General features: G+C 39.3%; 3 protein-coding genes and 2 pseudogenes across 3 annotated transcripts; 2 read left to right on the top strand and 3 right to left on the bottom strand.

The window, feature by feature from the left end:
* Window positions 1-15767: 15767 nt before the first annotated feature.
* LOC137747894 (disease resistance protein RPV1-like) lies at window positions 15768-22374 on the bottom strand (annotated as a pseudogene).
* An 8980-nt stretch (window positions 22375-31354) lies between these two features.
* On the bottom strand, window positions 31355-35007 carry LOC137748699 (CRS2-associated factor 1, mitochondrial). The gene is made up of 5 exons (XM_068488875.1): window positions 34374-35007; window positions 33577-33704; window positions 32727-32952; window positions 32511-32638; window positions 31355-32207 (listed from the first exon to the last, which is right to left on the bottom strand). The coding sequence occupies exons 1-5, from the start codon at window positions 34915-34917 to the stop codon at window positions 32001-32003; spliced, it is 1233 nt and encodes a 410-aa protein (XP_068344976.1). The 5' UTR covers window positions 34918-35007; the 3' UTR covers window positions 31355-32000.
* An 896-nt stretch (window positions 35008-35903) lies between these two features.
* LOC137747893 (glyoxylate/hydroxypyruvate reductase HPR3-like) lies at window positions 35904-45140 on the bottom strand (annotated as a pseudogene).
* Window positions 45141-51767: 6627 nt separating this feature from the next.
* LOC137748698 (subtilisin-like protease SBT4.14) lies at window positions 51768-56333 on the top strand. The gene is made up of 11 exons (XM_068488874.1): window positions 51768-51932; window positions 52010-52107; window positions 52341-52438; window positions 52554-52697; window positions 52839-52944; window positions 53642-54155; window positions 54629-54726; window positions 54829-55053; window positions 55232-55340; window positions 55427-55640; window positions 55753-56333. Exons 1-11 carry the CDS (start codon window positions 51768-51770, stop codon window positions 56289-56291), a joined length of 2310 nt encoding a protein of 769 aa, XP_068344975.1. The 3' UTR covers window positions 56292-56333.
* Window positions 56334-58791: 2458 nt separating this feature from the next.
* LOC137748697 (subtilisin-like protease SBT1.1) lies at window positions 58792-61261 on the top strand. Its single transcript, XM_068488873.1, has one exon. The coding sequence runs from the start codon at window positions 58795-58797 to the stop codon at window positions 61087-61089; it is 2295 nt and encodes a 764-aa protein (XP_068344974.1). The 5' UTR covers window positions 58792-58794; the 3' UTR covers window positions 61090-61261.
* The last annotated feature ends 10828 nt before the right edge of the window (window positions 61262-72089 follow it).

The raw sequence follows: 72089 nt of genomic DNA, 5'->3' as shown, positions 1-72089 counted from the left end.
CGAACTCTCATCGGCGTTGAGTTGAACTACTCCCCAATAGAAAAGATGTGCCTTGCCTTGGTGTTCGCCATTCAAAAGCTTAGACATTACATGCATGCTTACACCATCCACTTGATTGCTAAACCTGACCTGGCCAAATACATCATGTCCAAACCAGTTTTGACAGGGCGACTAGCTACATGGGCGTTGCTTTTCAATCAATATGAGATTATCTACATCCCAGCTAAAGTCGTCAAGGGACAAGCGCTAGCAGACTTCCTTGCTGATCATCCAATCCTAGCCGATTGGAAAATCTTAGATGACTTGCCCGATGAGAAAGTGTTCTACATCGACATCTTCTCGACATGGACGATGTTCTTCAATGGATCCGTAGGAGTAGACGGAGCGGGGGCAAGAGTAGTATTCATATCGCCGCAAAGATAAATACTACCTTACTCCTTCCAACTGAGTGAGTTATGCTCCAACAATGTCGCTGAGTACCAAGCGCTGATCATCGGGCTCCAAATGTTGATCAACATGGAAATCATAGCTCTTGGGGTATATGGCGACTCCAAGCTCATAATCAATCAACTCTTAACTGAATATGAGGTGAGGAAAGATGATATCGTCCCATACTTCCGGCTGGCAACTCAACTGCTACAAAAGTTCGAGGTCGTGACACTAGAACATGTGCCAAGAAAAGAAAATCAAATGGCAGACGCTCTCGCCAATCTAGCCTTGAGTATGACACTAGGAAAAGATGAAGTTGCAGACGTGCTAGTTTGCCAAAGATGGGTGATCCCGCTTGTTACTGAAATGCTACTGGATGACACAAATGTCATCTCAATACTTCCAGTCGACGCTGAAGAGTGGAAACAGCCGCTGATCGACTACTTGGCACGGAAAGCTTCCAGATTATCCTAGACATCGCTTCGAAATACGTCGACGAGCACCCCGTTTCGTTTACTACAAAGAAACACTCTACCGACGCTCTTTTGAAGGGATACTTCTAAGATGTCTAGGTGAGGAAGAAGCCAATCAAGCCATGGAAGAGGCACACTCAGGTGTGTGTGGAGCGCATCAATCTGGACCAAAGTTGCATTTCCAGCTTAAAAGAATGGGTTATTACTGGCCAAGCATGGTGAAAGATTGCCTCGAACATGCCAAAAGGTGCCAAGCTTGCCAATTCCATGCCAACTTCATACATCAACCGCCTGAACCATTACACCCTACAGCAGCTTCATGGCCATTTGACGCATGGGGATTGGACGTTGTAGGACCAATTACTCCAAAGTCATCTGCAGGAGAAGCTTATATCTTAGCTGCAATAAATTACTTCTCTAAGTGGGCTGAAGCCATACCCTTGAGGGAAGTCAAGAAGGAAACTGTCGTCCATTTCATCAAAGAGCATATCATCCACCAATATGGTGTACCTCGCCACATTATCACTAACAACGGAAAACAATTCTCCAACCAACTCGTAGACAAGCTCTGCGAGAAATACAAATTCAAACAGCACAAGTCTTCCATGTATCATGCTCCGGCCAACGATCTTGCAGAAGCATTTAACAAGACGATGTGCAACCTCCTAAAGAAGGTAATCGGTCGAACAAAAAAAGACTGGCATGAAAGAATAAATGAAGCACTTTGGGCATATAGGACTACATATAGGACTCCCACATAAGCTACGCCTTATTCTCTTGTATATAGCGTGGAAGCTGTTTTACCGTTCAAAAGTCAAATCCCCTCACTAAGAATGGCTATACAAGAAGGCTTGACTAATGAAGAGAATGCAAAGTTGCACCTTCAAGAGATGGAAGCGCTGGATGAGAGAAGGCTTGAAACTCAACAACACTTGGAATGTTACCAAGCACGACTATCCAAGGCATTCAACAAAAAGGTCCGCCCAAGGTCCTTCCAAACTGGAGATCTCGTCCTCGCATTGCGTAGGCCTATCATCACAACTCACAAGACAAAAAGCAAGTTCATATCAAAGTGGGATGGACCATACGTAATACAAGAGGTCTACACCAATGGCGCCTACTTAATCATAGTAGAAGATGGCTTGAAGATCGGCCCCATCAATGGCAGATTCTTGAAATGCTACTACCCCTAAAACAAACACACCACGCTCCTGGCCCGCAAGAGCATAAACTGTGTACGGCAAAATCATCATCAAAACCATCACTCATTTGAACTACGTCATGACTTGATCCCTCAACCAAGGGTACGTAGGCAACTTGAAACTTCAAAACTTCAAGTACAGTCACATCATCAACAAAAACACAAACACTTTGAAGAATAAAGAGCAGATTCAAAATATGAATGCTTTATTCTTTAAGGGAAAAATTTGGTTACAAAGCCTCATTTCAAAAAAAAAAAAAAAAAAAAATGAACAGCATGACGATGGACAATGCAATGGTGTGCAGCGAACAAGTACAACAACGACGGTGCAGCAAGCAGCAAGGTCAATGTGCACGGCAATGTCACCACCGAGGAAAGTTGTGACCAAAAGGCACTACACAGCAAAATCCTGCTGCAACAAACACCAGGCAAAGAGCACAGTTGCACCCACATCCTGCTCACTCTGTCACTAATTGCAAATTCGCAAAAAACTGCCACCAATTGTGAACACGGTTAATCCATCAAAACAATAAGGAAATCCAGGAATGCAGATAGCACCTATAATAATAATAATAATAATAATAATAATAATAAATAAATAATAAATAAAAAAAAAGGTAAGTGCCTTCTGGGGAAAATAAAAGCTCATTTATTGACTTCTCTGGAAAATTACAGAAATGTGGATGTACATGTACATGAGTTAAAAAAAAAGAAAAAAAAAAAAAAAAAGCCTTTATTGATCAGGTGGAGCCTCATCACTCGGCGGAACTCCAAGACGAAGAGGCGCCGGAGGTTGATTGTTGGGAGCCTCAACACTTGGTAAAACTCTAGAGGACGAAGGTAATAGGTGCCTCTGGAGTAAAGCCACAAACATCTGATGGTCACTCTGAATCCGACTTTCGGATTCCTGAAGCTGGTCAAGCTTTCTCTTCATGCTCGTTGAGTAACTATTGGTAAGCATGTGCAACTCTCTGTTTTCATGCTTAAGCCCTTTAATCTCTTGCTTAAGACTCGCCACCTCAGCCATAAGTGACTTAACTTGACGAGTTCGAGCAACAAGGTGTTGGCCTATGTTCGATACAGAGCTCACACATTGAACACTGAAAGCCATTTGTGGACATCGAAATTTCGGTGAAATGAATGTTGACCAATAATTAAAATTTCAACGCTCACGTGTCACATAAATTTTACATGTAGCGTGTGACTCAACGAAAAATCGAAATAAATTGGAAAAGTCATCAAATAGGACACGTGTCAATACCTGGCAGAAATGATTTATTTCATCTGATTATTTAAATCCAAAAATCAAGTTTTGGAATTCTATAAATAGGAAGCCAAGGCATTCATTTTGGAGGAGGAAGAAGAAGAAAAAAAGAAGGAAATTTACATTACACCAAAACTTTGAAGCTTTGAAACTCTAAAGCTCTCAAGCAAATCTCGAAGGACCAAGAAAGCTATCTTCGTTCTTCGTCAAATCTGAAGAGAAGTGTTCATCATTCATCATCCGTTCATCCTAAGATCAAGCCCCAACGACCCTTTGGATCAACAACCTCAACAAATCCACACATCCAATCGTTCTTCAAGATTAAGCCCAAAAGCCCTTGAAGATCCGCTCATCCATCAACCTTCAAGATCAAGCCCAAAAGCCCTTGAAGAAATCCATACACCCAGTCTTCAAGATCAAGCCCAAAAGCCCTCGAAGATCCGTTCATCAACTGTTCATCCCTAGATCAAGCCCCGACGGCCCTTTGGATCAACAGCTCATCCACAAACTCATACACCCATTCTTCAAGATCAAGCCCAACGCCCCTTGAAGATCCGTTCATCAACTGTTCATCCTTAGACCAAGCCCCGACGGCCCTTTGGATCAACAGCCCATCCACAAACCTACACCCTACGAAGATAGAATCAGAGGATCAAATTACAAAGAGATTGTAACCCCAAAATCATTAAACACAAAAATATACTTTGTACACATATTCTTGTTTCTTGTTTTCAGGAATTTTTCATGTTTACAAACTTGGCACGCCCAGTGAGACAATCTCTACCTCTCATCTCTGTCTCCGTTCAAGATATTCAAGCACAGTCCATGGCTTCAAACAAAGAACAAGTCATGACTATCGGCACTACCTCCATTGAAAAACAGCTGGTTCAGATGAAGGAAACAATTGCAAGGCTGATAAAGACTGCAGAGGAGAACAACTTGCAAACCGCCGAACTCATCAACCGTCTGGAGGTGCAACATGGTGTCATAGTGAAACCAAGCTCTCTTCCAACTAAGAGGACCGAAGAAGGCTTCAACCCAAATGCCTACGAACTCAAGTCAAAGGCTAGGCATGACTTTGCTTCCTCTTCAAATCTTGGAAAGAAGGTTTCAAACACCGTCAACGACAAAGATCGCGACCTCACCGAGACTCAAAAGAAGTTGAAGGAGCATGATTATGGAGTTGACAACAACAAGGCTGGACTTGGCTTCACACCAAATGCACCCGTGAAGATTTCAAGCAAAGTGAAGAAAGCTAGCGCTCAACACATCAGCGTGAGCATTGAACAAGACCAAGAAGAGCCTAAACCCTCCCCTCGGACGTCGGTCTTCGATAGGATGAGCCATTCAAGCTCCAGAACTTCAGTGCTTAATCGCATTGGTGGTCAAGACCGAACCTCTGTCTTCAAGAGGCTTAACGCGCCGACATCCCAAAGCTCTGTTTTTGAAAGGTTGTTAAAGCCTAAGAAACAAAGCAACACAGCTATCTCTCCTCTGCGACGATCAACTTCAGAAAGATTTGAAGATAATGGTAAGCCTTTTGGAAAGAGGAAGACAACACCAAAGGAAGAAAAGCTCGATGGGTTAGGAGAAAAATACGATGCTCGAAGCTTGATTCCTTCAAGGATGGAGCGCCAAGCAATCCTAGAGGTCGACACAAAAGGACCACTAAAGGTAAGGAGGCGCATCATCGTCCACACTGGCAAATCTTCATGCCAACAAACCCAAGAGAACGGCACTGAAGAGGAGATCCAAGATGTTTTCTACATCACGGTTCAAGAAGGTAAAGAAGACGAAAGCCCGAGGAAATACTCAGAGTCCCTACTCTCCGACCCTGATCCAAGCGGCAGTACAACCATGCAAGTCATGACCACTGGAGCAACTTCAATCGAGGAGCAGCTAGCTCAGATGAATGAAGCAATCGCAAAGCTCACACGGACTGTGGAAGAGAAGGACTTGCAGATTGCCGCACTTGTCAACCAACTAGATGCGCTGCCCGACGTGAAAGTTGACTCAAATATTGGCCTATTAAAGAAAGAAGACGACGAAGAAGATGAGCCATCAGCGGAGAAAGTTGAAGAGAAGCCGAAGCTAGACCAAGCAACGGCATTCATGGGATCTCTCTCTATCCAGCAGCTACAGGAGATGATCGCAAGCACTGTCAAGACACAGTACGAAGGAAGCTCGCATGACTCCGTACTGTACTCAAAGCCTTACTCCAAGAAGATTGATGCTTTGAAGATGCCAAGGGGTTATCAGCCCCCAAAATTCATGCAGTTCGATGGAAAAGGCAACCCGAAGCAACATGTCGCCCATTTCATTGAAACTTGCAACAATGCTGGGACAGAGGGAGACTACCTCTTCAAACAGTTCGTGCGTTCGCTGAAAAGTAACGCTTTTGACTGGTACACTGACCTCGAACCTGAGTCTATCAACAGTTGGGACCAGCTAGAAAAGGAATTCCTCAACCGTTTCTACAGCACTCGTCGTACTGTAAGCATGCTAGAGCTGACCAGTACGAAACAGTGGAGAGATGAACCTGTCGTCGACTACATAAATAGATGGCGCTCCTTAAGTCTGGATTGCAAAGATCGGCTTTCTGAAACCTCCGCCATTGAGATGTGCGTTCAAGGCATGCAGTGGGGACTACACTACATCCTTCAAGGCATCAAACCACGAACATTTGAGGAGTTAGCCACCCGCGCCCATGATATGGAGTTAAGCATCACCCGTCATGGGAAGAAAGAACAGATCGCCGACTACAAGAATGACAAAGTTTTGGGGCCCAAGGTGGATAAGGCTACGTGGAAACCCACCAAGGAAGCAATGACGGTCAACACAACTCCAGTCAAAATCCATACACGAAGCAAGGCGATTCAAACCGAAGCTTTTCGTGATCAAGAGATACGTAAACGCACTTTGAAGGAGCTTGAGGAGAAGACTTATCCATTCCCCGACTCTGACGTGGTTGCCATGTTGAAAGACTTGCTTGACAAAAAGGTGATCGACCTACCTGAGTGCAAACGGCCAGAAGATATGAACCGTACTGACAGTCCAAGGTACTGTAAATTCCACCGCTTCATTAGTCATCCGACGGAAAAGTGCTTTGTGCTAAAAGATCTCATCATGAAGTTGGCTCAGAAAGGGATCATCGAGCTAGATCTTAATGATGTGGTGAAGTCAAACTATACCACCGTCACTTCTGGCTCTTTGAACTCAAAATCTTCACCTCAACCGCTGGGGGCATGCTCCAAAACCATGTCAGTCAAGTCAAGTGAAGTTGAAGGATGGACTTATGTCACTCCAAAGAAAATGCACAAGAAACATAGGTCTCCTCCACAAGTTCACCAATCGGAAAGGGGGCAAAACAGCTCTTGTCAACCTCCAGAACAATGTGAAAGTGTTGGAGATAATGAAATTTCGACACAAAGATCGTCCATCCCCATCACAATGTGCGACCTCTTCCCAGAAGACTTCTTCAATTACTCGGTCAAGGCTCCTTCCTATGAAGATTGCGAGGAACGCCTCTCCCAGATCGCTTGACAAATCCACAACAACAAACGCTCCTAGTCTGCACGAGCATAAAAGGCGACACCAAAAGCTCCTTGCCTGCATGAGTTGAAACTGCAAACGGCACCAAAAGCTCCTTGCCTGCATGAGCTGAAACTGCAAACGGCACCAAAAGCTCCTGGTCTGCACGAGCCTAAAAGGTGACAACAAACGCTCCTGGTCCGCAAGAGCATAAACTGTGTACGGCAAAATCATCATCAAAACCATCACTCATTTGAACTACGTTATGACTTGATCTCTTCTTTGGAAGAGTACGTAGGCAACTTGAAACTTCAAAACTTCAAGTACAGTCACATCAAAATAAATAATTAAAAAAAAAAAAATATATATATATATATATATATATATATTCTCTTTTCAAAAAAAAAAAAAAAAAAATGTCAAGGTCGGATCTATTAAGAACACCACTTCTGCAACTGAAGGAGAATCCACTGGTGAAACCGCTAAAGCCGTCGATCAAGATGCTGCTAAGCCTGCTGAAGATATTCCATCCGAACAATCAACAAAAGTGTTCATTTCCAAACCCCGAGCCGTCTCCGTCTTCGTCCATGCTCTCCATTATGCCCATCTACCCCAGTCAGATCTTTATGCTTTTGTATGGGCAGTTTGTCTCTCTCTAAGGTTGAGCAGCGCGGCCTTCTCCCTTCGATCATCGACCTCCGCCATGGCTGCTGCCTTTGAATGTGATCAACAAAACCAAAGTTTGTCAACTCACACCCAAAGACCTCATCCATCTTCTTGCCTCTGCTGCTGCATTTGAATTGGAGAAGAACTTCAACGACCGCTGTCAAACGACTAGCCGATCGTGAAGCTCGACGCTTTGCACTACCTCCAAGCTCGACTCCAGCTCTCTGTCCGTCTTCGTCCTCCTCTGCGAGCCCTCTCCTTCTACCGATCAGCTTCAGCAGCACGGACACCCCTTCCTCCTCCGTCTTCTCTCGAACTCGGCTTGGGTTTTCACCCACAAACCTAGCTTGCAGAGCACCATATATATATATATATAAAATAAATAAATAAATAAAAAATAAAATAAAATAAACAAATAAACAAAATAATAATAAAGAAGAAAAGTATTGATGGTGCCCACCGAGAGCAATTATACAGAAAGAAAAAAAATGATGCATGCTACTATTAGCAAGTCAAAAGAAAAAAAAAAAAAAAAAAAAAAAAAAAAAAAAAAAAGGAAAAAGGAAGCAATGATGATGTTGAAAAAAAAAAAAAAAAAAAAAAAAAACAGCCACAAAACTTGAACAGCAGGACAACAGACAGTGCAATGGTGTGCAGCGAACAGTGCAGCGATGACGGTGCAGCAAGCAGCAGCAAGAGGCACAACAACGTCACCACCGAGGAAAATTATAATCAAAAGGCACTACACAGCATAAACTCGCTGTAGTCTTTTGCATAACCCCACACGGTAAAAGTGACACACTGCAACAAGCTCCAAGCAGCGGCAAGAGGCACGGCAACGTCACTACCAGGGGAAGACTGTGACCAAAAGGCATTACACAGCAAAATCCCTTTGCAATCTTTGCACAACACCACTCTTTCTACACCACCAATTTATGCGTTCCTGGGTTCTTCGTCGGTTTGACAGCCTCAACCTTCTTATAAAGAAAAAAAAATGACGATGTAGAATAGGTTGAGCCTCAACCTTCTTATAAAGAAAAAAAAAATGACGATGCAGAATAAAAAATAATAAAATAAAGTAAAAGGAAATAATGATGTTGGGAAGTAATGATGAAAGTAAAGAATAAAAAAAAAAATTAAAAAAAAAAAAAAAAAAAAAAAAAACATCTTTGGTGGATCAGAGCCACCGAAAGCAAAAAAAAAAATAATAATAATAAAAATAATAAAATAAAGTAAAAGGAAATGATGATGTTGGGAAGTAATGATGAAAGTAAAGAATAAAAAAAAAATTAAAAAAAATTAAAAAAAATAAATAAATAAAAAAAAAACATCTTTGGTGGATCAGAGCCACCGAAAGCAAAAAATAAAATAAAATAATAAAAATAATAAAATAAAGTAAAAGGAAATGATGATGTTGGGAAGTAATGATGAAAGTAAAGAATAAAAAAAAAATATTAAAAAAAAATTTAAAAAATAAAATAAAAAAAAAAACATCTTTGGTGGCTCAGCGCCACCGAAAGCAAAAAAAAAAAAAAAAAAAAAAAAAACATCTTGGTGATATATATGTTTTATCTGTATTTAGCACAATACACTGAATAAAATAAAGCATGTCCATTGATCTCCGAGAAATTACAAGTGCGTAAAAAAAATAAAAAATAAAAAAAAAAGATGGAGCTTTCACAAAGGATGTTCACGTGAAGCCCCATTATTTGGCAAAACTCTCGGAGCGGAAGGCATCGAAGCGGGAGGCATCGGAGCTAGATCATTCGACGTCACAATACTTGGTGGAACGCTGGATGACCCAGGAAAAAGGTGCCTCTGGAGATAAGCAGCAAGCCTTTGACGGTCACTTTGAATCCGACCTTCAGATTCTTGCAGCTCATCAAGCTTCCTCTTCATGCCCATCGAATAGTTATTTGCAAGCACGTGCAAACTTCTATTCTCGTACTTAAGCTGTTTGATCTCTTGCTTGAGATTTTCCACCTCTGTCATCAACGATTCAACTTGACGGGAGCGAGCAAGTAGGCGTTGGCCCATGTTGGACACAGAGCCTACTATCTTGAACGGCCAACTCATCGGACCGTCCTGAAAGCAGCCTACTATCTTTAGGAGTGAGGAAGTTCCTAGCTACTATCGTAGCTATTGTTGCATCCGTCATCATGGAGTCTTCACCTATAAGAGGACCATTAGAAGATAAGAAAGACGGGCACCATACCTTAGCCTGACGCGGCGTAACCGGATCACTGCTGAGACTCAAATCTAAGCAAATGTTCGATGGGTTAGCCATTGTCAAAGGGTTAAAAGAGAAAGGTGGATGGAGTAAAATCAGAAAGGGCCGAAGACGATTTTCACAAACGAGCGATCTTCAAAGTGTGCATGTTGGAGGTGATCGATACCTCTATAAAAAGCCAAGGCGACACGACCACCGATTCAAAAAACCGAATTTTCCTGCGTGAAGTTCGGCGACGCTTTCGCGGCTTTTCAGATAACGCGTTCAACTTTGTCAAAAGATCTCTGACAAAGTTGAAAACACGTGAAGGTTATCATCCCAACTACGCGCCTTTGCCAACAAGCGTGGTGACAGAGCCGCACCCGTGACTACTTTTTCGAAGAGGAGCTCGCTCAGAAATCGAAGAGACGCTTGTTCAAAAATCGAAGAGACGTTTGTCGACAAGGGTAAAAGAACAGTACCACCACTGGCTATTAGGAAATCCCTATATATGTCGACCTTCATCTTTTATGGCAAGGCAGACCTGAAGAAAATGCCCAACTCTTCCTCACCTCTGAGGGCGCACTCCCAGCAAAGCCTTTCGAAATACTCAATTTTTTCTTCTTCCCCAAAGATGATACCAGATGCCTGGAGTACAGATGAGCCAGGAAGAAACGGTAGATCGAAGCATGTGGAGACAAGCACAACAAATACATGTGCTGATTCATTCGCCTCTTCTTCCAAAGCAAAGGTATCTCATATCATCAAGGGCGAAAGCAAAGGTATCTCATATCATGCTTTTTCCCTGTCTTTTCCTTTGCCCTTGTTCTCACCTGCCAGGATAAGGACAGAGAAAGCAATATGCCGGAACCTCCACTCAAACTTGCGCTGCCACCAAGAAGTGATGGTCCATTCAAATGCAAGGTTTGCATTCAACTCCTGCATCAGAGGACAAATACTACAAGAGAAGATGCCAAACCTGCATAAGGAAATACCACTTCTGCAAAGGGAGCAAGTAAGGCAAGTGAAAATGATACATCGAAGCATGTGGAGACAAGCACAACAAATATATGTGCTGATTCATTCGCTGCTTCTTTGAAAGCAAAGGTATCTCATATCATGCTTTTTCCCTGTCTTTTTCTTTGTCCTTGTTCTTACTCGCATGGCAAAGTGAAAGAAGCAATCAGCCGGCACTTGGAGTCAGTCTTCTGATCTGGAACCGACTGCCTGGAATCTATTCCCTGGTTGCTTACCTCGCGTTGCTCTCGAGTAGTCATCTTCAACGGTTGATACACTTCCAGAGAAGGGACCACTTCTGCAAAGGGGAGCAAGTAAGGCAAGTGAAAATGATACATTGAAGCATGTGGAGACAAGCAACAACTGCATATGCTGAGCTATCCTCTAACCCTCTTCAATACGAATTGGAGAGATTGAACAAAGAAACAGATAAAAGGAGTAAACTCAGACCTTCGGGGGAGACCAAAAGAATCCTGCTGCCCAGTTCAAGAGTAGCACAAAGGAAAATCAACGATTGGAGGAAACCAGAAAATCTTCCAGTCGAACTCAAGATCAAGCCTCGATGGCCCTTGAAGAAATCTCCAGCCCAGTTCAAGATTAAGCCTGTGGAAAATCAACGATTGGGGGAAACCAGAAAATCTTCCAGTCAAACTCAAGATCAAGCCTCGATGGCCCTTGAAGAAATGTCCAGCCCAATTCAAGATCAAGCCCCGACGGGCCTTGGGTTGACATCTACATTAAGGGACTTCAAAACGCATCTTCTACAAGTGACAAGCACATATCTACGACGCGCCTTGAAGTGGGGGCATTTGTGGACATCGAAATTTCGGTGAAATGAATGTTGACCAATAATTAAAATTTCAACGCTCACGTGTCACATAAATTTTACATGTAGCGTGTGACTCAACGAAAAATCGAAATAAATTGGAAAAGTCATCAAATATGACACGTGTCAATACCTGGCAGAAATGATTTATTTCATCTGATTATTTAAATCCAAAAATCAAGTTTTGGAATTCTATAAATAGGAAACCAAGGCATTCATTTTGGAGGAGGAAGAAGAAGAAAAAAAGAAGGAAATTTACATTACACCAAAACTTTGAAGCTTTGAAACTATAAAGCTCTCAAGCAAATCTCGAAGGACCAAGAAAGCTATCTTCGTTCTTCGTCAAATCTGAAGAGAAGTGTTCATCATTCATCATCCGTTCATCCTAAGATCAAGCCCCAACGACCCTTTGGATCAACAACCTCAACAAATCCACACATCCAATCGTTCTTCAAGATTAAGCCCAAAAGCCCTTGAAGATCCGCTCATCCATCAACCTTCAAGATCAAGCCCAAAAGCCCTCGAAGATCCGTTCATCAACTGTTCATCCCTAGATCAAGCCCCGACGGCCCTTTGGATCAACAGCTCATCCACAAACCCATACACCCATTCTTCAAGATCAAGCCCAACGCCCCTTGAAGATCCGTTCATCAACTGTTCATCCTTAGACCAAGCCCCGACGGCCCTTTGGATCAACAGCCTATCCACAAACCTACACCCTACGAAGATAGAATCAGAGGATCAAATTACAAAGAGATTGTAACCCCAAAATCATTAAACACAAAAATATACTTTGTACACGTATTCTTGTTTCTTGTTTTCAGGAATTTTTCGTGTTTACACCAAAGAGTCTTGAACAGCCAGCTCATCAGACCGTTTAGAAATGATTCTGTTATCCTTGGGGGTGAGAAGATTTTTAGCAACCACCGTAGCGATTATGTCATTCTTCATCACATAGTCCTCAACTGTAAGATGACCATTGGGGGATACGAAGGATGGGTGTCATATGTTGTCTTGAGAATGCATGTCGGCATCTTCCCCAACATTCAAATCAAGACGACGATCAGACGGGCAAGCCATTTGCAGAAATGAGGAAGGAAGAAGAGGTCAGGTAAATCAAAATCTCAGATATACAAAAAGAGGGAAATTCCTACAGGCAACAACTCTCTAAGTGTGTTTTTGGAACACGATTAATGCCTCTATAAAAAGCAACAGGGCCTATTCAGAAATCGAGGAGGCAACATGGTCATTCAGAAATCAAAGAGGCACCTTTCCAAAAGCCAAGCCGCTTGTTCAAAAATCGAAGAGGCAACAAGGCCACTTGTTCAGAGATCGAAAAGGCACTGCTCTCCGAATTTCAAAAGATCAATTTTTTCGGATTTGTCATCACCTTTCACATGTAACCTCAGCTTTGCAGAAATCACGGGCAACTTTGTCAAAGATTTATGACAAAGTTGAAAACACGTGAATTTTACTATTTCAATTACCCAACGGTTGCCAACAAAAGTAAAGGAATAGCGCCATTACTGGCTGTTAGGAAATTCCTATATATGTCGACCTTCGTCCTCCACAGCAAGGCAGACCTGCAAAAAAAATGCCCAACCCTTCCTCTCCTTTGAGAGTACACTCCTAGCAGAACTTCTCAAAATGCTCAGTTTTCTTCCTCTCCGGGAATACCTTTGCAAACAAATGACACCAAAGCAAAAGTATCACATATCATCAAGGTTGAAAGCAAAAGTTTCTCATATCATGTTTTTTTCCTATCTTTTCCTTTACCCTTGCTCTTACCTGCAGGACAAAGGGAAAAAGGGTAATCAGTAGGAACCTGAAATCAAACTTCCGACCCGGAACTGATTGCCTGGAACCTTTGCCTGGTTGCTTACCTTGCATTGCTCTCAAGTACTCATCGTCGCTAAGAAGTAATGTTCTGAAGCACCATTTAAATGCAAAGGTTACATTCAACTGCTGCATCAAGAACAAATACGGCAAGAGATTGAAGCATAAGGATCAATGATGAGCTGGAACAGATCACTATAGCACGACGCCCTTCCCTGTAGAATGGCATAATCCAAATGGAGGAGTTTAAGTCAAAACCAAGCTCGGCATCGTTGCTCTAATCAAAGAGCTCGAAAAGCTTCAACAACTTTTCGCTGGCACCATCGTCGAAGAGCAAAGCCTCGCTATGCAACGCTGTCAAATCACCACTATTTCTTCGAAAGCAAGAGTATCTCATATCATGCTTTTTCCCTGTCCTTTTCTTTGTCCTTGTTCTTACCTGCAGGATAAAGAAAAAGAAAGCAATCATTCGGAACTTGAAGTCAAACTTCCAGTCAGGAATCGACTGCCTGGAACCCTTCCCTGATTGCTTACCTAGCATCGCTCTGCTGGGGAAATAGAAAAGGCAACAGAAGATACCATATCTGCCTGGAGAACAAATACAGCAAGCGAAAATGATACATTGAAGCATGTGGAGACAAGCACAACAAAACACGTGCTGATTCATCCCCTAACCCTCTTCAATATGAATTGGAAAGATTGAACAAAGAAACAGGCCATCACCTCCACCTCGTGCTTACTTGCCATGTGTCCAAAACGTGAAGCTCCTTGTGGTCCAATTCCATTCAAGAACAAGCCTAAACAGCTCTTGAAGAAATCACAAGTCCGATTCAAGATCAAGTGTCCACCACCCTTGAATTAAGTTCAGCTCCAGATAAAGGAGTAAATTCAGACATTTGGTGCGACTTTAGCAGAAGAAACCCCTCAGCCCAGTTCAAGAATAAGCTTGTGGAAAGTCAACGATTGGAGGAAACCAAAAAATCCTCCAACCCAGTTCAAGATCAAAGCTGTGGAAAGTCAACAAGTGCAACAAAACACGTGCCGATTCATCCACTACCAAAACCAAAGATCATCTACCACATGAAACTCCTTGTGGTCCAATTTCGTTCAAGATCAAGCCTTGACGGCCCTTGAAGAAATTTCAAACAAAAGTCAAGATCAAGCTTCAACGGCCATTGAAGACATTTCCAGCCCAATTCAAGATCAAGCCTTGACGACCCTTGGATCAACACCTACATCAAGAGACTTCAAAACACATCTCCTACACGTGACAAGCGCATGTATATGACGCGCCTTGAAGTGGGGGCATTTGTAGACATCAAAATTTCGATAAAATAAATGTTAACCAATGCATTAAAATTACAACCTCCACTCATTTCACCTATATCATTCACTTACTTCACCTACAACCTCCATTCATTTCACCTACATCATCCACTTACTTCACCTACAACATCCACTTACTTAACCTACAACCTTCACTCATTTCACCTACAACATCCGCTTACTTCACCTACAACCTCCACTCACTTCACCAAGAAACTTTGTGGTGGTATCAAGGATCCAGGATCCAAGGATCGGGGCTTCTCCATCAAGGTATCAAGGATCCAAAAAATCAACCAATTCACATTACACCAAAGCCTTGAAGCTTTGAAACTCTAAAGCTCTCAGGCAAATCCCGAAGGATCAAGAAAGCCCTCTTCATTCTTCATCAAATCCTCATTCAAGATCAAGCCCCGACGGCCCTTGAAGAAAGTGTTCATCATTCATCATCCATTCATCCTAAGATCAAGCCCCGATGACCCTTTGGATCAACAACACCAACAAATCCGCACACCTGTTCTTCAAGATCAAGCCCAAAAGCCCTTGAAGATCCGTTCATTAACCGTTTATCCCAAGATTAAACCTCGACGGCCCTTTGGATCAACAAACACCCGTTCTTCAAGATCAAGCCCAAAAGCCCCTTGAAGATCAGTTCATCAACCATTCATCCCAAGAGCAAGCCCCGACGACCTTTTGGATCAACAAGCATCCGTTCTTCAAGATCAAGCCCAAAACCCCTTGAAGATCCGTTCATCAACCGTTTATCCTAAGATTAAGCCCCGACGGCCCTTTGGATTAACAACATCAATAAATCCGCATAATTGTTCATCCCTAGACCAAGCTCCGACGACCCTTTAGATCAACAACCCATCCACATATCTACATTTTATGAAGATAGAATCAGAGGCTAAATTCGTAGAAGAGATTGTAACCCCAAAATCAATACAAAAATATATTTTGTACACGTGTTCTTGTTTTAGGAATTTTCGTGTTTACAATCTCAAAATGTTATCAACTATAGCAGTCCATTCAGATTCGAACGTAGCTTTATCAACTTCAGGTAGCTTAATGCAGTCATCAGAAAGGATTATTTGGTACTTGTGGATGTCGTAGCACGACAATAGTGCATCAATATACTGCTTAACATCTTGTTCGTATAGTAGACAAATCCCAAATTCCTATACCACTATGAAAGGGTGGTTGGTTTCAAATGAAGCCACCAACGCACTTGATTCATTTAAACATGGTGGAAAGCGACTACTTGGCTAATAAAAAACACAAAGTAGATGAGATTCTGATCCAACGAAGTTGCATTGCTTCCGGCGAAAGAAATATGGTTGCAGTCTGAACTCATTGGTTCTCAAGTCGCATTTATATAAGTAATTAGAAGCTTCTAAGTCTGATTCTTTCTAGGACACAGCACAATCATGTTCCTTCATTGTGAAAACAGCAGCAACTTCTCTCCACGTCTTGTCCTTTTTTAGATCTGGAGGTATAGGGATTTCTATGGAATCCCTGGAGATAACTGCATTGACGAACCACTCTGGAATTTTACATCCAGCACCAAGAATCAAATGGAAAGCTGATTGATAAATCCACTCCTGTAATGTAAAACAGAAATGTACATATGATAAGTAGTTGTGAAAGAAACAGATCATGCTATGCAATGTGCATGTTTGTTTTTTTATGTGTGTGTATGTGTGTGTGTGTGTGTGTGTGTGTGTGTGTGTGTGATACTTCAAGTTCTTTTAGAAGCCCTTCAACTGGCTCTGAATACTCATAAGTGTATAGTTCACATTGATGCTGAGACTGTATACTAAAACCAGTCATTGGGTAGGAAGAAGTAGTGTACGTTCTTGTGACATTATCTGTATTCATGGATGAAATGAGGGAATTGATTGTAGTCGTTCCTGAGCATTCTGAAGATATTACATGGAACTGATTTGGTAAGTCCATCAGCGATGTGCAATCTTTGCCATTCACTTGTAAAAGATTATATTGAAACTTCTTAGGCAGCGATTCAAGCCTATGACAATTACTCATGTCAAGTTTCCTAAGCTTGGAGAGCTGACAGAGGCTTTCGGGTAAACTAACAAAATTGTTACCACCCAAATTTAACAATTTCAAGGAGACTAAGCTGCCAATATCATCGGGAAGTCCTTCCTCCATCAAATTGTAATCACTTAAGTTTAGATTTGTCAAACAAGTTAAAGCCGAGAGTGATGTAGGAAACAACAGACTCAATGGAGGACAAGCATTTATACCCCACCACCAACAATTAAAGAGCGATTGCCATGGTTTAGAAGGTAGATCTTTACATCCTTGGAAGGATATATATTTTAGATTCTTCATACCCACAATGAATGATGATTCTCTTATAACAGTTCCACTTAAATCAAGCTCCTCCAAGCATTCTACAGAGTTTAGATTCTCCGGTACACCATCAAGTTCAGAGCAACCTGTTAAAATGAGGCTTTTTAAAGACGTCAAACATTCCATGGTATTCGGAAGAAACATAAGGTTTCTGCAGTCCCCCAAATTCAACGAAGTAAGACCACCCAAACGTTGAATTGATGGAGGTAATTCCTCTATAGCAGTCCCGTCCAAATAAAGCTTAAGCAGACTATTCATATTTCCTTCAACTTCAGGAAACTTCCTGAGTTTTGAACAAGCAGAGAGACTTAAAATTTGAAAAGATTCCAGATTAAGGGACGGTGGAAGGCTCTCAACAGATTTGCAGTTTCTCATATCCAGCAGCACAAGTTTGTTGAGAACTCCAACGGATGGGTGAACCTCAACCAATCTTATACAACCTTGAAGCACCAACTTCTCAAGATTTGGCACCTTAGTGAAGTCTGGCATCTTGGTCAAGTAATGAGAATCATTCATATCACTGAGTGTTAGCCTGGTCCACCGCTGGTCATTTGAAAAATAATCACATTATTCATGAGAATCACTCATATCAAGATTGGTAGACAAATACATAATTTACATTATTCATAAGGCTCCTAAACACTAAAGTTTTTAGGAACAGCAGTAGTGTTTCTGTACTATATACAGACCACAAAATCTTTAGGGAGTTTATCGGAATCTAAAATCATGTATTATATATTACATATACTCAACAGTTATATGCACAAGATTAATCATTAGCATACCTTTGCCCATTTCCATATTTGTTTGATACGGCTTGAATGCATCCTTAGTTCAACAAGTTTATCTGATTCATAATTTGACGGCAAAGTATTTAAAGGACATGAATCCAATTCCAAAAGTGCTAACTCATTTGAAAGATAATAGATGTTTCCAGAAAAGGTCCCATTCCGAATTTTGAGCAATCTCAGCTTTTCCATCTTTAGAAAGGGATCATTAACAATCAAGTTAACCTCCTCTTCTTTTGGTAAATTCAGCAATATACTTTGGACAGCAGCAGTTCCCTAATACAAAGGAAGAAAGAATTAGTTGTAGCACAAGTTATGAGAATATACAAAGACTATAAATTAATTAGCTTTAACAATATTTAATCAGTATTTCTACTAATTTCTTACCATATTATTTTCAAGAACATGAGTAATTTCATTGGGAAGCCACAACCTGCTGCGGTTACCCACCTCTTTAGGACTCTCCCGACGAACAATTTCCCAACCCATTTGGGAAATTTCTTGTATCATATCATGCATCGACAATTTTCTTCCAACTAGAGTTAGAAGACATTTTTGCATGAGAACTTTTATATCAATGACTGGATGGTAGCCATAGCTACTTTCCAGTATTCTTGTTATACGATGCTTGTCCTCCCCTTTAAAGAAACAAGCAATGTCCAAAAATACCTTCTTTTCTATTTGTTGTAATCCATCATAACTTACGTTAAGCACATCGATAATTTTTCTTTCAGGGTTTTCTTTTAGTCCATCCAATGCACTTGACCATTCTTCTTTGCTTCTGCGGAAAAGGGTAATGGAAAGCCATTAGCATATAGTAAAAAGTTCTTAGATAGCTCGAGAAAATCCTTTCCAACCTGGTCTCCCTTAAAGGATTTCTGAATAAAGAGCGAAAGAGCTTCATCATCAGTCAATTCCTTAACTTGATAGCTTTCATCCACTTCATGTTCAATTAGCAAACGTTCATCCCTTGATGTGATTATGATTTTTCTCCCCAAACCAAACCATGTGACCACAGAGAGCATTCAGTTGTTTTACAAGACCCACGTCATCAAGAATGATAAGAGCCTTTTTAGTATGTAGCCTCTGGCTTAATATCCGGATTCCCATCTCCAGATCATTAATGTTTACATCACTTTCCAACAAGATATCTGAAATTAGTTTCTTCCGTAATTCGGCTATACCTTGCGTTTCAGTTGCTTCTCTAACATTGGCAAGAAAGCTGTAAGCTTCGAAGTGTTTTTATTCTGTCAGTAACTACTTGTGCAAGCGTTGTCTTACCCATGCCTCCCATACCCCAAATCCTATGATGCGTACTTCGTTCGAGCCTATATGTAAGCACGACAGCATTTCTTTTATGCAAGAATCCATCCCTACTAAATCTGGAATTACACTTAGGAGAGATTGATTTAATTCACTGAAAATCCTTCCAACAATTGTTTGAATAAGTTTCGATTCATATCTGCAAAGGATAGCAACTAATAATAAGAATACACCATCTCATGATAAATTAGTCAGCAGACTCAGCACACTGTTGTCCTTTTTTTTTAGGATCTTCGTGAGGAATACACAGGTGGACTGTAGGTTTTAGAGTAACATTACAAATTGCCAGGGTATTCATACTAATTTATTAAATTGTAGTGAATAAAAGAAAGTATTACTACGATTTAGTGGTATTCCTCTTCATTTGTAAGTGAGAGGTGTTATGCAACCACAAGCCATCAACATAGTCAACGTAGTGATAGGATTACATCCACAAACAACCTCAGTCATAACCCTATATGCAATATGCAGAACCGACTTACCTGACGATGTCGCCATTGAATGAACAAGTGAATCAGTCTTCTACTTCCAGCACATAGTGATGACCTCTACTAGTTAATAAGGTTTAGTTTACGAGAGTCTTATTGTGTGGAAGCAGGGACTTCTTCAATATGTATATATACCAAATTATCTTATCAGAGTTCCACTAATACCGGCCTATTATCAGTAGTGGGGATAAACTCTATCCTCATAACAACTTAAAGTCCCACCGTGATTCTTATCTCTTAGTAAATACTTGATAAGTACTCCCGTTAGATCGGCTGCACTATAATTAAACTCCCTAACTCCTACTATATCAAGGATCTCAAACTCCTTCAACCACACAGCTCGCATAATGAGTTTACGTGTAGTTCAAGAAACCTAGTTGGTATCTCATTGTCATTCACACGTGGTCTAACATTATCCCACTTGAATGTCAATGATATTCCTCAATACAACAGAAATCATGATGATCATTGAGTTTACAAAACTTGTTGCCATTCTAATTAGTAACCTGTCACTCCAAGAAAAATGGAAAACCATAGAAATCCCAAGTACAAATAACTTGTACTTGATATTCCATAATTACATACACATTTATCATGAAACACTATGTTACTACCAAAATCACGACATTGAGAACCAACAAACAATACACTGATTCCTCAAAAACAAACTGAAAAATACTTTCAGTACCAAAACTGTTTGAAATGACAATTGCATAGATTATCAAAACAATAATAATTCATAGCATTGTTCTGCAACTAGCTACTAACAGCAAAAGAAACAACCAAAATAAAAAAAAAAAGTTCAACTTAGTCTTTAGAGTGTTTACTCCCATTCATTAATTGAGTCAAATGACTCTCTTACTCCCATGTTGAAAACATGCCTCTTGAAGACTCTCATTGGTAAGGCCTTTGTCATTGGATCCGCTACCATCAACCTTTTGTTGATATACTCAACATCAATAGTTCCCTTCTTTACTTCATCTCTCACTTTCAGAAATTTTATGTCCATTAACCTACTCGTATAAGACCTCTTGTTATTCTTCGAAAAGAAGACTGTAGCTTTATTACCACAATAAAGTTTGAGAGGCCTTTCAATGTTGTCAATAATCACCAGTCCCTTCATCATATTAATAAGCCAAATGGCTTGTTGAGTTGTTGCATAACACCCTATGTATTCAGCCTCCATCGTAGAAGATGCAATACTCTTTTGCATTGAACTCTTCCACGAAACTGCCCCATTAGCTAGCAGGAAGATATAACCGTTAGTTGGCCTCCTATCATCTATACATCCTACAAAGTCAGAGTTGGAGAATGCCACCAACTCAAGTTTGTCCACATGACTATATGTCAACATAAAATTCATGGTTCTTTTAAGATACTTCAAGACCTTTTTGGCTGCAACCCAATGAGATACACCAAGATTTGATTGAAACCTGCCTAATACACTCATTGCAAAGGCCAAATCTGGTCTTGTACACACTTGTGCATACATCAAGCTCCCTACTAGAGACGCATACGGCTTGTCTCTCATTCCTTCTTTCTCCAGATCATTATTGGGACACTGCTCACAAGTCAACTTGTCTCATTTTCCAATAGGTAGCTCTCCATTTGAACATTTGTCAATGTTGAATCGTTTAGTCACCCTATCAATATATTGTCTTTGTGAAAGACAAAGGGATTTCTTGGCACAATCCCTAATGATTTCTATCCCCAACACAAACCAAGCCTCTCCTAAGTTTTTCATATCGAAGTTCTGAGCTAATATGCCTTTGGTTAACTGTAACAAAAAAAATATCCAAGCTCGCCATTAATATGTCATCTACATACAATACCAAGAATATTACCTTGGTACCACAGACTTTAAAGTACATACACTCATCCAGTTTATTTTCTTGGAAACCTGACTTCTCCATCACATTATCAAACTTTTTGTTCCATTGTCTCGAAGCCTGTTTCAGCCCATAAATTGATTTGTTCAGCTTACAAACCATTAATTCTTTCCCCTTTTCAACAAATCCTGGTGGTTGGCTCATGTATATGTCCTCTTCAAGATCCCCATTAAGAAAAACGGTTGTAACATCCATTTGATGAAACTCTAAATCAAAATGAGTTGTGAGGGCTAGTATTATTCTCATGGAGTCTTTGGTTAAGATAGGAGAAAATGTCTCGTTGTAATCGACTTCTTCTCTCTGTGTAAATCCTTTTGCCACTAGTCTCGATTTATGTTTGTCAACATTACCCTCTGAGTCTCTCTTTGTTTTAAGGACCCATTTGCAACCTACGAGTTTGTGAATCCTCGTCGGTTTTGGTACTAAGGTCCACACTCTATTCTTTTCCATAGACTGTAATTCCTTATGTATAGCTTCATTCCATAGCTTTGATCTTGTACTTGAGATTGCTTGATGATAGGATGTAGGATCATCATCATCCCCTATGTTATATTCTGCCTCATTAAGATATACAAAATCTGGTAACACAACAGCCTTGAGAACTCGTTGTGACTTTCTAACTGGTGCCTGAATCGGTGCAGCAACTATGCCGTGTATGTGATCATGAATATTATTATCTTCTACGTCTACAGTATTAGGACCTTGCTCTTCATCATGGGGAATTTGGTGATCATTCATCATTCCATCTACTTGCTGCTCAGGGAGACTATCAAGTGTAGGAAATATTTATGGCTCGAAAGGAATGCACACGGCAATTGCTTGCTGCTCAAGCAACTCACCCTTTTGTGGCAGTTCTTCAAAATCTGATAATATTGAATGTGAAGGGCTATCACCATCTCCATCCAAATGCTCGAGAAACTTAGCATTATGTGTCTCCATAATTCTGGAATGACTGTTAGGGCAGTAAAACTTAAACCCTTTTGATTTTTCAGAGTATCCGATAAACCTACAACTTGTAGTTCTTGGATCAAACTTCTTCTCCATTGGATTGTAGAATCTCGCCTCGGCTTTACATCCCCAAACATGGAAATGGTTGAAACTCGATTTTCTTCCAGTCCATGCTTCAAATGGCACCAAGTCAACTGACTTGCTCGGCACTTGGTTCAAGATATATGTTGCGGTTTTCAATGCCTCTCCCCAGAGAAAAATAGGAAGATGTGAGTGTGCAAACATAGACCTTATCATATCCTTGAGAGTACGATTTCTTCTTTTTGCCACCTCATTCTGTTGAGGGGTCCCTGGAGTGGTATATTGTGCTACGATACCATTTTGTTCAAGATAAGTTGCAAAAGGCCCCTTGTGTTGTCCAACCTCAGTGTACTTGCCAACGTACTCACCACCTCTATCGGATCTCATAATTTTAATTTGTTTTTCAAGTTGTTTTTCGACCTCTAAATGAAAAGATTTAAAACACTCCAAAGCTTCAAATTTTTCCGAGATGAGATAAACATATGCATAACGTGAAAAATCATCAATAAAGGATATGCAATAAGATTTTCCACAAATGGTTTTGTTTGGAAAAGGTCCACTTATGTTAGTATGTATGATTTCTAGCAGGGATTTACTACGATTTGATCCTAATTTTCTAGTGTTGGTGAGTTTTTCTTTAAAACAATCGACACATTCTTTGAAATCACTAAAATCAAGTTGTCGCAACATGTTTTGTTTTGACAAGGTGATGATTCTTTCTTTAGATATATGTCCTAACCTTTTATGCCAAAGCCTTGAGGATTTTTCAGAAGTGGACAATAATTTTGAACCAACAGCTTGAACACTAAAGCATTCATTTTTATATGAACAGTCTAGTTGCCACATATCGATTTCAATATAGGCTTTCCCAAGCAATTTATTAATATCATTCAAATGGTAAAACTTTACACAATGATTGTCACCAACAAAAAATAAAACTTGACTTAACTAGCTTAGATGCAGAAATCAAATTCCTTCTCATGGAAGGTACATAAAGAACTGGACTTAATTCTAAAACAAAACCAGATGAAAGGACTAATTCGACTCTCCCTATAGATTCAACAACAACTTTGCTCCCATTTCCTACATAGACATTGTAGACTTCATTGTTTATCTCCCTTGTTTTTTGAGAATCCCTACAAGGAATTGGTTATATGAATGGAGCACCTAGTGTCAAACCACCAACTATGAGGGGGAATAAAAACGAAATTTGACTTAACACATACAAAAACATTTATGATTTTACCTTTAGTGACAAGCCAATTTTTGAATCTAGTGCAATTCTTTCTTAAGTGACCTGTCTCTTTGCAAAAATAACATCCTTTTTCTTTCTCAATCTCGGCATTAACAGGCTTAATTTTGTGAGATCCTTTAAAGGGATTAGCACTTTTAAATGAAGAAAAGTTTTCTTTCTTCTTCTTCTTACCAGCAAGTATGGTTGAACCGAAAGTGGAGTCTCTTTTGCGTTTTTCAGCCTGCACAAATTCACATCCACAACCTTATCCTTTTTGAGTCGATCCTCTTCTTGAGCACACATTGAAATCAGTTCATCGATACCCCATTTTTCCTTTTGAGTATTGTATGAAACTTTGAGCTGCCCATATTTAGGAGGTAAGGAATTTAAAGCCATGTGGACTAAAAATTGGTCAGTCATAGGTACCTCAAGATCCTTCGGTTTCTGGGCAAGATCGACCATCTTCAATATGTGCTCTTTGACACTTCCCACACCATCGTACTTCATTGATGTTATTTGTGTAAGGAATGTCCCAGTTTCTGCCTTTTCTGACTCCTTGAACTTCTCCTATACTGTAGCCAAGAATTCCTTTGCATTGTCAGTCTTAGGGATTCCCCCTTTGACTGACTGATCCATTGCTTTCTTCATGATTATCATGGACATTCGATTCGCCCTCTCCCATTTTTCAAACTTTATCTTTTCATCTACAGTACTTTCGGCAGTGATGGCTTCAGGCTTTTCTTCCCTTAGTGCCAGATCAAGATTCATAAGACCGAGCACAATCTCGACATCCTTCTTCCATTTCTTAAAGTTAGAACTAGTCAAAGTCACTATATTATTGAAGTTGAGAGACGTCATGTGAGATGCTGAAGAAGATCACGAAAACAATATTATTTAGTAGCTAGTTAATCAAACATGGAAAACTATTGTTACAATATTTCCCAATCCAAAGTCATATAAACATGGTATCATCTTTAGACAGAAACCATTTATATAATGTTTGTATAACTGAGTCATTAAACACAAGGGCAATTTGCACAACTTCAACACTTTCGAGCAGATGAAGAGTACAATCTTGTCAATTTAATGACTCATTATACATTGATTTACTTGTTTGACTTGAATAAATAAACACTTTTGAGCAGATTATTATTCACTTAATACAAATAAACCACATATCCATTTAGTTGATCAACAAGCCAAAAACAACAATCCGAACACTTTTGAGCATATTAGATGTCGTAATCCTTGTTTATAATTCATATTATGTTTGTCAGTTCAGTATTGACAAGCATATTATGAATCCAAAAGGTCTTTTGTTATTGCTGGTTTTTCCAGCGTTGTCCTCATCTGCATGAAAATAGATTACCTGCAAAACATAGCAAACAACAACTTGAGAAAAACCAGGTAGCCTATCATCATATTTTAATTGATAGTTAAGTCACAAATTGATAACTCAAGAACATATGGCGGAAGTGATATTATTCCAAGATCATACATGGTTTTGTATTTATCAAAACTATATCATAATCTTTAATGAGAGTGAAGAACCCTAGCCACATTGAGTGGCTCTGATACCACATGTTAGACTTATTATGCAACCACAAGACATCAACATAGTCAACGTAGTGATAGGATTACATCCACAAACAACCTTAGTCATAACCCTATATGCAATCTGCAGAACTGACTTACCTGACGATGTCGCCATTGAATGAACAAGTGAATCAGTCTTCTACTTCCAGCACACAGTGATGACCTCTACTAGTTAATAGGGTTTAGTTTACGAGAGTCTTATTGTGTGGAAGCAGGGACTTCTTCAATATTTATATATACCAAATTATCTTATCAGAGTTCCACTAATACCGGCCTATTATCAGTAATGGTGATAAACTCTATCCTCATAACAACTTAAAGTCCCACCGTGATTCTTATCTCTTAGTAAATACTTGATAAGTACTCCCGTTAGATCGGCTGCACTATAATTAAACTCCACAACTCCTATTATTTCAAGGATCTCAGATTCCTTCAACCACACAACTCGCATAATGAGTTTACGCGTAGTTCAAGAAGCCTAGTTGTTATCTCATTGTCATTCACACGTGGTCTAACAAGAGGATGTTCAATTCTTGCCAAAAGTGAATTTGAATCACATTATTGCTAGCCCATTGTGAGGCGACACTCCCCCACCCCTTAGTGTAGATAATATCGTTTGTTAAAAAAAAAAAAAAAATCGAATAACAGGTCAGATGTTCTTTTACTCCAAACTATTATAATCCATAGGGAGGGGAATTCAAACTTGAATGCAAGAGGGTAGACACATTGTCCTAGTCAACGCCTAACCCAAATTTTCAATATCAAATCATATGTTCACATACCACTTTCATGTATGCGTTGTAATAGTTTACTTTGGATGATGTTCATAGGAATTTACAGATCGAAAAGCGGATGTACACGGATATTCCGAATTGGATTACTTACGGTTTTTGACCCTCCCATTAACCATGTTAATTGTAATACCCTGTATTTAAAAAAAAAAGAATATATATGTGTGTGTGTGTGTGTGTGTACAAGAACCTATACTTTTGATATGTAAACTAGTCTCAACATAAGTTCATTTTACTACAAAATTATTTCAAAAACTAGCTAATATTATTTCATGTTTATATGTAATTAGAGATATTTTTAGTTTGAATTGGAGAAGGGAATTATGATGAGTTTGGCTCGATTTTTCTCACAAAGGGCCGAGAGTTTGAGGTGGAACTAACATAGTAGTTTTGTCTTGATTTATTTTCTCTCAAAGATGAGGTGGAAAGTTTGTAATCATTAGGAGTTTGCCTTGAATATAAAATAATGAACCTTGTATGCGTCAAGCGTCGGGGGAAGGGTTTGAGTATACAACCGGTTGGTTATAAATAATGAAATCTTGTATATGTCAGACGTTAGGGGAATGGCTTGAATATACAATTATGTATCGGGGGAAGTGCCTATATAATAAAGTGAAAACTAAGAAATTGGGCTTAAGGGATGAACGGGGGTTAACTCATATTCTAAGGTATTCGGAGCCAAGTGGTATAAGCATTGTATGAGACCTGCAGACTTGAATGCCTTAGGAATGTGTTAGTGAGATTAGAAGGGAGTAAGTACATTCATCCATCTTATTTGCATATATTAGAAGGAATGTGATCTTGTACCGAAAAGAAATCTCTAGTTTTGAGTGTAATGTTTAATTTTTAAAGTAATCCATTGTCATTTCTCAAAATAAAAAGTAATTCAACGTCATCCCTAGCAGCTGGGTTATGGGTTCTTAAAGGTAAGCTTAGGGCATGGAATTGGTCTTCTTTTGGATATGTCAACTCTGTCGTGGATAGTTTTTTTGCATGATTTGGAAGTTATACAGGGGGAATTTTCTTCTCTTGGTCCCTCTAATTATACATTTGCACGTGACATGCAAGCCCAAGGGCTTGTACATAAGGCTCTTAGGCTACAAGAAATGTTTTTGAAGGATAAATGACGAGCTCGCGGGTTATCTTTAGGGGATAGAATACTAAATCTAAATTTTTTCACTCCATGATGGAATTCAAAAAGCTTCATCAATCCTTGGCATCAGTTCGTGTTGGTTCCCAAATATTGGATGATCCGTCTACGTACAAGATCACATTGTGATACACTACAAGACTTTGTTCTCCCCGGACGACGATACAGTGAATACTAGGCTAGTTGAAAGAGTAATTCCTACAGCAGTTAAAATTTTGGATCCTTTTAGTTCTTCGGGTCCTGATGGTTTCAATGCCTATTTCTATGTTACATGCTGGAGCATAGTTGGTCCAGATGTAGTTTTGCCTATTCAGAGTTTTTTCATTGATGGGAAAATTCCTCTTCATTATAATTCTAACCTGGTCATTCTTATTCCTAAGGTTCCTCGTGCAGACTCAGTTTATCAACTCTGTCCTATTGCTCTGGCTAATTTTGTCTTCAAAATCACCACTCGTATTCTTACCTATAGATTGGGCCTGGTTGCCTCCAGGATTGTATCCTCTCAACAACGTGCTTTTCTTAAAGGTCTTACCATCTCTGATGCCACTATTCTCACTTTCGGAGTGCATGAATTTTCTTGATAAGCGATGTGTGGGAGGTATTGTTGCAATCAAATTAGATATTCAGAAAGGCTTTTGACACTTTGGAATGGCCTTTTTTGTAACGTGTTCTGAAATCTTTTGGTTTCTCCCATATGTTTGTAAATTGGGTGGAGGAAATTTTACGATCAGCTTATCTTTCTTTCTTGGTTAATGGGCAAGTTTCTGGTTTTTTTTTTTTTTCCTGTTCTAGAGGTGTTCGTCAGGCAATCCTTTGTCTCCTCTGTTATTTTGCTTGGCGGAGGAGGTTTTGAGCCGTGACTTATCGATGTTAATCTCCTCTGGTGGTTCTAATGCATCCCCAATAGGGTTTATGTGCCCCTTCTCATGTCTTATTTGCTGATGATATTATGATATTTTTGTGAGGCATCCGTGCTAATCTTGGACACCTTGTAAGATTCATTATGGAATATGGGCTTAACTCAGCTCAAGTAGTCAACAAGTCAAAATCTTTGGTTTTCTTGGTTAAATATGCGCAACCAAGCATGGATCTATCAGGAACCTTTTTGGTATTGGAGTGGGTTCTTTTCCATTCAAATACTTGGGTGTTCCCATCTTCTAAGGTCGATCTATGCGGAGTTACTTTCAGGACATTGCGGATAAAGTAAAATGTAAACTCTCTGGAAAGGTTTTATGCTTTCTCAAGCAGGTTGCCTACAACTTATCACGTCTATCATCCAAAGCATTTTAATTTATAGTTTTCAAGTGTACGTTTGGCCTCGTCCTCTTTTAAATCAAGTCCAATGTTGGATAAGGAATTTTTTCTAATCAGGTGATCCGGACTCTCATGGTACTCTTCTAATTTCTTGGCAAGTTTGTTTAGTCGACCAAGGCATCTTGGTAGCTTAGAGTAAAAGGATTTGGCGGCTCTAAATCTCTTATTACTTTTAAAGTGTTGTTCGGATACTGTGGATTCCCACTCTAGCCATCTTCATGCATGCTCGTTTCTTGCATAGAGGTTGGGTTCCTCTTTCCGTTTATAAAAAATCATCGATGTGGCTGAGTTTTAAAAACATTCGACTTGGATTGTAAGTGATGATTCTCAAGTTTCATTTTGGTTTGATAATTGGTTGGGCAGTCTTTTGATTTCCTATCTTGACATCCGTGATACTCTTGTTCATACGGTCAGAGCCCTAGTGAGAGACTTTATATGTGGTTCTCATTGGGAATCGTCGCCGGATTTTATCAATCCTTTTCCTGAAGTTGCTGCTTTCATTACAGTTATTCCCTTCCGTTTCAGAAATCTTCTGACTCTTTATGTTGGTCTAGATCTCTCTCTGGTATTCTTATAGCTAAAGAGGCTTATTTTCACTTGCTTAACTTTGATATTCAAGCCCTGGGGGAAAATCATTTGGTCTCATTGGATCCAACCACGGCAAAGCCTAATTGTTTGGAAAGTTTTACATGGTCGTCTCCTCACTGATACAATGCTTCACCATATGGGATTTTCAATAGTTTCTCGTTGCTCATTTTGTATTTTTGTTGGGAGTTTAAATGGTTTCTCATTGTTTTACATGGTCGTCTCCTCACTGATACAATGCTTCAACATATGGGATTTTCAATGGTTTCTCTTTGCTCATTTTGTATTTTTGTTGGGAGTTTCAATGGTTTCTCATTGCTCATTTTGTAAATTCTATTGTTGTGTCTCTATCTCACATTTTTTGGGAATGTTCTTGGAATGTGGGTCTTTGGTTTTGATTGTTAGAGCTTTTTCATCATCCCTATCTTGTGGTTAATCAGTGCTACAGGTTTTTTATGGAACTTTTCTTACATCTTTTTCTGATTTTGCTCGAAAACTTTGGATTATAGCGTATTACACTTTGACTCGGCTCTAGTGTGTTTTTCAAGTGGTAGTAGCTTATCCTTCATGACTCAAGACTTGAAGACCATTTCAAATAATCAGGACAAAGTCTAAAAACTTGGGGTTTTGAAGAATCTTATAGCTGTTTGGTATAATAGTATGTCCTGTATGTTGTTTGTACTCTCTTTCTCTCTCTCTTCAGCATTATTCTATATTGTCTAACAACATTTTCAGTGAAGTCCCTACAGGACAACCACCATATAAAATCAGTATAAAACAAATATAGGGACAATGAATCTCCAATGGATCGGAAAGTGAATCCTTAAAGTATTGGGACTCACCAGATACTTGGTGTATGTACCCACATATAGGGATTGAAATGGTGAACCCAATAGGACAATTTAAGTGGAAAAGCAGGCGTGGGTCTCAGTTATATGGCCTTGTTTTTTTCCTTTTCTTTTCAACCGTTTAAAATGAAGGGTCCAGATTGATTCTTGCTTTTCAAATTCTTTTACCGTTGAAAGATCAACGATTCCAATTAAATACCGTTTTAATTTAGGTTACTCTTTCATGTTGGTTTTCAAATTCTTTTGCTTTTTCTTTTCATAATGCCCTCGTTGAAATATTAATATTTTCAATTTGGGTTACTCTTTCATTTTTTTCTCTCATCATTCCTATAAATACCAAATTATCTAACCAAAACTTTCCACAACTTCATCTCCTATACTCAGTTCACTCGTACTCAATTCACTCATTCTAGTTATGTTTTTGTGAAGAAAAAAAAATTAGTGTCAAAATTTGATTTTTTTTTTGTTAAAATGTTCACAAAAATATTTTACAATAACGTAATGCTAACATAAACAAAAAATATGCACCTAATCAAATTATTACATAAAATTGTAAAAACCTCAAATTTAGGGATTCTACTACAAGGACTCTCCCATTGAAGGCAATATTTCTTTCTTTAGGGACACAAAGATTCTCTTTAAATCCTTAAATGAGTACTCTAAGGTGGTGGTAGGAGTCCCTAAATAGGGACTCCCATTGGAGATGCTCTAAATAGGCAAATTCAGCAAACACCTTACCTTCAAAGGATGAGTTCAGAAATGGTAATCATTCGTCACCATAAAGTAGTAGATCAAAAAACACAAGTTAGAACCAGTGCACCTTTTCCGACAAGTAGAAATTGAGGGAGCAACAAAGATTAACAATGGCGCCAGCAAGTTTGTAGGAAATACGCCGGCGACAGAGACTTGAAGAGCCTGAGGTCAGTATCAATACTCAGAGTCGGAGTTAACGCGTATTAATTAAATCCCTCCGAAGGACAATTGATTTGTGTGAATGCTTGCAGACAGTGAATACTAAATCCTCCAATAAAAATATGTACTCAACATAACTCTAGTTTGACTCTGCATCCCAGGCCTACCTGGATAAGTTCTTGCGTCCAGACGCCCGTATAAGGGATCTTTGGTGTACAACCGGTGGTATAACCCCCATTAGTATCTCTCTGATGCAAAATCAGAAAAAGTAAGCACGCGGTATATAGAATAGAATCAACAGATGAACAAAGTGAAATCGAGATATATGCGCATACAGCAACCCCCATCATCATCATAGAGATTTGGAGGCAGTTGGATTCTTGCAGAGTCGCTTTCGTACAAGTCTAATTACAATTTAAAACATGATCAATGCCTTGATAAAAAAGCTAGAACCAAAATAGCAAACCATTGCAGAATTAGGCTCGAGTTGATCCAAGTCTTGCCCAACTGGGATTGGTATCTCCGCCAAATGACAGTCGGATTCATGGAATCACTGTCTTACATGGAGGGCAGCTTACAAATGGTGAAAATCGCATCCAAAGAATCTCTGCAATTCTTACTCCGTCTGTCACTTTATCTCAACACTTCAGTTGACAGTCGTTTTCTTTTTCCATTTTGTGCTGCGACGAGAGGGAACAGTTTAGATCATGCCATCTAGTTTCACTGCACAACCCACAAGTTCACCCCAACTACTATTTCCAGGATATTCTGGACTGCCTCCATTTGGCTCTGCATGAATTCCAAATTTGCAATCGGGAGAAGGAAAGTTCGATCAAATCTGAGTCTCCAACCAACAACACCTATTGGCACCTGTATTTGCAGCAATGAAGTGACTACTCATCTTCTCAAGACGAGAATTCATTTAGGCTACTGTTGCCATCTGATTCTGACTTATCACACGCCTCTGCGCCAGAACCCAAATCACCTTCTGGACTATCGAACAGTTCTCGATCTGGAAGGAAGTATCCATCCTCTGGAGGCTTATAGTCCTTCCCTCTCCAAACCACAATCTGTTCCTTCTCAAATGTTACCAGGATACAAGGAACAAGATCCTGTAGCAACAGTAAAGTTTAAATACGAGAACTTAATAAACAGAAGCAATCATGCTATTCATGCATGCAAATACACATTTAGGTTTTGAGCGCAGTTTGCATCGACAAAGCCATGAAAGTTGAGACAGCAAGAAACTATTATGGTCTTTCGAGGATATTCAAGCAACTGTTCCCATCATAAGACATGTCAGATACAGGAAGAAACACAGTAGGAAATCCCCATGACTAGCCATTTGAATGCACTTTCACCTGTACACAGAAGTAAGCTTAAGCAGAGAAGAAAAAACAGGTTTGACAAATTACCCGAAGTTTGCAGCCTATTTTCTTGTAATCACTCTTCTCAAATCCCTGGCAATCTATCCGAATCAGCTCACAGCAGAGAAAAGCATCTCTGACCATGGATACCAAACTACCATAATAACCATTCTTGGCTGCAGTTTCAACAAGATCGTAAATAATAAATAGAAATGCATCTTAATTCTCAAGTCATCAAGTCCATAAACCAGAAAAAGGATGTACCAAGTTTTGTTAAAGCAGGGACAGCTGATCCTCTCTTTCTCATTTCCTTTGTTTCCGCAATGCTTAGGCCATCAATTGTAGTTTTTATCAGCTTGGGATATACAGGCTCATGTGGTTTCCACAACATTAATGGAATCACGGGCCTCTTCTTGGGGTTATAGTTCCTGCCTCTGTATAATACAAGTACACCACCATGTCTGTGGATGATTTTTCCAAAGGTTTTGTCCTGCAACATACACATGAAACCTGCATTTAGCATTTCTTCCAAGTTCCAAGAAATAATAGTGAATCCTGTAACCATTCTCATATATAACTCAATTCATCATGCAAAGACAGATTATATATTGCATTTGATTTTTTATTGATTAAAAAAAGGTGCCTTTTTAGAATGTATGTTCCATAATGTGAAACATCTGTGTTACATTGTTTCAACACTTTCTCAATTACACAATCCCACCTTTGATCCCACAGAGGCCCTTCTTACAAACCGGGCAGCTCGTCCTACAGAGCTTCAAAATTTCATTTTTCATTGTCAAACATCCCCCCAGATAATGATGTCAAATGTCAAGGGCATCTATATTAAAATGTCAAACAACCTATAAAACCTTGCAACAAGGTTGATGATGGAATGTAGAAAAGAATTTTGATGCTTTAAAGAACTAAAAACCATATGCCTAGCAGGACTGTGCAATGAGCAGCATATAGCCGATAATTCGTAAACGCAAAAAAGGACCTATGCGGTACAGCACACATACCAAATTGTAAAAGACTCGAGGAAAAGAGAAAAATGAAACAACGATAGTTCCATCAGAGGAAAGATACAGAGCTGTAATTAGAGATCATAAGATACCTCAAGCTGGTTGCAAACATTTTTCATGTCAACAGTCGGAACACCTATACATTTTATCCTCACTGCCTCATCGAATTTCCAATGGTTATGAATATCATTCAGCATATTGTGAGTTAAACCATCCCTCCCTACAAGAAATTAAATCATAGTACACCATAAGACGATAACAGAGATAAATAAGAGGGGGAGATGAATAAACATAAAAGACACTGCATATTCTTGTTTAGTAATTGCTTAGTGATATAAAAACCTTTAAACATTACAAGGGGGATTTTTTACGGAATAGGGATTGCATCAACCAGTTTGACAAAATAAATCAAACGAGAATGACCGGAAGTAGCAGACGCACCAAATAGAAACCAAGAACATAAGACCATACCCTTATTACTCACAAATCGCAGTAAAACCGAAATACAAAATACCATTATTATCAAATACTCTCCCCAGCTCCCATCTCAGAAATCTCAAAACCATAGCAATCAAAAGAAATAGCAGACCCCCAATCCAACAAAAACGGTAGAGAATACAAAAAGCTCAGACCCGAATAATCAAACAGAATCGAAATAGACAATGTACAATACTCTGAACCTCAAGCAACTCAATGCTATGTCAATTACAGCAAAACCTAATACCCAATTCATCGAGCATATTAAGCTATCCAAAAAGCCGAAATCTTCTCAATCAAACGAAAAGCGGAGTAGCCCAATCATCGTACAAACTCTACAATAAAGCAATTATCAATTCCCCACATTCCTCAATCCAACAAAGCTAATGAAACACAAAGCAAAAATTCATACCCAAATTAATTTGCCTCTTGGTTTTGGGCCTCTGGCACTTTTCCACCAAGATTTTCCTCTCAGCGGGACTGAGAGGCTCTCCCTGAACCTTCTCTCTCCTCCTCCTCCTCTTCTCCTCCAACTTCGGGTCCTCCTCCACTCCCTCCACCGACCGCACCTTCGAGTCCATGGCCGGGGCACACACTCCGATCCACTCGCGGTCGATTCGGCCCGGCCCAAAAGGCGAGTACTTGGGCTCCCGCAGCCCGATGGGCCTCACAGCAGGGTTGCTCTCGGTGTAGCTGTACCTGAAATCGAAGGGCAAATCAGAATGTATCGGCTTCTGACCCGTACGGTCGAGGGACGACGGCGGGCGGTACTGGGGTTTCTGCTTTTTCTTGGGGATATGATCAGGGTTAGGGTTATGGTCTTGGGGGTTTGGGGAAAGGCAGGGTGGGGGTTTGAAGGAGTAGCGGTCGTGGAGTTTCGAGGGGTTGGAGAGGTGGCGCGTGAGAAGGAGTTCGAGTGGGTTTGGCTTTTGGCGGGAGAGCTTGGTGAGCAACATGGAGGGCTTTTCTTCGATGTGTGATGATTGAGTGTGAGCGGAAAGGGCGAGTAGAACGCGAGCGAAAACTAAAAACCCCCTCCGGGGCTTTTCGTGGATATGTGATGACTGAGTGTGTAAATAATTTAGAAATTATATATCAAGATTTATTAAATTCAATGTTCTGTTTAGATTTTTTGTATGTCGTAAATATTTGATAGTTGTATTGTTAATTGAGACTTGATTTCTGATCATTTTAACTCATACGATAAAATTTAAATACAATTGTAGAATCATTAGTAATATTTTTATCATTGTTCATATTACACTTTCATTTTCTTGTTGATAAAGGTTGAGGATTCAAATTTAACAATTCTTTTGATTTTCGAGTATTTTGATTTTAGTGAGGGATAATCCTTTCTAATTCGACTCAATTAAAAAATGTCACGTGATATTTTTTTTTTTAAAACATGTCCATTATTTTTTAAAACAATAAACATGTGTTAAAATATTATTGGACAAAATCAAAAGGTGAGTGGACGAGTGAGCTCTGTATAGGTTTTCTCAAGTCTAGAGAACAAACAGATTTTATTAACCATTTGCCTTGTTGACTAAGGAAATGAGTAGTATCATTCGAATCCCCTTAAGGTAACGCAGAAATGGTGATCAACCTTCGATTTCTGGTTCGTGTTCTTTGTTTCGCTTTGCAACCAGTGAGGTGTGAATTTACATAACATGGAAGAAAGACAAAAGAAAATTTACAGAACCAAACATCTTCGGTCGCTTTATTCATTGTAAATCATTCAACTTTCCAAACAAATACCAACAGCGATATGGCAGTTCTTCATCCTTCTCTTCTCTCGTCACTTCATCTGTCGAATCAATTGTTTGTACCCTGCATCGAGTGGTTTCTATATGAATAATTGCCATCGGAGAAAAACCATAACAATTGCAAGCAAGATGGTACACAAAATTATGAAGGAACTAACCTGCAAATAGAAATCTATTCAATCATTCACCACTTCAGAAAGCAATGGTTTATTTGAGAAGAATGCCTCCAAATTCGCTACTGCTAGATCACTCAGATCCTTGAAATAGTCTTCTGTCGTAGCAGCTTGATGCGGTGACAGGACAACATTATCGAGTCCAAAGAGCTCCTTCGGAACTTCAGACTCATTCTCAAACACATCCAAGCCAGCACCCTTGATCTCTCCTTGCACCAAACACTGCACCATTTCCCTCTCATCGACAATAGCTCCACGCCCTACATTAACAGTCACCCCCTCTCATCCCAATGCCAACGAGACTTTCTTGTTAATCATGTGGTGGGTTTGAGCAGTCAACGTGCAGCGAACGACAAGCACGTCGCTATTAGCTGCAAGTTCACAAACATCGGAATAGAAAGGGTACGAAACAGATGGTTTTTCCTTCCTTGAGTTGTACAAGGTAATGCAATCAAATGCTTCAAGTCTTTTAGCAACTTCTAAACCAATGTGTCCCAATCCAACGATACCAACTCGCTTCCCTCCAATCTGAAATTTCCTATCAAGAAAACCACTTTAGATCACTAAACACAAGAAAAAGAAAAGAAGGAAGATTCATAGTTCTATTTACAAATTTCAATGCTTAACATAACTATAAAGTTCAAAGGAACTGCTCCCATTTATGGGGAAATTCCTTATCCTCCGAACTGTGTTCATTTGTTAAATGAGTATCGGCTCTCCATAAAAAAAATTCTAGAACGCACCGGTTTATAAGATTCACTGCTTGAATCAAGAGCGGAATTTTCATGCTCTAATCCAAATATTTCAGTCTAGCGGCTCTAGACGTTGATAAAACCGGAGCATCACATACACTCATGTAACATAGAGAATTAAAATCAAATAATAACTAATCAATCAAAATCTGTATTTGACAATCTTTAATTTTTACATCACATCACAACAAACAAATAAAGGGTATGACTATATCGACTAAAAAAACTCAAGAATATCCTATCTTCCAGAGCAGGGAGCACCAATGAATTTTTGATCGATTAATATAAACTTCATACGTACAATACAACTACAAGTACCTGTCTTCCATGCAAGTTCGGTTTTCTCGCATTTATCGCGAAGGAAATTAGGTGGTAGATTGTTTGGCAAACTATGATATTAATCATGTTGGGGTTCATTGGTGGGATTCTTGTCTGCCGTGTGCAGTTGCAGCTAATGTTCATAATCTTTCGAGCCTTCCAAATTTTCGTTTCTCTTATAAGTTCTCTTAATGGATTTTTTGTTTCTAATAATTTTCTTCTTGTTTGGATTTGTCTTCATGTCCCCTCTAACTTATTGTATCTTTACTTTTTCTTGAATATATTTTCACAATACCCTTGTGCCTACGAACAAAGGCCCTTCCTTTAAAGCAACAATCTCTGCAATCGAAATGGTGGTGACATCAAGGTTCAACGCCTTAACACCAACAGGTTACCCCTCCTCATTTCTAAGAACAAAAGAAGTTGCAAAACGATCTAAACTAACCAACCCATCAAAATTCGACCTATAGGATTTGACACCAGCATCCTAGAGAGGAAGGAGTTGCACACCACTTGTTTGATTTAATGTCAAGCTTAAAATTTCCAAGCATTGTTTGGCTTTCAGGCTTTCTACTTGTCATTAACTCTAGCATCCCAAGCCGTGGGTTCTTACTAACTCTGGCATCCTTGATGTGAGTTTATTTACTTGCTCTAGTATATTACTGTGAGTATTTGCATGGTTTCCTTCTCTTCTTCAATGGACATTGGGGAAGAAATGATGGATGGCCTCAATATTACGTTTGAAGATAGCTTGGACTTGGAGGAGAGATCTGACAATAGCATCCATTTGGTTGGAAGGCTAATTGCAGATAATGAGCCCAACCCCCCCCCCCCCCCCCCCCCCCCCCCCCCCCACCCCAAAAACGGTAGTCAAGGAGGTTCTCAGGGCAGCATGGAACAAAATGGGGGTGGTTAGGGTTCAAAGGGCGAAAGCAAACGTTTATGCCATCACAGTGGGGGAGGAACAAATCGCTAGAAAAATTTTGGAGGGCAACCCCTGGTTCATCAGGGATTATACTTTCTCCGTGAAGTTTTGGCCATCTGTTCACTCTCTTGATGACATTGCTGCTGATCAAGCTGTTTACTGGATACAGGCTCATAGGATACCCAAAAATTATTGTATAGTGAAGAATGCCAGAAGTCTGGGGGCAAAAATTGGGGTAGTCCTTGAAGTGGAAGATCTAGCGGAGGTGGGATTTCGTGGTTTCTTGAGATTAAGGGTGGATTTCGACTCATTTCGAGCATTAATTACATATTGTTTGGTGCCATGCCCAACTCGGGGCTCCTATAAGATTTGATTCAAATATGAAGGATTGAGAATTTTCTGCTACCGATGTGGAAGGTTAGGCCACTTGAGTGAGTGTACTCGTCCGGCGCCATTATTACCATTCGGTGAAACTCGATTTAATGGTGAACTTAGGGTGGAATCTGCATCCAGGGCAAATTCCATGCTTTTTCCACAAAGAAGGGGAGCTACGACGACCGGGGCCCGTGAAAACCATTGGAGAAGAAAATGGGAACAAAGTGATAGTGGATTCTACTGTACTTGTTTATTCTCTGTGCAAAGGGATTGCCAGCGCTAATAGCTGAGAGGGCACAACAGAGAATGATACAAGGTGTCTCCATATGTACGGAGGCACCGGCAATTAGTCATTTGCTATTTGCATATGATAGTTTACTATTTTGTCGAGCGACGAAATTGGACTACAGGCAATTACGGGAGGTCTTAAAGATTTATGAACATGCTTCAAGGCAGAAAGTAAACCTCGAGAAAAGTGAGTATTGTTTTAGCAGAAATGTAAAGTGATCAGTACAACGAAAGCTTGCTAGGATCCTTGGTGTGAGTCGTGTGGAGCAACATGAGAAATACCTTGGTATGCCAACATTTGTGGGGAGGAACAGAAGCTTGTGCTTTGGGTATCTAAAGAATCGTTTATGGAAGACATTAAAGAGTTAGAAGGGTCAGATGCTAAGTGCGGCCGAGAAAGAGGTGTTGGTGAAGGCAGTGGCTCAAGCAATCCTTAACTACTCGATGAGTTGCTTTCTTCTTCCCAAAACCTTCTGTGATGACTTAAACAAGTTAATTGCATCCTACTAGTGGAATGGTGACGAAGGAGAAAAGAAATTGCACTGGTGCTCTTGGGAACGTCTTTGTAATCCAAAGAATGAGGGTGGACTTGGGTTTTGACTCTTATATGCATTCAATTTTAGTATGCTAGCAAAGCAGGGGTGGCGATTAATGGCAGACCCTCACTCTCTGGTTTCTACAGTTCTAAAGGCTAAGTATTTTTAGAATAGCTCTTTTATGGAAACCCTATTAAAATCTGGGAGCATCATATGTCTGGAAAAGCATTTGCATAGCAAGGAAAGTTTTAAGCTTGGGTCTAAGATGGCAGGTAGGCACTGGGCAATCCATCTATATCTGGGATGACCCTTGGATTCCCATCCCATCTCGATTTCGCCCATATTCGCCCATATTCGCCCAAACTAGTAGGATGCATGGTGGCAACGGTAAATGAGTTGATCGATCCAATTCCAAAAGGTTGGAAGATTAATATGCTAGAAAAGCTCTTCTCTACTGAGAAGGTAAATTTGATTTGGACAATTCCACTAAGTGTTCGAAATCCGTCGGATCACTTGATGTGGCACCATGAAAGACATGGAAGGTTTATGGTCAGGTCGGCTTACCATGTGGCGAGAAATTGGCTACAGCCCACAAACTGGGGGGCATCATCCCCTAACTCTGATGGTTCTAAGATCTGAGCAAAAGTGTGGAGTGCAAACGTGCCACCGAAAGTTAAAATCTGCGTATGGCAACTTGCTAATGAGTTGGTTCCTACTAGGGCTAACTTGGCGGCAAGATATATTACCACAGATGTGGAATGTGTATTGTGTGGTGTGTATAGGGAATCTACCATCCACCTAATGAAAGAATGCGATTATGCGAAATGGGCGTAGATAAGCTTGCAGGTGGGTCCACTCTTGAGGAACACTCACCTTCCATCCTTCATGATATGGATCAATGAGATTGTGGATCTGATACCTAAGGTAAGCTTTAATGTTTTTCTTATGGTTTATTGGGCACTATAAGGGGCACAGAACAAGAAACTCTAGGACGATAAGCTAGTGTCTCCTGAGATATGCACTGCTAGTGCTATTCAATGGTGGTTGGAGTTTACCAGAATCACAAATGCAGGTGCGGAACAAGACAACAGATTGAGAAGCACCCCTAGATGGATTGTCCCACCCTAAAGGCGACTTAAGTTGAACGTTGATGGGTCCTGGAATGCAGAGAGCCCAGTTGCTGGTTTTGGTGCCATTATCAGGGACGGTGATGGTCTCTTTGTGGCTGCTAGTATTGGAAGTTTTGAAGATATAGCCTCCTCGTTGCTCTCGGAAGCTATGGAAATGAGGGCAGGTTTGCTATAGGCGATTGACAGGGGTTATCAATTCCTTATTATTGAAACCGACTCGCTTCAGATTGTAGAGGCGCTAAAGGATCATATCCTCAATTTGCAAAGCTCTACTCAATACAATCACTGAAGCAAATATCACCCACATTCGCCGAAACACAAACGATGTTGCTCACTGCCTTGCAAAAGTCAGCCTATCTTTGATGCAAAGCTGTGAATGGATCGGTTCTCCACCTAGTATTAATGATGAAATGAAATCTACTATCGTATCTTTGAAAAATATATATATATATATATTTTTTCACAATAATAATTTTTTTTATGATAGCTTTCTTTAATATATTTTCACAATTATTTTTTTTATGATAGCAATGCTGGAGTGGATATGTCATTATTGTTTTAATTAAAAAAAGATATTTACCTTAGAACCGAGTAAAATCTCCTCTGCTAACCGAATACCCATCTCGAACAAACCAATTCACGGACGAAATCTTCCTCATGACGTCCAGAAATAACCCCACAGCCATGTCAGCGACATCAGCAGAAAATACTGGAGAGGAATTCACAATGCGCACGCCATGTGCTTGACACGCAGCCAAGTCGACATGCTCAAGGCCTGCGCTAAGAGTAATTACAAGCTTCAAGGAAGGGAGCATTTGGAGGAGCTGGAGTGTGACGGGGGTTCCGAGGAAGGAGGTGAGGTGGACCTGGGCGGAGGTAGCGTGGGATTAGAGGAACTGGGGCTGAGAAAGAGGGGAGTCCCAGGCTTTTGGGGCTAAATTTTAACATTTAATTTCATAAATGTTTGTTTCTATGAAAAAAAATTCAAATATAACAAAAACCTTAGTTGAACATACCCGTATACCCTCAAACGATAAACCTAATTACACTTAACAAAAACACTTCCTGATCATCTACAATTTGCGGACATGTTGTTCGAACTAGTAAGGTATGTATCTTTTACAACCTCAACCTAAATCAAAGTCACTCCCTTCATCAACCAGTACTTTTTTATGTCAACCACGAATCTCAAAGTTGTCATATGGTGAACAAATTCGACTTACAATTCATAAAGTGTGCAACTTATTAGTAAATTTTGTTCAATTTATTAGAGAAATTCACTATGAATTCCTAACGATGTGTTTTATTTGGAACGAAGTGTCAAAGTACTGTGAGGAAAAGCTGTGCACTATCAATATGTCCATTTGCATCTCGTGGATAGACTTGGAGCATTAATTTTTTTATAAAAAAACAATTCAATGAGAGATCTGCTGAAACTAATCCAATTTTTTTCACGTATGTGCCTGCTGTTGTGAAACCCAGCAACATGAGTGTTTTGATGAGTCAGTCAGTCCCTACAAAACCGAACTCCAGTTGGGTTCTCTTTAATTTATATCATCAATCACTCCATAAAGAAAATTTTGGTTTATTTCACACTGGTTGAAAACAAGTATGTTTTGTTGGATTTCTAAAGTTTGTACGAATTAAAACATGAATAGAGAGAAGAAGATTGAAAACAAGTTTGTTGTGACTGTTGAACACCCACAACTCCACGATGTTTACCAATTCCCCTTGCGGTCTCACTCAACGCAGTCAAGTAACCTATTTTTGGCAAGCGTACTCAACTTGGGATTTCTACACATCTTGCACCTCTTACTCACAGCACAACAAGTGGGGGGCCATTTGTCGAGTTAAAAATTATTCAGAAAATCCTGAAGCTGACACGTGGACTTTTGAAATGACGAGGCTCACTTTCGTTCCATGCGTAGTTCAATCAACAAAGAAGGCCTGAGTTGCTAACTACAATTTCTTCAATCTCTTATACCCATGTCAAGGAGATAAGGTAAGTGAATTAAAGGTAAAATGAATAATTAACTCTTATCTTTAAGCTTTCCTAGTTGAAGACATATTCTTTTATTCAAGGAAACACAATCAATCAAATTCAATCAAGGTTTCTCCAAAAATAATTCTTAGATATTATAAAAATTAATGATTAACTCTTATCTTTAAGCTTTCCTAGTTGAAGACATATTCCTTTATTCAAGGAAACATAATCAATCAAATTCAATCAAGGTTTCTCCAAAGATAATTCTTAGGTGTTATTATTTATTTAGTAATATCTCTTGGGATTACTCTCAAGCATTTTTAAGATATCTCAACATATTAAAGATTCTTTACTATTGCATTCAATGGATACACACTTTGGCCAATAGGACGCTAACACATGTCACGGAATCTCCAACACATATGGTTGGCCCTAACTCCAATAAATACCCTATCACCAATTTATTTGCTCGTAAGTTGATTATACGTAATTCAACCATAAATCTCTCTATATTTACAGATAAATTAACTTAGGCATCAGAGGTTCAATGGCCAAACCCCCTTTTGGGCATGTAACTTTGGATGTTAACTGAAGGTGTCTCTTTGTTTTGTAGGTACAATTTCGTTAAATTCGAAGACATCGAAATTTTTTACCACATCCACCATGTCGCTTGCCAGACCGTCAAACCCAATGTTCGACATATGATGGCTGAACATTAAAAAAAATCTTTAATTCCCTCAAGTTTTTATGCAACGTGTCACACTCTTAGCCTCAATTGAACCCTAACCTCCTAATTAGCTCCGCACCAACCCTAAAATGATAAGAGACCCTAAATTTGGTTTCCCCCGAGTTACCAAGCATGGCGCCTATATTAATTCAATCTATGGTCTTTTAGGGCCTTTACTGATATCCTGCTTTATGATGCTCATATCCTGGTACTCCATCCTATAGTCTAATTTGCTTTTCTTTCTTTCCTTTATTATTTTTATTTTTTTTGTGCCTCTTTGATACATTGACTAAAACTACTTTACATAATGTTGAAATATCTGTTGGAGAGTAAAGTTTTATATCTAAAATATAAGATAATATGCAGTTTGCAGCTTATATATGGGAAGTTCACACAAGCCATCACCAAGGTCTTTTGAAATAAAACGTCATACTTAGCATTAAAGTGGTTAAGTTGAGCACAATATCAATAATGTAGACGTGGTCTATGTTGAACCTAAAAATTTATCAATATTCACACATAAAAAACAATAACGTCCTCATTATTTCCTCTGTTGTGGCTTATGTTAATCAAATATGGAGAGAGAAGGGGCGCACGGCGAAGAAAGAGTAGGGAGAGAGATGTGTTTGTAGGGTTGTGTAGAGGATGTGTTATTCCCTCTACGCAGTGCCTTTATTTATAGTAATAAAGGAGGGAAGAATCATTCTCCTGCAAGGAATACAAGTCCTAATAGGAAAGAATAACTAGCATCAAATCTAATCTAGGATTTACACAATCACACTTAAATACAATGTTTATAACACTCCCCCTTGAGTGTGTAAATACTCAAGTAGATTTGGCATCATGTAAAGTTGAGGAAGTCAACTCATCGGCATTGATTCTGAGAACATGCTAGTCTCAAAGTAAAGTAGGAACTTGCATATGAAACTAAGTCTCACAAAAAACCCAATGGCTGTGGTAAAACCCAAGTTGGGGCAAAAACCCATAGTCTAAGAAAAATGCGTAAGTAATGCAAAGTCAAATGAAATGTCTACGAGACATCATCAGGGATATGATCAACCCAAGGTGGGTACCTTGTCAAAACCTCATTAGGTAGCACAAAATCCAAAAGGAAAAAAAATGCTCTTAATCGTGGGGAAAAAGAGTACATTAAGATCAAGCAAGTATATTGCAGGATACTCCCCTTGAGTTTGACATAATTCCAAAGAGAACTAACAATGTTACAACCCAGAAAGTTTACGCATACCTATTCCTTGAACAAGCTTCTGAAATGTCGCCTTCGGTAGTGATTTGGTGAAGAGGTCGGCCAGACAGTCTTGTGAATGGATTTGCATGACTTCAATCTTCTGATACTCTTACTGTTGATGTGAGAAGATGAACTTCGACACAATGTGCTTGGTGTTGTCTCTTTTAATGTAACCCTCTTTAAGCTATTTGATATCTTCATAGATCATCGCCAGGACATCAATGACGGGGTAAAGATCGTAGAAGCTTCGAATATGGCCCCCAACTGCTCTCAGCTAGAAGCATTCCCGAGTTGCTTCGTGTAAGGCAAGAATTTCAGCATGGTTAGACGAAGTGGCAACTAAGGTTTGTTTAGTTAACCTCCAAGAGATTGCAATGCCTCCAATGGTAAAGATGTAACCCATTTGAGAGTACGCCTTGTGCAGATCAAATAAGTATTATGCATTGGCATAACCAACAAGGCGAGAATTGACTTAAGATAAGGGGGTGTAGCATCACTCGAGGATTCGTATGCATAAAACAAGCCCAGATTTGTAGTACCCTTAAGGTAATGGAAGATGTCTTTAACACCAGTCCAGTGTCTGTGTGTAGGTTCATTACTATATCTTGACAAAAGATTAACAGCGAAGGAGATGTCGGGTCTAGTGCATTTATCGCACTTAGATAAGAAACTTCAGGTTCCAAAATCTCTTCATCATCCTCCTTCGGATGGAAGGGATCTCGTTTTGCATCTAGCGATCGAACGACCATAGGAGTACTCAAAGGCTTCACTTTATCCTCGTTAAAGTGGCGCAACACCTTCTGGGTGTAATTCGATTGATGTACTAAGATTCCATCTGAACGGTGCTCTATCTCGAGATCAAGATAGTATCAAGTCTTTCCTAAATCTTTCATCTCAAATTCTGACTTCAAGTGCGCGACAATTCTCTTGAGCTCTTTAATAGTTCCGATGAGGTTCATGTCGTCGACATAAACTACAACTATCGCAAAATCGGAATGTGACTTCTTAATGAACACACAAAGGCATAGTTTATTGTTCACATATCCCTAACCAGTAAAATACTCACTCAAACGGTTATACCACATTCTGCCTGATTGCTTCAAACTATAGAGTGAACGCCTCAGCCGAATTGAGAGCGTGTTTTAGGGTTTGGAAATATTTAATTCAATTAATGGAAGTCCATCGGGAACTTTCATATAAATTTCCGTATCAAGATCCCCATAGAGATATGCAGTTACTACGTCCATCAGCTGCGTACTTAGTTTTTCGAAAACTACCAAACTGATAAGGTAGCGAAAGAGTAATCACATCCATAAAGGTGAATAAGTTTTGTCATAGTCAATCCCTAGGCATTGTGAGAAGCCTTACGCAACAAGCCGAGCTTTGTAACGCACAATTTCATTCTTCTCATTACGCTTCTAAACGAAAACCCACTTGTAGCCAACGGGCTTCACATGTAGAGAAGTAGGAGCTACAAGTCTAAACACCTTACATTTCATATGTGAATCAAGTTTAACTTAGATTGCTTGTTTCCAGTTTGACCCATCAGTTCTACGTTAACATTCATCAACAAAACATGGTTCAATGTCATCGCTCAACATAATCTCAGTAACTACTGCATATGCTAATACATCGTCGATGATCATCTTATTTCTACACTAACCATCATCCAAGCTAGTATAATGGACCAAAATCTCGCGATTCCCGGAAGGTCGATTCGTCTTTTCAAGGACGTTTCTGTAATTTAGAATTGCTTCATGAGTTGGATAGAATGAGTAGGCGATAGTTGGATTCACGATAAGCTCAACAGCCTGTGATGTAGGTTTCCTCTTCCGGAGGCATAAATACTTTGAAGCAAGAGGTCTGCCATGCTTTTGCGTAGGGGCAGAGGATTGACTAGCTACTAATGTACGTGAATCGGCCAAAGTGGCATCCAAGGCCTCGAGGAGGAAAGTTCGTCATACATTTGGTACATCTATCTTTGCAAACACATTCATAGCTAGAATATATGTTCTTGTCACTCGCGCTAGATTTGTGAAAGCATCTGGCATGCTTTGAGCTACAATCTGAAGATCTAATATACGATGCACTTCAGCTTCAGACTGAGCAATGTGGGGATCTAAATAAGACAAAGTGGGAGTCATCCACAATAATTCTTGTCATTTTTTAGGAACGGTGATGTTTTTATGCCCTAACAACGGGAAAAATGTCTCATAGAAGTGACAATCGCAAAATGAGTGGTAAAAAGATCACCTGTCAAAGGTTCTAAGTAATGAATAATTGAAGGAGAATCATATCCGACATACATTCCTATGCTCTACTGAGGCCCTATTTTTGTACATAAGGCCGGAAAAATCAACACATAGACCGCACAACCAAAAATGCGTAGATGCGATATGTTGGGTTTGTATGCGATAGTCAACTAAAGGGCACTATATGGTTGGGTCGCAAAAGGCCTCAAGTGGACCAACATAGTTGTGTGAATATTGCATGACCCCAAGCTGCGATCGGGAGCTTGGTACGTTGACCAACGATTGAGCAATCATTTGCAAGTGCTCAATGAATGCCTCTACCAGGCCGTTCTAGGTGTGAACATGGAATACTAGATGTTCAACTTTAACCCCAATCGACATGCAATAGTCATCAAAAGTTTTAGATGTGAATTTTCCAGCATTATCTAATCAAATAGATTTGATCAAATAATCAGGGTGGTGAGCCTTGGGCTTGATAACATGAGCCAACAGTTTGGAGAATGCAACGCTCCTTGTGAAAAACAAGCACACCTATGACCAACGTATGTAAGTGCCAACCAATACCGTAAAATATCTAAATAGTCTGCAGAGAGGGTGAATCGGTCCACAAATGCCCCCCTGAATCCTTTGTAGAAAAATATGATGATTCGAGCGAATCTTGTCATAAGAAGGCTTAATGATAAGCTTTCCCATAGAGAAAGTTTGACATGTGATTCCTTGAATAGAACCTAAACTTCGAGTTAGTGGATGCCCGTGTGAAGATTTGAGGATAGGGCGTATCGTTGTTCGTCCAAAGTGTCCTAAACGATCATGCCAAAGTGTAATTTCGAGTGCAGTCCCTGTAGTAGGGCCAGCCACATAGTGACTCTCTATAGAGCGTATGGTTGTAGTATACAAACCACTCAGGATATGCTTCATCTTCTCTAGAATACGCTTCTGGCCATATTCATGGGAAGTGATGCACAGAAATTCAACTCCATTTTCTACATAGGTTTCAACGTGGTAGTTATTGTCTAATTATTGTCTTGAATATCATTAACACTCAACAATGTTCTTCCAAAACATGGTGAATAAAGTGCCTCTTGAATGGTCAAAATAATGCCATTGGACAACATTATACGAGCCTTTTTGTATCTTCAATCAAGTTGGATGGACCTAAGAAGGTTGTCAGAGGTGCATTATTAGGTACGAAGTTAGTAAAATAGATGCGTTCACGCAAAACAGTGTCCGTGGTTGCACTATTTGCTAAACAACTAACTTTCTCACTAGTCATACCTAGAATAAAATTAACTGAATCAGTCACATGCATAAAAGTTCAAAAACTTAAATCCATTCAATTAATTTTTTTTTTTCGATAAAAGTTTGTGAACTTCAGGTTCATAGTACCTACAAACAAACGCATATATATACAAAAATATGCAACAAATATATACAAGTAGGTCTTCCATGCCTATGATTATAATTGAAATAATTATTTGGATTTCGAGCCAAAATTAAAGTTTGGGCAAAAAAAATTAAAACCCATAAGGCCTAAAAAAAATAGGCAATATAATTGGTGGGCCAAAGCCCTGATGGGCTTTTAAAAACCATGAAAATGAATGAGGTCCAGGCCCAAAATTGGGCTAAAGACATCTCGAGCTGAGCAAACCATGGGCTACAAGCACATTGGTTTTTTAAAAAAAAAAAACATATATTGGGCTGCAGAAAGAGGCCCAAACAGAGGCATGCTTTAGTACTTCATGGATACAGGTGCACCAGTATAAGAGTTGGACTCTGGTGTAACGCGGTGCAGGAATAGCGCCTTAGCCACGAGGGTTGGGATCTGCTACTACGTGGTTCAAGAGGACATCAAAACCCACTTGGGCTGGTGTCATTCGCAACCTGAGCAACTAGTTTATGGGCTACAATATGTGAGCCCAGAGAAAAAAAAAATCTCTCTAGTGGGCTGAGAGAAACGTCATCCCAAAAGGCTGGTGTTTGGACCGAGGTTTAGCCAAGCCCAGATGGGCTCGGGTAAAGACCAAAGAACATCCCAGCGTCATTAGGTGATGTCGCCGGAGGTGAGGCCAGCATCGTCGCTACTGACAGCCACGTTTTGGGTTTAAAAAACGTCAGTACTAATCGGGTTTTAACAAAGAACCTTGATTATGACAGAGAAACGAGTCTTGATGTCTTACGAACCAAGAATCCATGAATTCAAAAACGGGGCTACAAATTTCGGTGAGATTTCGAAGAATCTCAGCCAAGGCCATGTCGGCGGTGATTGCGGGTCACCGAGAATGACGTGCCATTGTTTCTGGTTCTGGGTTTGGAGCCCAGGGGGCTTCGTAGTCTCGGCTTGCTCGCGGGTTGGGTTTTCAAAAAATCCTAAAAAATAGTATTTTGTAATTTCCAGATCATAGTTTAATGCATATTCAACATATAATTTAATGCATGAGCAGATATATGATGCAATTCATGGCAATATCAATTCACATAATTCAACAATTATGGATATAATGCATACACAATTTATGTAGAATCTAAAATTCAAAAAATGTAAAGTTGGGTCATGCATTATGGTAAATGTTCATGCTATAAGGGCTACAAAAATATCGAGATACAAATCGCTGTTTTGGAAGAAGCTGATTGCGTGATGATATTAATGAACTGGTTTGGTGCATAAAATTATTTCTTTAATTTCAGCTTTCCATCTCCAAAGCTTGTATCACGTTCAACACACCAAAAAAAAAAAAAAAAAAAAAAAACAAACAAACAAACAAAACAAAACAAAACAAAACAAAAAATTGAATCAATAAAAGTATATGGATTCAATAAAATCAGAATTTAATCAATTAAGAATAATTGAAACGTAATACTCCCCTGATTGAAGACGAATAATTTCCATGTTAGATTCCTAAGCACAACGGTTGGAGCGTGCTAATAACGTGTTGTGGCTTATTTTAATCTAACATGGAGAGAGAAGGGGCGCACTGCAGAGAGAGAGTAAGGAGAGAGATGTGTTTGTAGGATTATGTAGAGGATGTGTTATTCCCCCTTACACAGTGCATTTATTTATAGTATTAAGGGAGGGAAGAATCCTTCTCCTCCAAGAAATACAAGTCCTAATAAGGAAGAATAACTAGTATCAAATCTAATCTATAATTTACACAATCACATTTAAATACAATGTTTATAACATCGTCGATATTTTGGTCCTTGGTTTGGTTGTAGTAAGAACAAAATGAAAAAGCTCTGCGCAATTCATGCTTCACCAATACTCCAAGTTAAACCTACCTTTCCTTATGTGAATATGCATATTTTATGGGGTTTTTATCGTTTATAACCAAGATTTGGCCACCCAATTCATAAATGTCAGCTTTTATAAAAAAAAATTCAATTATAGCAGAAAACTCAACGGAATAGACTTATATGCCCTCTAAATTAAATTCGAATTACTATTTAGAACCCAAAACCCTTTCTCAAAGTTTTTGCACGGTTGTTCAATGAGGAATGGGGATGGAAAAGGTCAGGGACCAGTTGCAGGCATATAGAACAAGCCGTGAATACATGGTCAGCTGCGGCATTGAAAAAATCGAAACTTTTTTCATATGAATTACTTTTTTATGGAATCGATTAAAAAGTGCATATGCTCCATGCTAAGATTGAATTTATAAGCTCCTTTTCTTGGGAGAAAATAAACAATCAGTGAAATCAAACTTCATCATTCTTGGTCATTGCCATCAAAACCCTAATACTAAAATACCAGTTAATTGTTACACAAAAATATGCAGAAATTTTGTTCCATAAAATTATCAGTATGACATATGTTGTAGCTTTATCAAGTAAGAAATGAATTTGACAGTTGTTTTTGCTCAATCTTTTTTCATTCATTCTACTTTTTCATATTGGAATCTGGATATTATCAGACACTCAAACTATAAAATCGAAAAGAAGACCATCTCTTGTTAGTTTACATTTATTCAGTTTTCAATAGTGAGGGCATTTGGTCTATTTTACATGGTCTTTTTGCTATATTTGAAATTTTTAATAAAAACCGATACTTATTAATTGAGATGCTAAATTTTTGCTAAAAATGATAAATCCAAAATTTGGCCACCCAATTCATAAATGTCAGTTTTTATAAAACACCTAATGTTAGTTTACAAGTTTATTATATTAGAGTAATTAAACACCTAATGTTATTTTATGCTAGAGTAATTAAACACCTGATGTTAGTTTAGAAGTTTATTATATTAGAGTAATTAAACACCTAATGTTAGTTTAGAAGTTAATTATATTATAATTCTTCCATGCAGGCTGAGGTAAATCCGTTCTAATTAAGACAAGCAAAATCCATCTTATAAGTTAAACGGTCGTTGTCATCCCATTTCTACCTATGAATTAATAGAAAGGTCTTTTGCTTGAATTGAAATTCAAGTAAAAAAAAAAACGTTTAAAAGTTTATAGGTTCTTTGTTTCCAAGCAACTCATGAGTAATGCTCAAAATTGGACAGTGATCTTATCAGTAATCTCCAGCTCATTGTATTCATTTCACAATGTTGATCCACATCAAATACATTCAATACAATACACCACAATATTCACCTACCATGACACATTCCACATATCATACACTAAATTGGTGTCTGAAAAGGCCATAAAATCAATTTATGTTGAATGGTATAGGCATTTAAGACTCAATGTTAGCAATGCTGGGAGAGGAGGGAATCGAATACGAGATATAGTGTTCAAGGGTAAAAATTGTCAAGCATTTGAGCTGCAAGTCTTACGCAGCAACAAATAACCAAAGAATTATAGGATTACATAAATATTTAAAGATCAAGATTTTACAGTCGAGTTAATGACCCACTACTAATCATACCGATATTGTCTCAACTTGACCACCTGCACATTCTAGCAAGGTGTTGAAATTTATTACAAAAGACTCAGTGCAATTACACAAGTGGAACTATTCAATATAAGTTATAATTATTTGTAAAGTTTCTGATCCGAGACTATTCTTAACACAACCGTAGGGCTACTAAATATATATCCTCACATGTGCTAATATATATATATATATATATATATGTACACCCCATCCAGAAAGTGCAACTGTAACAAACAAATAGGGAAGTGATATTTTCAGCAAGTTTCTCCAAAGGAAGCAATGCTAGCCCGTAGATAACATTGACATTGACATTGACCTGACCACAATACACAACCTGAATTTCTGTTAACTTACTTCTAAGCTTTCTCAACGAATTTAAAACAGCTCAAGGCTTCTTGCTCTTATCCTTTTACGTTTTTCTTGTGTTTGCTCCTTCTGAAACCACCTAGATATCTCGTTGGATGTATAAAAACAAGAGGAACCAATTTGTGAGGCAGCTGAGTGCAAAGCCAACACTAAATCTTGCAAGCATGTGGAGCAAGAAAATTAGTTCTTCCTTTCTTCTTCTTTTTCTTCTTCATTTGATCTTAGTAGGCGTTGTTTGTGTAAAAGGAGATGACCAAAAGGTACATACCCTAATACTTTGTCTTAAATTTAATTTTATGTTATATTAACCCGGTTTTGTAATTTATGGAATGCACAGAAGTTTTACATTGTGTACTTGGGAGCTCATCCTGTGAATAATGAGGACTCTGCAGCTTCCCATACGCATATGAAAATCCTCTCATCTGTCAAAGGAAGGTTGGTTGACACTCTACACTTCCTCTCATGCACACATGCAAAAAACAATAAAATGTTGAACTATGCATGAAATGCACACGTGGGTTGGTTAGTTGGCCAAGACAGTGTGATTATTAGTTCGAATTCCTATCCCACAAAATTAAATTTTGAGTGGATATCGTCTTGAAAAAAACTATGGAATTATATAGAAGTTCTTTTTTCCCATACGATGTTTACATGTTTATGTTTTGCAGCTATGCTGATGCTCAAGAGTCCATGGTTTATAGCTATAAAAAGAGCTTCGATGCCTTTGCTGCCAAGCTTTCTAGCAATGAAGCCAAAAAATTAGAAAGTATGTGTGTGACTGTATCGGTTTGAATCCAAATCGTCATGACCAATAGTTCAGATTAACATTGTGAGGTAAGAAAAAAGTTTTTCATGTTAACTTATGTGTTGTGAATGTATAGGAATGGACGAGGTTCTCTCCGTGATTCCTAATAGGTATCACAAGCTACACACAACAAGATCATGGGATTTCATTGGGTTACCACAAAAAGCTAGACGAAATTTGAAGACTGAAAGTGACATAATTGTTGGTCTCCTTGATACAGGTTATAAAGAATACTAATTTCTTCTTTCTGTTGCATATGACTTCATAAACTTTAAATTATGATGAAAATAAAACTTTTACACACACACACACACACATACATATACTTGAGTCGTGTATAATCTGGTATTCAAATTTCCAGGAATTACTCCAGAGTCCAAAAGCTTTAAGGGAGATGGATTAGGTCCTCCACCAGCAAAGTGGAAAGGAACTTGTGGCCACTTCGCCAATTTTTCTGGATGCAACAAGTAAATTTTTTGAACAGATTCATAATTTAATAAGATTTTGCAAATACCCCTTTCAAGTTTTCTCATAAAGTTGATTGAAAAGATTTCCATCCATACACACCACAGGACAGAAATTAACAAGGTTGGTTTCCAAATAATTGCCAAATGTCTTTTTTTTTAAAAGAAATGAAAGAAAATGAGAGCATTTTTCATTAGTAATTTCAAAAATAAACATGATCATTTATGACCAACATTGACACCCTATGATTTATCAACATTAACAAAAATGATTCCAAGTTGTGATGAGTATCTGCACGTTCATTTCAACCAAAAACAAAGTAAAAGTTGAAATGAACTCTTTGTAAAATATTGCAGAAATTTTCATGAAGGGAATCCCTCGCAACAGTTCATGGAGCAGGATAGAAAGTGCCCTTGTATTTACCGTTTCTTGACCATGCATTGCTCATATAAAATCCTTAATTAAACCTCTAAAAGTTCACTTTATGGTCAATGCACGGTCACGAAATGGTCAATACGAGAGCACCATCATATCTCGTTTCATGAATAGTAGAGCAGGATCTTTATGAAGCTCATCCTATATGTGTGTGTGTGTATTATTTTTGGGAGTTACTTATGATTGTACTGTAACTTCTAAGTTATGAAATTAAATGTCCCCTAACCCATATATGTATTTGTCAATTAATATGGTCACTTAAAGCAAGATCATAGGTGCCAATTACTTCAAGCTTGATGGCAATCCAGACCCAGCTGACATCTTATCTCCCTTAGATGTGAACGGCCATGGGACTCATACCTCATCAACCTTAGCAGGCAACCAGGTCCCCAACGCCAACCTCTTCGGCCTAGCCAAGGGCACTGCACGAGGTGCAGTGCCCTCGGCTAGGGTGGCCATGTACAAAGTATGCTGGGCTAGCAGTGGCTGTTCAGACATGGACATCCTAGCAGCGTATGATGCTGCCATACATGACGGCGTCGATGTCATATCAGTTTCTATTGGTGGAGGGGGTTCAAGTTATGTGTCGGACATTATAGCAATAGGTGCATTTCATGCCATTAAGAAGGGTATTATTACTGTGGCCTCGGCTGGAAATGATGGACCAAATTTGGGAAGTGTTCTTAATCATGCACCATGGTTGGTAACTGTGGCTGCCAGTGGGATTGATAGGGATTTCATTAGCAAAGTTCATCTGGGCAATGGAAAGGATGTCTCAGTAAGTTTACATTTCTGCTTAGGTGGTGCACACCCTTTGAATTTTGCTTTGACTTTTTTTTATTTTTTATGCAAACGATATTTTACTTTAAGCTAATCTAAATTGCAGAGCAGAGATTCGTAATCGAATGCATAGGGGAACACATAGTATGATTATTTTGATCCAAAATTAACTACTAGATGATACTTGGTGGTGTATGATGATTAAACCAAACTGTAGGAAGAATTTTTTTTATAGTTATGTTTCGTACACGATGAAGGTGTCACCTACTTGTATTGGTTGAGGGGCCCTTGACCATACTTAAGGGGCCTCAAGAGGACTTGAGAACCACTCGAGGGGGCCTCGAGTTGCTATTTAAAAAGTGCTAAAAGTGTTTATTGTGTTAGTAAAAAGTTAGAATTTTCTAAATGTCCCGTACTTTGGCTGTGTTGTATGATGCTGTTAATTTGATTGTGTTTATATGATACATGCAGGGGGTTGGAGTGAGCACGTTCAGTCCAAAGAAAAACTTATACCCTATTGTTAGTGGGGTTGATGTAGCACAAAGCTCTCAGACCAAGGAAGGTGCAAGGTAATCAATCACTTTGTTCATCATCCGTCAAGAAAAACAATTTAACTTAATCTGAGAAAATAAAAAGATACTAATTCTTCGGACGGTTGTCGTGTATGACAGGTTCTGTGTTCAGGATACATTAGACCCCGGAAAGGTAAAGGGCAAGCTTGTTTTCTGCAAACTCGGATCTTGGGGCGCAGATTCTGTGGTTAAAGGAATTGGAGGGGCTGGCGTTATAATTGAAGATGATCAGTTTCTTGATGCTGCTCAAATATTCATGGCTCCAGGAACCATGGTCAATTCTACAATCGGAGATATCATAGATGAGTACATTCACACAACAAGGTAGAGAGTGCTCTCCACTCTGCACCCAAGTTCTAGTCCCATCCTCGTAGTTTAGGTTATCGCTCGAATAAATAATGAATAAAAGATGGGTGATAGTACACTAAGAACTTATAACTAAATTTATTTAATGTTTATATTTTTACATAGCAAAGTAAGTAGCATTTTCTTTATCATGCAGATCACCATCAGCAGTGATATACAAGTCTCAACAAACAAAGAAACGTGCTCCGTTTATTGCTTCGTTCTCCTCCCGGGGTCCAAATCAAGGATCCAACCGCATCCTCAAGGTGTTGTCTTGGTCATTTTCCTATAGTTTAACTAAGACTGCTAGAAACTCATGAATTCGTTTTTGGTGCCGTATTATGTGATGCAGCCTGATATTGCAGCACCTGGGGTTGACATCTTGGCGTCTTATACTCTTAGGAAGTCGCTCACTGGATTGGCAGGTGACACACAATTTTCAGAATTTACACTCATGTCTGGAACTTCCATGGCATGCCCGCACGTTGCTGGAGTAGCAGCATACGTAAAGTCATTCCACCCGAATTGGTCACCGGCTGCAATTAGATCTGCCATCTTGACCACAGGTAAGGAACTTTATTCATAAGCATGCCTTTACTAATAGTATTCAAATTCTTTCATTACGCTCACTGTTATCATGACTTGCACTCTGATTACAATGTTTACATCTTTGTCAAGCAAAACCAATGAGCCAGCGGGTGACCGGCGACGCAGAATTCGCCTATGGTGCCGGTCAAGTGAACCCGGCTAAAGCTGTTAACCCGGGCCTAGTCTATGACATGGATGAAATATTGTCCTACATTCAGTTCCTCTGCCATGAAGGCTACAAAGGGTCCTCATTAGCCCCTTTGGTGGGCTCAAAAACCCTGAACTGCTCCTCATTGCTTCCTGGTCAAGGCTATGATGCTCTGAACTATCCCACCATGCAGCTCAGCTTGATAAGCAACAAGCAACCAACAGTTGGTGTTTTCAGAAGAACTGTCACCAATGTGGGCCCTGCAAAATCCATCTACAATGCCACTGTTAGAGCACCAAAAGGAGTTGAAATCACTGTGAAGCCCATGAGTCTGTCTTTCTCCAGCACCTTGGAAAAGAAGACCTTCCAAGTTGTGGTAAAGGCGAACCCTATGACCAGTATGCGGATGGTATCCGGCTCGCTCGGATGGAAAAGCACTCGATACACCGTGAGGAGTCCCATTGTGATTTACAGTCCATGATCAGAATATTACTTGGAGTTGAAGGTGCCTAGTTAGGTGTGTGTGTGTGTGTGTGTATATATATATATATATATATATACAGGAAATCCATGAAACAGTGAACTATAGTAGCATTTTCACAGGCTCTCTCTTTTATTATTGAATTTAAAAAAAAAAAAAACAACAACAACAACAACAACTATGGATAGAAATTGACTCAAATAAAATGTTTGTCCTCTATAGTTATTTATGTAACTCGAATATAACTTGACGAACCATTCAACTATTGTAAGGTTTATAAATGAGAGATGCAATCAATAAATATAGTTTAAATAGTTTTATTTTATTTGAAAAGGAATTGTATGTAGTATTGTGTTAGGTGAGATCCATTTGCATAAATGTTTCTCATTCGAGTCATACTCCCTAATAGTTGTAGTATGATGAAAGCTTCGCAAGGAAATCGGAGCAGGCTATCACCAGACAAATATTCTTTTGGATGAGATTCCGTTTGGAACTACTGTACTTGTGAAGTGGGGCTAATCATCATGTCATATCACGTTAGTAAGTGCATACATACCATTATTTCACATCTCAGTCCCACTACTAGTAGTCTACTACTACCTTGAATTGAACTCAAAGCAAGGCATTGGTGATAAGGCCACGTGGTGACTGCTAAAAGAACAATAATCAATTGGTCATTTTGCGGATTTGAAGGAAAACGCTAGAGAGTGGCCGGGATTTGCTTTAGCCAATAAATTTTGTTTTTGCTCTCGACTTTTCTCCCAAATGAACTAGTGCATGCTCGAAAAAATGGTTTCAAATCGAGTAATCTTAGGAACATCATATTTTAGTAAACTGTACTATTTTTTTAATAGAGGATTGGCTGACAAATCAATAAACACCTCTTATCTTTCAGGGGACCATAAAGCAAGGCTGCAAAACCCACTTCCTTTCACAATGTATATTCTTCTACACTTTGGCATGATTAATGGTTTCTCTCTTTAATTTATATGTATTTTTTTTTTTTTAATTTTTGGAGCGGAGGAGCTGAAGCAAATTGATCGCATTGTCAAAAGTTTTTCCCTAATTTGGCATAAGCGTGGGATAAAGGACGACCCTCGAACACCCGAACGTACCAAAATTTATTAGAAAAGAAAAAGTACAATGAGGGGGGACAAATAACCGAAACCCAGAAGAATAAATACAATAGAAAATATGTTGTAAAAACATGTATGATACGGTAGTTGGACATGCCCAACACAAAGAACAGTAGAAGTGTCGCATATGTAAACAATGGAATGGTATTGCAACTTTGCTGTAGCATAATTCTAACTCATTTTCCCAAACTGTAATCAAAACTAGTTAGCTCATGAAAGTATAAAAACCATAGCCCGTAGTTCATTCGGTAAATTGTTGTGCTTAAATGAATCAATAGGGTGATAAAAGTTGTATGAAAGAAGAAAAAAAAATAGTGATTTTGGCTATCGTGTTTTAGCCGTATGCACTCTAAAAATGTACATATTTTCGACACTCACAAGAAGAGTGCGTGTAAGAGGCTAGGAGAAGAAGAAAAACAAGTGTTAAAATCGCTGGCCAAAAATATAATATGAATCAATACTTGCACAAGCACTTTCGCAGCCGAAGGCATTTTCTTTTTTAAATATAAGAGGTTTCCATCACACATGATTACAGACTAAATCTTCCTTCCCATGATTTACTTTTGCACCAAGAAGGTGTGTGCTGGATACCTCATGATTCGGCAGCTTACCTTTTGTTCAGTTATGTTTCTAGTTTTGACCCATTTGCAGGCGCGCACTTTGAAGTAGAGAAAGTGCGCACGCTTGTTGTCGGTATGGTGCATATAAGAGTAAAAAGATCAAATTGTCAACTTCAAGTCACCCAAAGTGTTGAACATCAACCGTATCAATGAAAAAAGAAGAGTTTAAATACCTTAATTCCACTTCAACTAATACCGAGACCTTTTGCGATAAAACCCTACACTTAACGAATTATGCAGGTTGTAATTACCAAGTTAAGGACAATATTAATGATGTTGGAGGTAGGCCTTTAGCCCGTCTCTCTGATAATTTCTACCCTAAGTGCAATATTCGCATTTATATCAAAAGCATGCATCTTTTCTTTTCTACATAAACAACCTTTTAAGCTGGTAAATCTTCACCCCACACAAAATGCACTTCCTCATTCTCCTTGTTTGAGGCAAGCAAAGGTACATATTCGAACATCTCTTCGAATTTTTCTCACTCTCTCAATGTATCTCTTGAGTAATGTTAGACCGACCACATACATTTGCTAGCTACATTCATTACGCATTATATGACAACTGATGCGTACTTACTACATCAATTATTATAATCAGTTTTTCATTGACAACTTCCGCATAATTTGGTAGCTAAATCATTTCAAAACTATGATCCCTCTAACATTACTCAAAGTTGGTGGTGTTTCTTTGCTTAATTTGTCTTCCTTATTATTTATTGACTTGTCCTTTTTTTTCAGAGCTACCATGGTCATAATTAGAACATGCTTGCTGTTCTTAGTCTTCATGGCTACAACAAAAACCGCTTTAATGAAAGAACAGACATACATAGTTCACATGGACAAGGCGAAAATCACGGACTCAGATCACCAACGGTACTACAAATCTGTGATCGATTCTATCACCACACTCTCATCTCAAGAAGAAGAGGAAAACAAACCACCAACTCCTCAGCTCCTTTACACTTATGAAACTGCTGTTTCAGGTTTTGCAGCAAAGCTATCAGTCTCTCAACTCCGATCCTTGAACCGAATAGATGGTTTCCTCTCTGCGACACCTGATGAACTGCTAACTCTCCACACCACACACACTCCTCAGTTTCTTGGCTTACAAAACGGCAAAGGACTTTGGAGTGCTTCTAACTTGGCCTCGGACGTGATTATTGGCTTTGTCGATACAGGGATCTGGCCAGAACATGTTACCTTCCATGACACAGGCATTTCCCCGGTGCCCTTTCGTTGGAAAGGCACTTGTGAGGAAGGCACAAAGTTCTCAGTTTCAAATTGCAACAAAAAGCTTGTTGGTGCAAGAGCCTTATTCAAAGGGTATGAGGGCATTATTGGCAGAATCAACGAAACAGAAGAGTATCGATCTCCTCGTGATTCAAGAGGGCACGGAACTCACACTGCTTCCACTTCAGCTGGAAACCTTGTAAGCCAAGCTAGCTTATTTGGTTTGGCCAAGGGCTCAGCCAGCGGTATGAAGCGTACTGCGAGAATCGCAGCCTATAAGGCCTGCTGGCAATTCGGATGTGCCAACTCTGATGTAATGGCTGCAATTGACAGTGCTGTTGCAGATGGGGTAGACATTTTGTCACTCTCTTTGGGAGGCACTTCTAGGCCTTTTTACAGAGACAATATTGCTATTACTACATTTGGAGCAGTTCGAAATGGAGTTTCTGTTTCATGCTCTGCAGGCAATTCAGGCCCTTCTGCTTCAAGTGTTATCAACGGTGCACCTTGGATTATGACTGTTGCAGCAAGCTACACTGACAGGCGTTTCCCAACAGTTGTGAAGCTCGGGAATGGGCAGATTTTCATAGGGACGTCTCTGTATTCAGGTGAAAAAACTAAGCAATTGCCACTAGTGTATAACAGAACCGCAGGTAATAGCCTAGGAGCTGAGTTTTGCTTTGAGGGTGCACTGGTCAAGAAGCTTGTAAAAGGAAAGATTGTGGTTTGTGAGAGCGGATTATACATGCCAGCAGGAACTGGAGAGAAGGTGAAGAAGGCAGGGGGAGCCGGACTGCTCTTACTCAACAGTGACGCCGAAGGAGAGGAACTTATTGCTGATCCTCACATTTTGCCTGCCGCTTCTCTTGGATCTTCGGCTGCAAAAGCCATCAGACAATATGTGATGTCATCAAAGAAACCATCGGCTTCGCTTGTGTTCCAAGGTTCAGTCTATGGCAACACTGCGCCTATGATGGCAGCATTTTCGTCGAGAGGACCAAGTTCAGCTGGACCAGATGTGATCAAACCTGATGTGACTGCACCGGGTGTGAACATTTTGGCTGCCTGGCCACCCAAGCCTAGCCCAAGCATGCTCAAAAGCGATAAGAGAAGCGTGCCGTTTAATATAATCTCAGGCACTTCAATGTCCTGCCCTCATGTTAGTGGCTTAGCCTCTCTTCTCAAGTCGGAACATAATAATTGGTCACCTGCAGAAATCAAATCGGCACTAATGACCACAGCTTATACCATAAACAACAAGCGTTCTCCAATTTCTGATGTTGGCTCGAATAGTTCTCAACCAGCTAGCCCTTTTGCATTTGGTTCGGGGCACGTTGATCCAGAAAGTGCTGCTGATCCAGGCCTAGTTTATGACATCACCACTGAAGACTATCTGCTTTACCTCTGCAGCTTAAACTACAACTCTTCCCAAATAGCTCTTTTCTCCAATGGGGTTAATTTCACTTGTCCTGGTACTTCAGTTGTTCAGTCTGGCGACTTGAATTACCCTTCGTTCTCCGTAATTTTCGACCAACATAGAAGGAAGACGAGTGTGACATACAAGAGGACAGCGAAAAATGTCGGTAGCATTCCTAGTACTTATGCAGTGCAAGTGAAAGAACCTGCTGGAGTTTCAGTGAGTGTTGAGCCTAAAACCTTGAGTTTTAAAAAGATGGGTGAAAAAATGAGCTACAAAGTGAGATTTGTTGCCTTGGGTGGAGCAACTTCAACCAATTCTTCCTTTGGATCTTTAACTTTGGTGGCTGAGAAATATAGAGTTAGAAGTCCCATAGCAGTACTCTGGCTATAAGTTTTGGGGCTAAAACCACCAAACTTTTATTATTAGTGATTGCAAGTTTTAAAGAATTTGCTAGAACATTGGTTGATCCATAGAACCTTGGTTTATCTGCAACAAAACCCTACTACTTTATGTCATTGATGGCTATAGTTGAACTAAAAATTATCAATAAGAACTTTCTATGTTTATCTGACCTATATTTGTTGATTATACTATTGACGCATTTTCATAGATAGAAGTTATGTAAGATTAAGATTAAGGAACGATATGATTAATAAATGTGGTACATGTAACGTTGTTTTTTGTTATGTGTTTTTTTTTTTCCGCTCATTATGATCCTGTTGCGGTAGTGTTTAATCACTGGACTAACATTTTAGTCAAATATGAAAAATTCTTGAATTTCATAACTTACCTACTTCTTTGCTTTGTCCAATTATGTATCCTTGTTGAAGAAGATGGAGCAAAACTAATGATCCTTACGTTGTCAAAGCAAACCACATACATATATAGTTTGTACGGTGAAAAGTAATAAATTTAACTAGAAAATTTGTTGTGCATAACTCATGATGGATGACTGCACAGTGTTTACCAAAGCGTACTTAGGTTAAGGCAATTGATTAAGATAGTATTGTATTCAAGTTCGAATGCTCTTTATTCTAAATTTGAGTATTTTAAAATATATATTTTTTAAAGGTGAGTACCATACCTAATCTTCATTCTCAAATATTTGTGTATAAAAGGAGAGTATTTGGTCGTTTCCTCCCTAAACTTGTATTGCGCAGCCAATTTTTATTTTATTTTCTTTTATTTTTATTTTTAGACAAACGATATTGTCTACACCTTTGTACTGCATTTTCGATTTAACTCCCTCAATTTTTAGTTTGATCAACTCCCCTTAATTATAATACATGGCCATTTTCCCCTCAATTGTCTTGTCTTCGTTAAAAAATGTCAGATTTCAAGAAGAAAAAGATAACAAGCAACTTTAAGAAAGAAAAGAGAGCAAATAAAAATAATTAAGACAAATTCAGATTAAATAACAGTTTTCATATGAGTTTCAAGGGAAAATACCAAGTTTAAGAAAAAATATAAACCTTATCTCATTCCATTTGGGATTTGGATCCTCTCCGGATCCCCTCCTTGAGGATCCTGGGGATCAATGCACAAGGACTGTTGATCAAAGATCGCGCGGCCACAATTAAATACTTTTTATATTTTTAAAAGTAAAGCAGTCTCATTTTACGTGAAAATCATTTAATTGTGGCCGCATGATCTTTGATGAACGGTCCTCGTGCATTGATCCCTAGAATCCCCAGGGAGGAGATCCGAAGAGGATCCAAATCCTGGTGCTACAATTGTTTTCCTTTTACCCAAAAATTTCATTCCTACCCAACAGTGATATAAAAATATAGGGTAAATTACACAAAACTATCTTAACTATAGATCGAACCACAATCTCATACCTCATGTTTTAAACATTGCGATGTCATACCTCAACTTATGAAATTGTTGCAATGTCAAACCTCTATTAAATTTTTTGTCAATTTAGCTATTAAATGATGATGTGGCAGGAGCTGGTCTCACTTCTTTGCCAACTGGAATAGAAAATTAATTAATTAATAATAAACTAATATTTTTTATTGAACAAGGATTGTTCAATCTCTACCGTTCAACCCCAAATGAACAGTCCAGTTTAACCCCCTAGAAAAGTTCTTGCTTCCAACACCAAACCTCTTTCTCCGTCTTTCTTTCTCCTTGGATCTCATTATATTTCAGTCACTTTTTCTCTCCATTATTTTTCTTTTGTCAAAATTTCTCTCAAAGATATCAATTGAATTGCCCCCTTTTCTTCGAGTTAGATTTGATGTGCTTAGCGGCAATGGCGAAGCCACATGAGGACGAGGAGTGGTGACCACCACTCCCCTCGCCAAAAAACTCCATTGGAGAGCTAGGTTCAGCCCCTCCCCTCGACGAAAAACTGACTGGTGTAGCCCCTGTGTGCGCAGCAGCAGCAGCATATTTGATTTTTTTTTTTTTTTAAACGACCAAGCCAAAAACAACATCGTTTTGGTCCTGGTTTAAAATTTTTAAAATAAAACAGCGCCGTTTTGGGTGTTTGAAAAAAGAAAATATATATATATAGGGGACAGCGTGTCGCCTTCCTCAGTCCTTCAACCCTGTGTCATGTCCCCCTTTATTGTTTCAATATCTCATTCACCAATCAGAGAGAGAGAGAGAGCAGCTTTGCCCCCAAAATCCCAGCAGCCAACGCCCAACTGCCCAAGCCCAACGGAATGGAAAAGTTTGGAAGGTTGATTCTCGTTGGCTTTTTGCAACCATCACTAGCCAGGCAGCCACTGAAGTCTTGAGTCGCGGCTTCAATCAAAGGTAAGTTTTTTATTTCCTAAATTTATAATCCCTAACCCTAATTAATTATTTAATACGAATTTCGTTTAATTGGTACAAAATCATATAGTAATCCACTGATATGGTTATTAGTTATTGATTATTGATATGATTGTATGATTATTAATATGATTATATGATTATTGATATGAAATTATGAAATTATTTTTTAGGGTGAAAAAAATTTGAATTCTTGATTACTAGTTGAATTGATTAGTTGTATTTTTATGATTAGTTGAATTGAATTTTTATTTATCGAATAATTTGTATGTTTATTGGTATTGATTAATTGAATTGTTGGTTGGATTAGTAATTATGCATACTATAGTATAGTCTACTCTAGGATTAAGAGTCCAAGATTTTTTTTTCTTTCCATTTTACAGTTACGTAATGGAATGATACCATAAGAAACAATACTTAAATCTTCCTTCAAACATTTCAGATAGTCATTCTCCGTTAAATATTTCGAGTAGTCCTTCTCCTCCTTCGAATATTCCCAGTAGGTCATAACAAAGTGAGGCCACTAAGTTGGATGAAATATTGGCTAATCTTCCTGTAGACCCTGCATATAGACATCGAATGATCCTTGTCAACCTAGAGACCACATCATGCCAAGAAAAGTTAGCAACAAACGATGTTTTATCATCGGTTCGTTTGATAAGTTTAAGTGGTTGGAGTATAGTATATCAAAAGATGCTGCATTTTGCCATTATGCGACGTTTTCAGGACATGAAACCTCACCGGCAACAATTGTAATTTGTTTGTATTGATTAATTATGGAAGACATTATAAAAAGATTTAGTTGTTGTCATCTTATACTCTTTTAAGTTCGCCCTGTAGACATCGAAATTTCAGTAAAACAAATGTTCACCAACGCATTAAAGTTTTGACATGTCAGGGCATACATGGCATACGCCACGTGTCGTACAAATTGTACACATGGCATGTGACTCAACAAAATAGGAAGAAATACCCTTGGATGATTAAACAAGTTTTTTCTTCTCAATTTGGGCAATGACAAGGTAAGCACATTTCAATCCATTGAGGATCAAAACAAGTTTTTCTTCTCATGTTGGGCAATGACAAGGCAAGCACACTTCAATCCATTACGGATCAAAGCAAGTTTTTCTCATTTGGGCAATGACAAAGCATACACATTTCAAGTTTAAAATGGTGTTAAGTGGGAAATTAGGCCATAAGTTAGACCACTTCAAGTTTAAAATGGTATTAAGTGGGAAATTAGGCCATAAGTTACACCACTTCAATTTCAATATTGCATTAAGTGGGAAAATTAGGCAATGGTGCTTGGAAAGGAAAAAAATATTTTGTGGTGGTGATTCATTCTCAAAGCCTATAAATAGGCTTCTCCATCAAGGTATCAAGCATAAAGGAATTCACAAATACATTTCTCTACTCCAAAATTAGAAGAGAATTCCCCAAATCCTTGAAGCTTTGAAACTCCAAAGCTTCCAACCATCCAAATTCCCAAGAATTCCGAAGGATCAAGAAAGCTCTCTTCGTTCTTCGTTAAATCCTCTTTCAAGATCAAGCCCCGACGGCCCTTGAAGAAAGTGTTCATCCGTTCATCCTAAGCATAAGCCCTCAACGGCCCTTTGGATCAACAACCTCAACAAATCCACACATCCAATCGTTCTTCAAGATTAAGCCCAAAAGCCCTTGAAGATCCGCTCATCCATCAACCTTCAAGATCAAGCCCAAAAGCCCTTGAAGAAATCCACACAACCATTATTCAAGATCAAGCCCCGACGGCCCTTGAAGAAAGTGTTCATCGTTCATCCTAAGATCAAGCCCCAACGGCCCCTTGGATCAACAGCACAAACAAATCCACACATCCAATCGTTCTTCAAGACTAAGCCCAAAAGCCCTTGAAGATCTGCTCATCCATCAACCTTCAAGATCAAGCCCAAAAGCCCTTGAAGAAATCCATACACCCATTCTTCAAGATCAAGCCCAACGCCCCTTGAAGATCCGTTCATCAACTGTTCATCCTTAGATCAAGCCCCGACGGCCCTTTGGATCAACAACTCATCCACAAACCTACACCCTACGAAGATAGAATCAGAGGACCAAATTTGAGAGAGATCGTAACCCCAAAATCATAAACACAAAAATATTATTTTGTACACTTTATTCTGGTTTCTTGTTTCAAGGAATCTTTCGTGTTCACAAATTTGGCACGCCCAGTGGGACTTCTCTACCTCTCATCTCTATCCTCAAATCACCGAAAAACGCAAATGGCATCAAGAAAGGATCAAGTCGTTCATGCAATCAAAGCAAAGAACAAGAACATCATCGCCGCAAGTGGTGATATTTCGGGCACCATAACCCGAAGTAAGGCAAGAGCTCTTTTTGCCGCTGCTTCCGCCCCTGCATTAACTCTGTCAAAGGAACAAGAGCACCTGAGGCACGAACCTGTGATCACCCTAGCCTCGCTAAGGACATCAAGAGGGGAAAGCCTGAGGAAATACTCAGAGTCCCTACTCTCCGACGCTAATTCGAGCGGCAGTACAACCATGCAAGTCATGACCACTGGAGTAACTTCAATCGAGGAGCAGCTAGCTCAGATGAATGAAGCAATCGCAAAGCTCACACGGACTGCAGAGGAGAAAAACTTGCAAACCGCCGGACTCATCAACCGTCTGGAGGCACAGCATGGCGTCAAAATGAAACCAAGCTCTCTTCCAACTAAGAAGACCGAAGAAGGCTTTAACCCAAATGTCTACGAACTCATGTCAAAGGCTAGGCATGACTTTGCTTCCTCTTCAAATCTTGGAAAGAAGGTTTCAAACACCGTCAATGACAAAGATCGTGACCTCACCGAGACTCAAAAGAAGTTGAAGGAGCATGATTACGGAGTTGACAACAACAAAGCTGGACTTGGCTTCACACCAAATACACCCGTGAAGATTTCAAGCAAAGTGAAGAAAGCTAGCGCTCAACACATCAGCGTAAGCATTGAACAAGACCAAAAAGAGCCTAAACCCGCCCCTCGGACGTCGGTCTTCGATAGGATGAGCCATTCAAGCTCCAGAATTTCAGTGCTTAATCGCATTGGTAGTCAAGGCCGAACCTCTGTCTTCAAGAGGCTTAACGCGCCAACATCCCAAAGCTCTGTTTTTGAAAGGTTGTTAAAGCCTAAGAAACAAAGCAACACAGCTATCTCTCCTCTGCGACGATCAGCTTCGGAAAGATTTGAAGATAATGAGAAGCCTTTTGGAAAGAGGAAGACAACACCAAAGGAAGAAAAGTTCGATGAGTTAGCAGAAAAAGGCAACGTTCGAAGCTTGATTCCTTCAAGGATGAAGCGCCAAGCAATCCTAGAGGTCGACACAAAAGGACCACTGAAAGTAAGGAGGCGCATCATCGTCCACACTGGCAAATCTTCATGCCAACAAACCCAAGAGGACGGCACTGAAGATGAAATCCCTAAGAAAGATGTCACTTCTGGCTCTTTCGACTCAAAGTCTTTACCTCGACTGTTGGGGGCATGCTCCAAGTCAAGTGAAATTGAAGGATGGACTCATGTCACTCCGAAGAAACTGCACGAGAAACATATGTCTTCTCCACAAGTGCACCAATCAGAAAGGAGGGAAAGCAGCTTTCGCCAACCTCTAAAGCAATGTGAAAATGTTGAAGATAAGAAAAATTCAACACAAAGATCGTTCATGCGCGATCTCTTCTTCATCGAAGACTTATTCAATTTCTCGATCAAGGCTCCTTGCTATGAAGATTGTGATGAATGCCTTTCGAAGATCGCTTCGAAGAAATTGGACAAGCAGCAACCATCTTGTCCATAAGCTCCTTGTCTGCACGAGTTGAAACTGCAAACGACACCACAAGCTCCTCGTTCGCACGAGCCTAAAAGGTGACAACAAACGCTCCTTGCCTGCACGAGCTGAAACTGCAAACAGCACCAAACGCTCCTTGCCTGCACGAGTTGAAACTACAAACGGCACCAAACGCTCATTGCCTACACGAGCTGAAACTGCAAACGGCACCAAACGCTCATTGCCTGCACGAGCTGAAACTGCAAACAGCACCAAACACTACTTGCCTGACGAGGAGGTGTTCTACATCGACATCTTCCCAACATGGACGATGTTCTTCGACGGATCCGCACGAGCAGACGGAGCGGGGGCAGGAGTAGTATTCATGTCGCCACAAAGGCAAATACTACCTTACTCCTTCCAACTGAATGAGCTATGCTCCAACAATGTTGCTAAGTACCAAGCATTGATCATCGGGCTCCAAATGGCGATCAACATGGAAATCACAGCTCTTGAGGTATATGGCGATTCCAAGCTCATAATCAATCAACTCTTAACTGAATATGAGGTGAGGAAAGATGATCTCATCCCATACTTCCGGCTAGCGACCCAACTGCTACAAAAGTTCGAAGCTGTGACACTAGAACATGTGCCAAGAAAGGAAAATCAAATGGCAGACGCTCTCGCCAATCTAGCCTCGAGTATGACACTAGGAAAAGATGAAGTTGCAGACATGCCAGTTTGCCAAAGATGGGTGATTCCGCTCGTTAATGAAATGTCACTAGATGATACAAATGTCATCTCAGTACTTCCAGTCGATGCTGAAGAGTGGAGACAGCCGCTGATCGACTACTTAGAGCACGGAAAGCTTCCAGATGATCTCAGACACCGTTCCGAAATACGTCGACGAGCACCTCGCTTCTTTTACTGCAAAGGAACACTCTATCGATGCTCTTTTGAAGGAGTGCTCCTGAGATGCCTAGGTGAGGAAGAAGTTAATCTAGCCATGGAAGAAGCACATTCAGGTGTGTGTGGGGCACATCAGTCTGGACCAAAGCTACATTTCCGGCTTAAAAGAATGGGTTACTACTGGCCGAGCATGGTGAAGGACTGCCTGGAACACGCCAAAAGGTGCCAAGCCTGCCAATTCCACGCCAACTTCATACATCAACCGCCCGAACCATTACACCCTACAGTTGCTTCATGGCCGTTCGACGCATGGGGATTGGACGTTGTAGGACCAATTACGCCAAAGTCATCTGCAGGGGAAGCTTACATCCTAGCTGCAACAGATTACTTCTCCAATTGGGCTGAAGCCATCCCTTTAAGGGAAGTAAAAAAGGAAACTGTTGTTCGTTTCATCAAGGAGCATATCATCCACCGATATGGGGTGCCTCGCTACATTATCACTGACAACGGAAAGCAGTTCTCCAACCGACTCGTGGACGAGCTTTGCGACAAATACAAGTTCAAGCAGCACAAGTCTTCCATGTATCATGCTCCGGCCAACGGCCTCGCGGAAGCATTCAACAAGACGCTGTGCAACCTCCTGAAAAAGGTAATCGGCCGAACAAAGAGAGATTGGCATAAAAGAATAAGTGAAGCACTTTGGGCATATAGGACTACACATAGGACTCCTACCCAAGCTATACCTTATTCTCTCGTATATGGCGTAGAAGCTGTTCTACCGCTCGAAAGTCAAATTCCCTCACTAAGGATGGCTATACAAGAAGGCTTGACTGATGAAGAAAATGCAAAGTTGCGCCTTCAGGAGTTGGAAGCGCTAGATGAGAGAAGGCTCGAAGCTCAACAACACTTGGAATGCTACCAAGCACGGTTATCCAAGGCATTCAACAAGAAAGTCCGCCCAAGGTCTTTCCAAGCTGGAGATCTCGTGCTGGCATTGCGTAGGCCTATCATTACAACTCATAAGACAAAAAGCAAGTTCACATCAAAGTGGGATGGACCCTACGTAATACAAGAGATCTACACCAATGGCGCCTACTTAATCATGGCAGAAGACGGGTTGAAGATCGGTGATGCGAGATTTACTTGACACTCAAATTAAACCCTCGTTTGACAATTGTAGTAGAATGGATAAGTGAGGGATCGTTCTAGACCGGGGATTAGGAGGGCTTGCTAAAACCTTCTAAATTGACTTAAAAACATAAAAACTAAATTAAAATACTCTTAACAAGACTACTATGACTCAGAATGGCTTTGAAAAACTCAAATTGTCTAAAACAATCAAATTGACTCAAATAGAAGCTAGAACTTGATTTAGACGAATTTGCAATTGTTTATGACTCCAAAAAGCTTAAAGATACAAAAATAAAACAATTACGAATGATTAAGACTTAACAAAATAGGGGGGGGGAAATTGTGGTTGGACGATATTAAATTAAAAAGACAAAATATAATTAAAGGCAAAATGTAAATATGAATGTGATAAAAATATGGATGATGGAATAGCCAAGGGGTTCTTCTCCACACATGTTACACTTGCAAACAAAATTGATTCTCAGTTGGTCTTTCGATAAGTTGTGAAACTCAATGCTCCAAGTTAATTAGATCCGCTTAGATTAACTTTCAGATTTCCCTAAATTCGTTGGATTGAATGGAATACGCATTACAACCAAATTATTCTTAATCAAAGTCCCTAACTATGGAATACGCATGATAGAGACATTCAACAAAGATCATTAAGTTCAACGGAAATCATAAACATCGACGAGGCATTCGTTACTATAGAATACGCATGAAACTTATGCCAAGAATTCGTTTAACGCGATTGTTTATAAGCAACCTCCACTACTTGTGAATGTAAGTTCATAGCGATTAGGTGAAATTCACTTATATTCTAGCGTCATATTTATGCATGAAAATTAAGCTTGCAATCTCAATGAACATACATAAATAAGTTATCAATCAAACAGTTAAACGAATTGAATCCACAACTTATGAAATTCCAACCAAACGTAATCAATTCAAATTGCAAATATAAACATAGTTTCGAATCACCCCCTAGCTAAAGGGGGTTTAGTTCCTCATAACTTTGAAATCAAAGAAACACCTAAACATTCCAACAACTCAAACTTGAATTGTATGAACGTTTAGGCACTCTTCTCTTCCATTCTCATACGTACAAAACAAAGAGAATTAAATTTAAACTTTGAAATCAAAGAAACACCTAAACATTCCAACAACTCAAACTTGAATTGTATGAACGTTTAGGCACTCTTTTCTTCCTCGTTGTTGTAGCACAAGGTCTAAGGTGAGCTTTGGGGATTATGTGAAGTGTTTTGGAGGGATGGGAAGTGGTTGGATAGTGGCTGCAATGAAGGAGAAAAACTGCACAGAAAATGGAAGTGTTTGTAACTGAAAATGTGTATGGAAGAGTGAATGAATTTTGAGGAGTGTTGGATGCTTATTTATAGGTGAAATGGGGGAACAAAAGAGGGAATATTGCAGCTAGGAGGGGATGAATGATTATGGGTGCATGTGTTTGGAATAATGAAGGGGGAATGTATGTAATAAAACAACTAGGAAAAGTTATGGAAAGCTGGAAATGGGAGTGGGAACTCACGGCATTGTTGGGTTGTTTATGGGAGAATAAATGTATGATAATGGCTAAATAATTAAAGGGAATGAATGGGAGTGACACTAGGTTGGTTATGCATGTGAATGCAAGGAGGAAAGCTGAAAATGCAAGGGAAGCTCACGGCACAATGTTGTTTTGCTTCTTGAAATGCATGTGAATGCATTTGAGTGTAATATGAAAAGAATGACTAATTAATGTATGTAGGGTTGATATGCATGTGAATTAGGTTGGAAAGAGGTGGAAGTGGAATGTTATGCAATGATAATGTCTTGTAAAGATGCTAATAAATAATGCATGTAGGGTTAGCTAGGTTGGCTTTGTTTGGGTGCATGTATGTTAATGGTGGTTTTGCATGTGAATTGATGGATTGTTTTTGATGGAATGGATGGTTCTTTGCATGGCTATAAGGGATAGAATAAGAGAGAATGGGCTAGGCCCTTTGTTTTATGTCCAAAGTGAAAATAAGGCCTTCAAATTCGTCCAAACTTTGGCTCCATGGATAAGCTATCCAATCCATGCCCAAAAATGCTCCAAATGGCCTCAAAATGCACTTTCTTGCTCCCTAAGCCCTTAGAACCTGAAAACACACAAAAGAAGCATAAAGAACTAAAATAACTAAAGAAACATAACGTAAATGTACGAGAACAAGCCATTTAAGTCGCATGAATATGCTCCTATCAAATACCCCCACACTTAGCTTTTGCTAGTCCTCGAGCAAAACAGAATAAAAACAAATAAACAAAACGACACTAAACACGTAAAACACAACCTAAACCTTCCAACAACCGTCTTAGGGATTTCCAATGCACATGACATGTTAAAAATCATCATTCTCACAGATTTTTAGTCATCTTCACACTTAAGTACATTCTTAATCATAGTCACCATATACTAGTTCACAATTAAGCATTTAAAACCATGTTTTGAATGTAGTAACATGCCTTAGAGAATTTGCTCAATTCCTTACAAGATATGCACTCGATTTTCACTCAGAATTTCTAACTACACACCCTAATCTAGTCATATGTGAGAAGATTGATGTAAACATGAAAACGAACACTCACATATATGTATCATAAAGAGAGCAATTTCTGGAGTTAATAAGCATGTTTAGGTATGATCTCATGAATGGAATGCTACTACTTAGAATGAGAACCAGTGATTCCATAAGCTCATATCAATTTCAAACTCCGCAAATTGAAACACATAACACTCAA

The sequence above is a fragment of the Pyrus communis genome, chromosome 10, assembly GCF_963583255.1.
Source record: "Pyrus communis chromosome 10, drPyrComm1.1, whole genome shotgun sequence".
NCBI classification, from domain to species: domain Eukaryota; kingdom Viridiplantae; phylum Streptophyta; class Magnoliopsida; order Rosales; family Rosaceae; genus Pyrus; species Pyrus communis.
The sequence above is the reverse complement of the archived record's forward strand: the minus strand, read 5'-3'. Positions and strand labels throughout refer to the sequence as shown.

Excerpts from the sequence above, each read along its gene's own strand:
- LOC137748699 (XM_068488875.1), bottom strand. The coding sequence starts at position 34,917 with ATGTTGCTCACCAAGCTCTCCCGCCAAAAGCCAAACCCACTCGAACTC. Across the intron at positions 33,705-34,373 it reads CAAGAGGCAAATTAATTTGG|GGAGGGATGGTTTAACTCAC; the intron begins GTATGAATTTTT and ends AATTTCTTGTAG. Across the intron at positions 32,639-32,726 it reads CCCTGCTTTAACAAAACTTG|CCAAGAATGGTTATTATGGT; the intron begins GTACATCCTTTT and ends TTGAAACTGCAG.
- LOC137748698 (XM_068488874.1), top strand. The coding sequence starts at position 51,768 with ATGTATAAAAACAAGAGGAACCAATTTGTGAGGCAGCTGAGTGCAAAG. Across the intron at positions 52,698-52,838 it reads TGTTGGTCTCCTTGATACAG|GAATTACTCCAGAGTCCAAA; the intron begins GTTATAAAGAAT and ends TCAAATTTCCAG. Across the intron at positions 54,727-54,828 it reads CAGACCAAGGAAGGTGCAAG|GTTCTGTGTTCAGGATACAT; the intron begins GTAATCAATCAC and ends CGTGTATGACAG.
- LOC137748697 (XM_068488873.1), top strand. The coding sequence starts at position 58,795 with ATGGTCATAATTAGAACATGCTTGCTGTTCTTAGTCTTCATGGCTACA.